The sequence below is a fragment of the Cherax quadricarinatus genome, chromosome 72, assembly GCF_038502225.1.
Source record: "Cherax quadricarinatus isolate ZL_2023a chromosome 72, ASM3850222v1, whole genome shotgun sequence".
NCBI classification, from domain to species: domain Eukaryota; kingdom Metazoa; phylum Arthropoda; class Malacostraca; order Decapoda; family Parastacidae; genus Cherax; species Cherax quadricarinatus.
The window spans coordinates 2264782-2317427 of NC_091363.1; the positions used below are offsets into that span (position 1 = coordinate 2264782).

General features: G+C 40.7%; 3 protein-coding genes across 4 annotated transcripts; 1 reads left to right on the forward strand and 2 right to left on the reverse strand.

Annotated features, from left to right (window-relative positions):
* Positions 1-18502: 18502 nt before the first annotated feature.
* Positions 18503-20442, reverse strand: LOC128701408 (uncharacterized). Its single transcript, XM_053795117.2, has 2 exons — positions 20283-20442; positions 18503-19531 (listed from the first exon to the last, which is right to left on the reverse strand). Exons 1-2 carry the CDS (start codon positions 20422-20424, stop codon positions 19365-19367), a joined length of 309 nt encoding a protein of 102 aa, XP_053651092.2. The 5' UTR covers positions 20425-20442; the 3' UTR covers positions 18503-19364.
* Positions 20443-24012: 3570 nt separating this feature from the next.
* On the reverse strand, positions 24013-27002 carry LOC128701409 (uncharacterized). The gene is made up of 3 exons (XM_053795118.2): positions 26461-27002; positions 25735-25910; positions 24013-24110 (listed from the first exon to the last, which is right to left on the reverse strand). The coding sequence occupies exons 1-3, from the start codon at positions 26598-26600 to the stop codon at positions 24013-24015; spliced, it is 414 nt and encodes a 137-aa protein (XP_053651093.2). The 5' UTR covers positions 26601-27002.
* Positions 27003-30232: 3230 nt separating this feature from the next.
* Positions 30233-44386, forward strand: LOC128701264 (uncharacterized). Of its 2 annotated transcripts, none has more exons than XM_053794893.2 (7): positions 30233-30307; positions 33311-33371; positions 33959-34519; positions 34957-35075; positions 36171-36301; positions 38675-39182; positions 39672-44386. In XM_053794893.2, the coding sequence occupies exons 2-7, from the start codon at positions 33350-33352 to the stop codon at positions 39765-39767; spliced, it is 1437 nt and encodes a 478-aa protein (XP_053650868.1). In that variant the 5' UTR covers positions 30233-30307; positions 33311-33349; the 3' UTR covers positions 39768-44386. The 2 variants fall into 2 exon arrangements, with proteins under 2 accessions (XP_053650868.1, XP_053650867.1); XM_053794892.2 differs by having other exon boundaries at positions 30296-30382.
* The last annotated feature ends 8260 nt before the right edge of the window (positions 44387-52646 follow it).

Here is a 52646-nt window from a genome sequence, read left to right on the forward strand (position 1 = left end):
TTCTGCAGGATGGGTGTGGGGTGACTACCGTCTACAGGATGGGTATGGGGTGACTACCGTCTACAGGATGGGTATGGGGTGACTACCGTCTACAGGATGGGTATGGGGTGACTACCGTCTACAGGATGGGTATGGGGTGACTACCGTCTACAGGATGGGTATGGGGTGACTACCACCCACGAGTTAAGTTAGAAAGGTGTAGGGGATTTATTGAGTGGAAGGTAGTGTAATATTAAGCAAGCATACATCAGCACGTTTTCTTTGACAGCATTCAGAGAAGCAGTTACCTAGACTTGAGTTTTGATGGTGACAACATACCTGAAGTATGGTAAGGACATACCTGAAGTATGGTGCGGACATACCTGAAGTATGGTGCGGACATACCTGAAGTATGGTAAGGACATACCTGAAGTATGGTAAGGACATACCTGAAGTATGGTAAGGACATACCTAAAGTATGGTGCGGACATACCTGAAGTATGGTAAGGACATACCTGAAGTATGGTAAGGACATACCTGAAGTATGGTAAGGACATACCTGAAGTATGGTAAGGACATACGTAAAGTATGGTGCGGACATACCTGAAGTATGGTGCGGACATACCTGAAGTATGGTAAGGACATACCTGAAGTATGGTAAGGACATACCTGAAGTATGGTAAGGACATACCTAAAGTATGGTGCGGACATACCTGAAGTATGGTGCGGACATACCTAAAGTATGGTGCGGACATACCTGAAGTATGGTGCGGACATACCTGAAGTATGGTAAGGACATACCTAAAGTATGGTGCGGACATACCTGAAGTATGGTGCGGACATACCTGAAGTATGGTAAGGACATACCTGAAGTATGGTAAGGACATACCTGAAGTATGGTAAGGACATACCTAAAGTATGGTGCGGACATACCTGAAGTATGGTAAGGACATACCTGAAGTATGGTAAGGACATACCTAAAGTATGGTGCGGACATACCTGAAGTATGGTAAGGACATACCTGAAGTATGATAAGGACATACCTGAAGTATGGTAAGGACATACCTAAAGTATGGTGCGGACATACCTGAAGTATGGTAAGGACATACCTGAAGTATGGTAAGGACATACCTAAAGTATGGTGCGGACATACCTGAAGTATGGTGCGGACATACCTGAAGTATGGTGAGGACATACCTGAAGTATGGTAAGGACATACCTAAAGTATGGTAAGGACATACCTGAAGTATGGTAAGGACATACCTGAAGTATGGTAAGGACATACCTGAAGTATGGTAAGGACATACCTAAAGTATGGTGCGGACATACCTGAAGTATGGTAAGGACATACCTGAAGTATGGTAAGGACATACCTAAAGTATGGTAAGGACATACCTGAAGTATGGTGCGGACATACCTGAAGTATGGTAAGGACATACCTGAAGTATGGTGAGGACATACCTGAAGTATGGTAAGGACATACCTGAAGTATGGTAAGGACATACCTGAAGTATGGTGAGGACATGCCTGAAGTATGGTAAGGACATACCTGAAGTATGGTGAGGACATACCTGAAGTATGGTAAGGACATACCTGAAGTATGGTAAGGACATACCTGAAGTATGGTGAGGACATACCTGAAGTATGGTAAGGACATACCTGAAGTATGGTGAGGACATACCTGAAGTATGGTAAGGACATACCTAAAGTTGGGTGAGGACATACCTGAAGTATGGTGAGGACATACCTGAAGTATGGTGAGGACATACCTAAAGTATGGTGAGGACATACCTGAAGTATGGTGAGGACATACCTGAAGTATGGTGAGGACATACCTAAAGTATGGTGAGGACATACCTGAAGTATGGTAAGGACATACCTAAAGTATGGTGTGGACAAACCTGAAGTATGGTAAGGACATACCTAAAGTATGGTGCGGACATACCTGAAGTATGGTAAGGACATACCTGAAGTATGGTAAGTACATACCTAAAGTATGGTGCGGATATACCTGAAGTATGGTAAGGACATACCTGAAGTATGGTAAGGACATACCTGAAGTATGGTAAGGACATACCTGAAGTATGGTGAGGACATACCTGAAGTATGGTAAGGACATACCTAAAGTATGGTGCGGACATACCTGAAGTATGGTAAGGACATACCTAAAGTATGGTGCGGACAAACCTGAAGTATGGTAAGGACATACCTAAAGTATGGTGCGGACATACCTGAAGTATGGTAAGGACATACCTGAAGTATGGTAAGGACATACCTAAAGTATGGTGCGGACATACCTGAAGTATGGTAAGGACATACCTGAAGTATGGTAAGGACATACCTGAAGTATGGTAAGGACATACCTGAAGTATGGTGAGGACATACCTGAAGTATGGTAAGGACATACCTAAAGTATGGTGCGGACATACCTGAAGTATGGTAAGGACATACCTAAAGTATGGTGAGGACAAACCTGAAGTATGGTGAGGACATACCTGAAGTATGGTGAGAACATACCTGAAGTATGGTGAGGACATACCTGAAGTATGGTGAGGACATACCTGAAGTATGGTGAGGACATACCTGAAGTATGGTAAGGACATACCTGAAGTATGGTGCGGACATACCTGAAGTATGGTGCGGACATACCTGAAGTATGGTGAGGACATACCTGAAGTACGGTAAGGACATACCTGAAGTACGGTAAGGACATACCTGAAGTACGGTAAGGACATACCTGAAGTACGGTAAGGACATACCTGAAGTACGGTAAGGACATACCTGAAGTACGGTAAGGACATACCTGAAGTATGGTAAGGACATACCTGAAGTATGGTGCGGACATACCTGAAGTATGGTGAGGACATACCTGAAGTACGGTAAGGACATACCTGAAGTATGGTAAGGACATACCTGAAGCATGGTGAGGACATACCTGAAGTATGGTAAGGACATACCTGAAGTATGGTGAGGACATACCTGAAGTATGGTAAGGACATACCTGAAGTATGGTGAGGACATACCTGAAGTATGGTAAGGACATACCTGAAGTATGGTGAGGACATACCTGAAGTATGGTAAGGACATACCTGAAGTATGGTAAGGACATACCTGAAGTATGGTAAGGACATACCTGAAGTATGGTGAGGACATACCTGAAGTATGGTGAGGACATACCTGAAGTATGGTGAGGACATACCTGAAGTATGGTAAGGACATACCTGAAGTATGGTAAGGACATACCTGAAGTATGGTGAGGACATACCTGAAGTATGGTGAGGACATACCTGAAGTATGGTGAGGACATACCTGAAGTATGGTGAGGACATACCTGAAGTATGGTGAGGACATACCTGAAGTATGGTAAGGACATACCTGAAGTATGGTGAGGACATACCTGAAGTATGGTGAGGACATACCTGAAGTATGGTGAGGACATACCTGAAGTATGGTGAGGACATACCTGAAGTATGGTGAGGACAAACCTGAAGTATGGTGAGGACAAACCTGAAGTATGGTGAGGACATACCTGAAGTATGGTGCGGACATACCTGAAGTATGGTGAGAACAAACCCGAAGTATGGTGAGGACATACCTGAAGTATGGTGAGGACAAACCTGAAGTATGGTGAGGACAAACCTGAAGTATGGTGAGGACATACCTGAAGTATGGTGAGGACAAACCTGAAGTATGGTGAGGACAAACCTGAAGTATGGTGAGGACATACCTGAAGTATGGTGAGGACATACCTGAAGTATGGTGAGGACATACCTGAAGTATGGTGAGGACAAACCTGAAGTATGGTGAGGACAAACCTGAAGTATGGTGAGGACATACCTGAAGTATGGTGAGGACAAACCTGAAGTATGGTGAGGACATACCTGAAGTATGGTGAGGACATACCTGAAGTATGGTGAGGACATACCTGAAGTATGATGAGGACATACCTGAAGTATGGTGACAACATACCTGAAGTATGGTGAGGACAAACCTGAAGTATGGTGAGGACATACCTGAAGTATGGTGAGGACAAACCTGAAGTATGGTGAGGACATACCTGAAGTATGGTGAGGACATACCTGAAGTATGGTGAGGACAAACCTGAAGTATGGTGAGGACATACCTGAAGTATGGTGAGGACAAACCTGAAGTATGGTGAGGACATACCTGAAGTATGGTGAGGACATACCTGAAGTATGGTGAGGACATACCTGAAGTATGGTGAGGACATACCTGAAGTATGGTGACAACATACCTGAAGTATGGTGAGGACAAACCTGAAGTATGGTGAGGACATACCTGAAGTATGGTGAGGACATACCTGAAGTATGGTGAGGACATACCTGAAGTATGGTGACAACATACCTGAAGTATGGTGAGGACAAACCTGAAGTATGGTGAGGACATACCTGAAGTATGGTGAGGACATACCTGAAGTATGGTGAGGACATACCTGAAGTATGGTGAGGACAAACCTGAAGTATGGTGAGGACAAACCTGAAGTATGGTGAGGACATACCTGAAGTATGGTGAGGACAAACCTGAAGTATGGTGAGGACATACCTGAAGTATGGTGAGGACATACCTGAAGTATGGTGAGGACATACCTGAAGTATGGTGAGGACATACCTGAAGTATGGTGAGGACAAACCTGAAGTATGGTGAGGACATACCTGAAGTATGGTGAGGACATACCTGAAGTATGGTGAGGACATACCTGAAGTATGGTGAGGACATACCTGAAGTATGGTGACAACATACCTGAAGTATGGTGAGGACAAACCTGAAGTATGGTGAGGACATACCTGAAGTATGGTGAGGACATACCTGAAGTATGGTGAGGACATACCTGAAGTATGGTGCGGACATACCTGAAGTATGGTAAGGACATACCTGAAGTATGGTGAGGACATACCTGAAGTATGGTGAGGACATACCTGAAGTATGGTGAGGACATACCTGAAGTATGGTGAGGACATACCTGAAGTATGGTAAGGACATACCTGAAGTATGGTGAGGACATACCTGAAGTATGGTGAGGACATACCTGAAGTATGGTGAGGACATACCTGAAGTATGGTAAGGACATACCTGAAGTATGGTGAGGACATACCTGAAGTATGGTGAGGACATACCTGAAGTATGGTGAGGACATACCTGAAGTATGGTAAGGACATTCCTGAAGTATGGTGAGGACATACCTGAAGTATGGTGAGGACATACCTGAAGTATGGTGAGGACATACCTGAAGCATGGTGAGGACATACCTGAAGTATGGTGAGGACATACCTGAAGTATGGTGAGGACATGCCTGAAGTATGGTAAGGACATACCTGAAGTATGGTGAGGACATACCTGAAGTATGGTAAGGACATACCTGAAGTATGGTAAGGACATACCTGAAGTATGGTGAGGACATACCTGAAGTATGGTAAGGACATACCTGAAGTATGGTGAGGACATACCTGAAGTATGGTAAGGACATACCTAAAGTATGGTGAGGACATACCTGAAGTATGGTGAGGACATACCTGAAGTATGGTGAGGACATACCTAAAGTATGGTGAGGACATACCTGAAGTATGGTGAGGACATACCTGAAGTATGGTGAGGACATACCTAAAGTATGGTGAGGACATACCTGAAGTATGGTAAGGACATACCTAAAGTATGGTGCGGACATACCTGAAGTATGGTAAGGACATACCTAAAGTATGGTGTGGACAAACCTGAAGTATGGTAAGGACATACCTAAAGTATGGTGCGGACATACTTGAAGTATGGTAAGGACATACCTGAAGTATGGTAAGTACATACCTAAAGTATGGTGCGGACATACCTGAAGTATGGTAAGGACATACCTGAAGTATGGTGAGGACATACCTGAAGTATGGTAAGGACATACCTAAAGTATGGTGCGGACATACCTGAAGTATGGTAAGGACATACCTAAAGTATGGTGCGGACAAACCTGAAGTATGGTAAGGACATACCTAAAGTATGGTGCGGACATACCTGAAGTATGGTAAGGACATACCTGAAGTATGGTAAGGACATACCTAAAGTATGGTGCGGACATACCTGAAGTATGGTAAGGACATACCTGAAGTATGGTAAGGACATACCTGAAGTATGGTAAGGACATACCTGAAGTATGGTGAGGACATACCTGAAGTATGGTAAGGACATACCTAAAGTATGGTGCGGACATACCTGAAGTATGGTAAGGACATACCTGAAGTATGGTGAGGACAAACCTGAAGTATGGTGAGGACATACCTGAAGTATGGTGAGAACATACATGAAGTATGGTGAGGACATACCTGAAGTATGGTGAGGACATACCTGAAGTATGGTGAGGACATACCTGAAGTATGGTGAGGACATACCTGAAGTATGGTGAGGACATACCTGAAGTATGGTAAGGACATACCTGAAGTATGGTGAGGACATACCTGAAGTATGGTGAGGACATACCTGAAGTATGGTGAGGACATACCTGAAGTATGGTGAGGACATACCTGAAGTATGGTGAGGACAAACCTGAAGTATGGTGAGGACAAACCTGAAGTATGGTGAGGACATACCTGAAGTATGGTGCGGACATACCTGAAGTATGGTGAGAACAAACCCGAAGTATGGTGAGGACATACCTGAAGTATGGTGAGGACAAACCTGAAGTATGGTGAGGACAAACCTGAAGTATGGTGAGGACATACCTGAAGTATGGTGAGGACAAACCTGAAGTATGGTGAGGACAAACCTGAAGTATGGTGAGGACATACCTGAAGTATGGTGAGGACATACCTGAAGTATGGTGAGGACATACCTGAAGTATGGTGAGGACAAACCTGAAGTATGGTGAGGACAAACCTGAAGTATGGTGAGGACATACCTGAAGTATGGTGAGGACAAACCTGAAGTATGGTGAGGACATACCTGAAGTATGGTGAGGACATACCTGAAGTATGGTGAGGACATACCTGAAGTATGATGAGGACATACCTGAAGTATGGTGACAACATACCTGAAGTATGGTGAGGACAAACCTGAAGTATGGTGAGGACATACCTGAAGTATGGTGAGGACAAACCTGAAGTATGGTGAGGACATACCTGAAGTATGGTGAGGACATACCTGAAGTATGGTGAGGACAAACCTGAAGTATGGTGAGGACATACCTGAAGTATGGTGAGGACAAACCTGAAGTATGGTGAGGACATACCTGAAGTATGGTGAGGACATACCTGAAGTATGGTGAGGACATACCTGAAGTATGGTGAGGACATACCTGAAGTATGGTGACAACATACCTGAAGTATGGTGAGGACAAACCTGAAGTATGGTGAGGACATACCTGAAGTATGGTGAGGACATACCTGAAGTATGGTGAGGACATACCTGAAGTATGGTGACAACATACCTGAAGTATGGTGAGGACAAACCTGAAGTATGGTGAGGACATACCTGAAGTATGGTGAGGACATACCTGAAGTATGGTGAGGACATACCTGAAGTATGGTGAGGACAAACCTGAAGTATGGTGAGGACAAACCTGAAGTATGGTGAGGACATACCTGAAGTATGGTGAGGACAAACCTGAAGTATGGTGAGGACATACCTGAAGTATGGTGAGGACATACCTGAAGTATGGTGAGGACATACCTGAAGTATGGTGAGGACATACCTGAAGTATGGTGAGGACAAACCTGAAGTATGGTGAGGACATACCTGAAGTATGGTGAGGACATACCTGAAGTATGGTGAGGACATACCTGAAGTATGGTGAGGACATACCTGAAGTATGGTGACAACATACCTGAAGTATGGTGAGGACAAACCTGAAGTATGGTGAGGACATACCTGAAGTATGGTGAGGACATACCTGAAGTATGGTGAGGACATACCTGAAGTATGGTGCGGACATACCTGAAGTATGGTAAGGACATACCTGAAGTATGGTGAGGACATACCTGAAGTATGGTGAGGACATACCTGAAGTATGGTGAGGACATACCTGAAGTATGGTGAGGACATACCTGAAGTATGGTAAGGACATACCTGAAGTATGGTGAGGACATACCTGAAGTATGGTGAGGACATACCTGAAGTATGGTGAGGACATACCTGAAGTATGGTAAGGACATACCTGAAGTATGGTGAGGACATACCTGAAGTATGGTGAGGACATACCTGAAGTATGGTGAGGACATACCTGAAGTATGGTAAGGACATTCCTGAAGTATGGTGAGGACATACCTGAAGTATGGTGAGGACATACCTGAAGTATGGTGAGGACATACCTGAAGCATGGTGAGGACATACCTGAAGTATGGTGAGGACATACCTGAAGTATGGTGAGGACATGCCTGAAGTATGGTAAGGACATACCTGAAGTATGGTGAGGACATACCTGAAGTATGGTAAGGACATACCTGAAGTATGGTAAGGACATACCTGAAGTATGGTGAGGACATACCTGAAGTATGGTAAGGACATACCTGAAGTATGGTGAGGACATACCTGAAGTATGGTAAGGACATACCTAAAGTATGGTGAGGACATACCTGAAGTATGGTGAGGACATACCTGAAGTATGGTGAGGACATACCTAAAGTATGGTGAGGACATACCTGAAGTATGGTGAGGACATACCTGAAGTATGGTGAGGACATACCTAAAGTATGGTGAGGACATACCTGAAGTATGGTAAGGACATACCTAAAGTATGGTGCGGACATACCTGAAGTATGGTAAGGACATACCTAAAGTATGGTGTGGACAAACCTGAAGTATGGTAAGGACATACCTAAAGTATGGTGCGGACATACCTGAAGTATGGTAAGGACATACCTGAAGTATGGTAAGTACATACCTAAAGTATGGTGCGGACATACCTGAAGTATGGTAAGGACATACCTGAAGTATGGTGAGGACATACCTGAAGTATGGTAAGGACATACCTAAAGTATGGTGCGGACATACCTGAAGTATGGTAAGGACATACCTAAAGTATGGTGCGGACAAACCTGAAGTATGGTAAGGACATACCTAAAGTATGGTGCGGACATACCTGAAGTATGGTAAGGACATACCTGAAGTATGGTAAGGACATACCTAAAGTATGGTGCGGACATACCTGAAGTATGGTAAGGACATACCTGAAGTATGGTAAGGACATACCTGAAGTATGGTAAGGACATACCTGAAGTATGGTGAGGACATACCTGAAGTATGGTAAGGACATACCTAAAGTATGGTGCGGACATACCTGAAGTATGGTAAGGACATACCTGAAGTATGGTGAGGACAAACCTGAAGTATGGTGAGGACATACCTGAAGTATGGTGAGAACATACATGAAGTATGGTGAGGACATACCTGAAGTATGGTGAGGACATACCTGAAGTATGGTGAGGACATACCTGAAGTATGGTGAGGACATACCTGAAGTATGGTGAGGACATACCTGAAGTATGGTAAGGACATACCTGAAGTATGGTGAGGACATACCTGAAGTATGGTGAGGACATACCTGAAGTATGGTGAGGACATACCTGAAGTATGGTAAGGACATACCTGAAGTATGGTGAGGACATACCTGAAGTATGGTGAGGACATACCTGAAGTATGGTGAGGACATACCTAAAGTATGGTGAGGACATACCTGAAGTATGGTAAGGACATACCTGAAGTATGGTGAGGACATACCTGAAGTATGGTAAGGACATACCTGAAGTATGGTAAGGACATACCTGAAGTATGGTGAGGACATACCTGAAGTATGGTAAGGACATACCTGAAGTATGGTGAGGACATACCTGAAGTATGGTAAGGACATACCTAAAGTATGGTGAGGACATACCTGAAGTATGGTGAGGACATACCTGAAGTATGGTGAGGACATACCTAAAGTATGGTGAGGACATACCTGAAGTATGGTGAGGACATACCTGAAGTATGGTGAGGACATACCTAAAGTATGGTGAGGACATACCTGAAGTATGGTAAGGACATACCTAAAGTATGGTGCGGACATACCTGAAGTATGGTAAGGACATACCTAAAGTATGGTGTGGACAAACCTGAAGTATGGTAAGGACATACCTAAAGTATGGTGCGGACATACCTGAAGTATGGTAAGGACATACCTGAAGTATGGTAAGTACATACCTAAAGTATGGTGCGGACATACCTGAAGTATGGTAAGGACATACCTGAAGTATGGTGAGGACATACCTGAAGTATGGTAAGGACATACCTAAAGTATGGTGCGGACATACCTGAAGTATGGTAAGGACATACCTAAAGTATGGTGCGGACAAACCTGAAGTATGGTAAGGACATACCTAAAGTATGGTGCGGACATACCTGAAGTATGGTAAGGACATACCTGAAGTATGGTAAGGACATACCTAAAGTATGGTGCGGACATACCTGAAGTATGGTAAGGACATACCTGAAGTATGGTAAGGACATACCTGAAGTATGGTAAGGACATACCTGAAGTATGGTGAGGACATACCTGAAGTATGGTAAGGACATACCTAAAGTATGGTGCGGACATACCTGAAGTATGGTAAGGACATACCTAAAGTATGGTGAGGACAAACCTGAAGTATGGTGAGGACATACCTGAAGTATGGTGAGAACATACCTGAAGTATGGTGAGGACATACCTGAAGTATGGTGAGGACATACCTGAAGTATGGTGAGGACATACCTGAAGTATGGTGAGGACATACCTGAAGTATGGTGAGGACATACCTGAAGTATGGTAAGGACATACCTGAAGTATGGTGAGGACATACCTGAAGTATGGTAAGGACATACCTGAAGTATGGTGAGGACATACCTGAAGTATGGTAAGGACATACCTGAAGTATGGTAAGGACATACCTGAAGTATGGTAAGGACATACCTGAAGTATGGTGAGGACATACCTGAAGTATGGTGAGGACATACCTGAAGTATGGTGAGGACATACCTGAAGTATGGTAAGGACATACCTGAAGTATGGTAAGGACATACCTGAAGTATGGTGAGGACATACCTGAAGTATGGTGAGGACATACCTGAAGTATGGTGAGGACATACCTGAAGTATGGTGAGGACATACCTGAAGTATGGTAAGGACATACCTGAAGTATGGTGAGGACAAACCCGAAGTATGGTGAGGACATACCTGAAGTATGGTGAGGACAAACCTGAAGTATGGTGAGGACAAACCTGAAGTATGGTGAGGACATACCTGAAGTATGGTGAGGACAAACCTGAAGTATGGTGAGGACAAACCTGAAGTATGGTGAGGACATACCTGAAGTATGGTGAGGACATACCTGAAGTATGGTGAGGACATACCTGAAGTATGGTGAGGACAAACCTGAAGTATGGTGAGGACAAACCTGAAGTATGGTGAGGACATACCTGAAGTATGGTGAGGACAAACCTGAAGTATGGTGAGGACATACCTGAAGTATGGTGAGGACATACCTGAAGTATGGTGAGGACATACCTGAAGTATGGTGAGGACATACCTGAAGTATGGTGACAACATACCTGAAGTATGGTGAGGACAAACCTGAAGTATGGTGAGGACATACCTGAAGTATGGTGAGGACAAACCTGAAGTATGGTGAGGACATACCTGAAGTATGGTGAGGACATACCTGAAGTATGGTGAGGACAAACCTGAAGTATGGTGAGGACATACCTGAAGTATGGTGAGGACAAACCTGAAGTATGGTGAGGACATACCTGAAGTATGGTGAGGACATACCTGAAGTATGGTGAGGACATACCTGAAGTATGGTGAGGACATACCTGAAGTATGGTGACAACATACGTGAAGTATGGTGAGGACAAACCTGAAGTATGGTGAGGACATACCTGAAGTATGGTGAGGACATACCTGAAGTATGGTGAGGACATACCTGAAGTATGGTGACAACATACCTGAAGTATGGTGAGGACAAACCTGAAGTATGGTGAGGACATACCTGAAGTATGGTGAGGACATACCTGAAGTATGGTGAGGACATACCTGAAGTATGGTGAGGACAAACCTGAAGTATGGTGAGGACAAACCTGAAGTATGGTGAGGACATACCTGAAGTATGGTGAGGACAAACCTGAAGTATGGTGAGGACATACCTGAAGTATGGTGAGGACATACCTGAAGTATGGTGAGGACATACCTGAAGTATGGTGAGGACATACCTGAAGTATGGTGAGGACAAACCTGAAGTATGGTGAGGACATACCTGAAGTATGGTGAGGACATACCTGAAGTATGGTGAGGACATACCTGAAGTATGGTGAGGACATACCTGAAGTATGGTGACAACATACCTGAAGTATGGTGAGGACAAACCTGAAGTATGGTGAGGACATACCTGAAGTATGGTGAGGACATACCTGAAGTATGGTGAGGACATACCTGAAGTATGGTGCGGACATACCTGAAGTATGGTAAGGACATACCTGAAGTATGGTGAGGACATACCTGAAGTATGGTGAGGACATACCTGAAGTATGGTGAGGACATACCTGAAGTATGGTGAGGACATACCTGAAGTATGGTAAGGACATACCTGAAGTATGGTGAGGACATACCTGAAGTATGGTGAGGACATACCTGAAGTATGGTGAGGACATACCTGAAGTATGGTAAGGACATACCTGAAGTATGGTGAGGACATACCTGAAGTATGGTGAGGACATACCTGAAGTATGGTGAGGACATACCTGAAGTATGGTAAGGACATTCCTGAAGTATGGTGAGGACATACCTGAAGTATGGTGAGGACATACCTGAAGTATGGTGAGGACATACCTGAAGCATGGTGAGGACATACCTGAAGTATGGTGAGGACATACCTGAAGTATGGTGAGGACATGCCTGAAGTATGGTAAGGACATACCTGAAGTATGGTGAGGACATACCTGAAGTATGGTAAGGACATACCTGAAGTATGGTAAGGACATACCTGAAGTATGGTGAGGACATACCTGAAGTATGGTAAGGACATACCTGAAGTATGGTGAGGACATACCTGAAGTATGGTAAGGACATACCTAAAGTATGGTGAGGACATACCTGAAGTATGGTGAGGACATACCTGAAGTATGGTGAGGACATACCTAAAGTATGGTGAGGACATACCTGAAGTATGGTGAGGACATACCTGAAGTATGGTGAGGACATACCTAAAGTATGGTGAGGACATACCTGAAGTATGGTAAGGACATACCTAAAGTATGGTGCGGACATACCTGAAGTATGGTAAGGACATACCTAAAGTAAGGTGTGGACAAACCTGAAGTATGGTAAGGACATACCTAAAGTATGGTGCGGACATACCTGAAGTATGGTAAGGACATACCTGAAGTATGGTAAGTACATACCTAAAGTATGGTGCGGACATACCTGAAGTATGGTAAGGACATACCTGAAGTATGGTAAGGACATACCTGAAGTATGGTAAGGACATACCTGAAGTATGGTGAGGACATACCTGAAGTATGGTAAGGACATACCTAAAGTATGGTGCGGACATACCTGAAGTATGGTAAGGACATACCTAAAGTATGGTGCGGACAAACCTGAAGTATGGTAAGGACATACCTAAAGTATGGTGCGGACATACCTGAAGTATGGTAAGGACATACCTGAAGTATGGTAAGGACATACCTAAAGTATGGTGCGGACATACCTGAAGTATGGTAAGGACATACCTGAAGTATGGTAAGGACATACCTGAAGTATGGTAAGGACATACCTGAAGTATGGTGAGGACATACCTGAAGTATGGTAAGGACATACCTAAAGTATGGTGCGGACATACCTGAAGTATGGTAAGGACATACCTAAAGTATGGTGAGGACAAACCTGAAGTATGGTGAGGACATACCTGAAGTATGGTGAGGACATACCTGAAGTATGGTGAGGACATACCTGAAGTATGGTGAGGACATACCTGAAGTATGGTGACAACATACCTGAAGTATGGTGAGGACAAACCTGAAGTATGGTGAGAACATACCTGAAGTATGGTGAGGACATACCTGAAGTATGGTGAGGACATACCTGAAGTATGGTGCGGACATACCTGAAGTATGGTAAGGACATACCTGAAGTATGGTGAGGACATACCTGAAGTATGGTGAGGACATACCTGAAGTATGGTGAGGACATACCTGAAGTATGGTGAGGACATACCTGAAGTATGGTAAGGACATACCTGAAGTATGGTGAGGACATACCTGAAGTATGGTGAGGACATACCTGAAGTATGGTGAGGACATACCTGAAGTATGGTAAGGACATACCTGAAGTATGGTGAGGACATACCTGAAGTATGGTGAGGACATACCTGAAGTATGGTGAGGACATACCTGAAGTATGGTAAGGACATACCTGAAGTATGGTGAGGACATACCTGAAGTATGGTGAGGACATACCTGAAGTATGGTGAGGACATACCTGAAGTATGGTGAGGACATACCTGAAGTATGGTGAGGACATACCTGAAGTATGGTGAGGACATACCTGAAGTATGGTAAGGACATACCTGAAGTATGGTGAGGACATACCTGAAGTATGGTGAGGACATACCTGAAGTATGGTGAGGACATACCTGAAGTATGGTGAATATACAAGTATGGTATTGAGATATATATAAACCTGAAGAAGTATAGTGAAGAGAGGACAAACACAGAAGTATAGATACTGTAGACTTGTACACAGAGAGAGTGATATAGTAGAGGGAGAGAGGACATAAACCTGAAGTATAGTGAGTTGGGAAGGGAGACACTTGCCTTGCACCACAAGCGTGAAGGGGAGGGAGGGGAGAGTTAAACACAGAAATGTGGTAGAAGAGGAGGGACAAACACCTTACAATGCATAGTGAGGGAGACCTTGCCTTACACAAATATAGTAAGAGACAAACACAAGTATAGTGAACAAACACAAGAAATATAGTGAAGGAAGGAACATACACAATATATCGTAGGGGGGAGGGAGAGACACCAAGTATAGTAGGAGCTGCCACCTAAATATAGTGAGAAGAGACAAAGCCTTTACATATAAAATATGGTGAAGACATAGAAAGCCTTAGCACAAAGTATAGTGAGACATACCTGTAAGTATATAGGCGAGACAAACCTAAGTATAGTGAGAGAGAGACATACACAGAGAATATAGGCTGAGGAGAAACATACTGAAGCATGTGCTATGTTGAGAGACACATAAGTAGTAGGAGGTGTATGGTAAGGACATACCTGAAGTATGGTGAGGACATACCTGAAGTATGGTGAGGACATTCCTGAAGTATGGTGAGGACAAACCTGAAGTATGGTGAGGACATACCTGAAGTATGGTAAGGACATACCTGAAGTATGGTGAGGACATACCTGAAGTATGGTGAGGACATACCTGAAGTATGGTGAGGACATACCTGAAGTATGGTAAGGACATACCTGAAGTATGGTGAGGACATACCTGAAGTATGGTAAGGACATACCTGAAGTATGGTGAGGACATACCTGAAGTATGGTAAGGACATACCTGAAGTATGGTGAGGACATACCTGAAGTATGGTGAGGACATACCTGAAGTATGGTGCGGACATACCTGAAGTATGGTAAGGACATACCTGAAGTATGGTGAGGACATACCTGAAGTATGGTGAGGACATACCTGAAGTATGGTGAGGACATACCTGAAGTATGGTGAGGACATACCTGAAGTATGGTAAGGACATACCTGAAGTATGGTGAGGACATACCTGAAGTATGGTGAGGACAAACCTGAAGTATGGTGAGGACATACCTGAAGTATGGTAAGGACATACCTGAAGTATGGTGAGGACATACCTGAAGTATGGTGAGGACATACCTGAAGTATGGTGCGGACATACCTGAAGTATGGTAAGGACATACCTGAAGTATGGTGAGGACATACCTGAAGTATGGTGAGGACATACCTGAAGTATGGTGAGGACATACCTGAAGTATGGTGAGGACATACCTGAAGTATGGTGAGGACATACCTGAAGTATGGTAAGGACATACCTGAAGTATGGTGAGGACATACCTGAAGTATGGTGAGGACATACCTGAAGTATGGTGAGGACATACCTGAAGTATGGTGAGGACATACCTGAAGTATGGTGAGGACAAACCTGAAGTATGGTGAGGACAAACCTGAAGTATGGTGCGGACATACCTGAAGTATGGTGAGGACAAACCTGAAGTATGGTGAGGACATACCTGAAGTATGGTGAGGACAAACCTGAAGTATGGTGAGGACAAACCTGAAGTATGGTGAGGACATACCTGAAGTATGGTGAGGACAAACCTGAAGTATGGTGAGGACAAACCTGAAGTATGGTGAGGACATACCTGAAGTATGGTGAGGACATACCTGAAGTATGGTGAGGACATACCTGAAGTATGGTGAGGACAAACCTGAAGTATGGTGAGGACAAACCTGAAGTATGGTGAGGACATACCTGAAGTATGGTGAGGACAAACCTGAAGTATGGTGAGGACATACCTGAAGTATGGTGAGGACATACCTGAAGTATGGTGAGGACATACCTGAAGTATGGTGAGGACATACCTGAAGTATGGTGACAACATACCTGAAGTATGGTGAGGACAAACCTGAAGTATGGTGAAGACATACCTGAAGTATGGTGAGGACAAACCTGAAGTATGGTGAGGACATACCTGAAGTATGGTGAGGACATACCTGAAGTATGGTGAGGACAAACCTGAAGTATGGTGAGGACATACCTGAAGTATGGTGAGGACAAACCTGAAGTATGGTGAGGACATACCTGAAGTATGGTGAGGACATACCTGAAGTATGGTGAGGACATACCTGAAGTATGGTGAGGACATACCTGAAGTATGGTGACAACATACCTGAAGTATGGTGAGGACAAACCTGAAGTATGGTGAGGACATACCTGAAGTATGGTGAGGACATACCTGAAGTATGGTGAGGACATACCTGAAGTATGGTGCGGACATACCTGAAGTATGGTAAGGACATACCTGAAGTATGGTGAGGACATACCTGAAGTATGGTGAGGACATACCTGAAGTATGGTGAGGACATACCTGAAGTATGGTGAGGACATACCTGAAGTATGGTAAGGACATACCTGAAGTATGGTGAGGACATACCTGAAGTATGGTGAGGACATACCTGAAGTATGGTGAGGACATACCTGAAGTATGGTAAGGACATACCTGAAGTATGGTGAGGACATACCTGAAGTATGGTAAGGACATACCTGAAGTATGGTGAGGACATACCTGAAGTATGGTAAGGACATACCTGAAGTATGGTGAGGACATACCTGAAGTATGGTGAGGACATACCTGAAGTATGGTGCGGACATACCTGAAGTATGGTAAGGACATACCTGAAGTATGGTGAGGACATACCTGAAGTATGGTGAGGACATACCTGAAGTATGGTGAGGACATACCTGAAGTATGGTGAGGACATACCTGAAGTATGGTAAGGACATACCTGAAGTATGGTGAGGACATACCTGAAGTATGGTGAGGACAAACCTGAAGTATGGTGAGGACAAACCTGAAGTATGGTGAGGACATACCTGAAGTATGGTGAGGACATACCTGAAGTATGGTGCGGACATACCTGAAGTATGGTGAGGACATACCTGAAGTATGGTGAGGACATACCTGAAGTATGGTGAGGACATACCTGAAGTATGGTGAGGACATACCTGAAGTATGGTAAGGACATACCTGAAGTATGGTGAGGACATACCTGAAGTATGGTGAGGACAAACCTGAAGTATGGTGAGGACATACCTGAAGTATGGTGAGGACAAACCTGAAGTATGGTGAGGACAAACCTGAAGTATGGTGAGGACATACCTGAAGTATGGTAAGGACATACCTGAAGTATGGTGAGGACATACCTGAAGTATGGTAAGGACATACCTGAAGTATGGTGAGGACATACCTGAAGTATGGTAAGGACATACCTGAAGTATGGTGAGGACATACCTGAAGTATGGTGAGGACATACCTGAAGTATGGTAAGGACATACCTGAAGTATGGTGAGGACATACCTGAAGTATGGTGCGGACATACCTGAAGTATGGTAAGGACATACCTGAAGTATGGTGAGGACATACCTGAAGTATGGTGAGGACATACCTGAAGTATGGTAAGGACATACCTGAAGTATGGTAAGGACATACCTGAAGTATGGTGCGGACATACCTGAAGTATAGTAAGGACAAACCTGAAGTATGGTGCAGACATACCTGAAGTATGGTGCGGACATACCTGAAGTATGGTGCGGACATACCTGAAGTATGGTAAGGACATACCTGAAGTATGGTTAAGGTTTATATATAATCTAGTAAGGATCTGAAATAATACAAATAACAGTAATACAAAAAGATCAGTGACAGTCAAAATTAAGTTTTAATTAAAATTTATGACATAAGTAAATAAAAGTTACTGCACGTGAGTTTCAGTAAATTCTATGAAAAGTGATGTTACTCTTCCTAGCCTACCTAGCAATGGATTCTTAAAAAAACAAATGTACACGAGTAGAAATGGCTAAAGTTATTATATTGCAACATGGGTAATTTACGTTAAACAGTATCTAAGAAGAAGCCATTTAAACGAAGCTTATTTAATAACAACTAATTACTGACACACCACTTCCTGCCTTGGGAAAGTTTACTCTTGATAACATTGACCTCAAAAGTGTGTCTGTGAGTAGTATAAAACTTTGGAGCCCGGTCTCTGGACCCATTGTGTACCCCTGTAATCTGTAAATACCTTTGTAACTTGTCATGATTGTGACTAGACCTACCTGGAGTTCATTACCTTTGTAAATTGTGAATTCATTACCTCTGTAACTTGCTCAGCTATCAAAACTTTGAGGTCCAGTCCCTGGACCCATTATGTACCTCTGTAATCTTTTGAATACCGCCCACAGGATGGGTATGAGATGCATAATAAACATATTAAACTAACTAAAGGTATGCTGCAGTAGGTTACAGTATACTAGTATATAACACTGGGTGAAAATGTCGCATGAAGTTCTGTAGGTCATTAGTGGTAGTGGTCTTTGTATCCTCTGAGAATGTAGCTGAAAAGAAAGTGATGGTGAATGTGATTTTTCACGAGGCACTGTTGTGGTTCACCACTGGTGGTCACAGTCCCAGACCATCTCGTAGTATCAGAAGGCACTGTTGTGGTTCACCACTGGTGGTCACAGTCCCAGACCATCTCGTAGTATCAGAAGGCACTGTTGTGGTTCACCACTGGTGGTCACGGTCCCAGACCATCCCGTAGTATCAGAAGGCACTGTTGTGGTCTACCACTGGCGGTCACGGGCCCAGACCATCTCGTAACAGCAGGAACGGATTTTGCCCTTCACCTTGAAGAACAATTTTCTAACAGGATTCATCTCACTGAACCACAACTGGAACCCATAACATTCCAGCTGCTGGAAAATCTTCCAGTACTCTCCGTACAGCTTTCCTGCAGATAAAGGGAATCTTAGCCATGTTAACTTCATGGTTAATAATATTTTCTCAAGCTGGGTGAAAATATAGGCCACCACCTACTCAGGAGGTCTTACTCTTTTTAAGAATAATAACGGAATAAAAGAATAAAAAGTTGATAATGTTAAATAAAAATATAATGAAAGTTTTTTTGTAGTTTGTAACCTACAAAACTTTTTCCTTCAAGTAAATTCTTACACAAGACATACACACAGAAGTATATGTTTATCAGTGTATATTATACATTCTGAGAGTACTTTAATTCTCATTTTTGAAATTAATATATTTTTCACTGGTGGTAAACAGGTGACATACAAAATTAATGGTTAATGGGGTTTTAAACTCCATTAACCAACCAAATTCCTACTGAATCAGGTCTATGTTTATTGATATCAAAATTTTGGGGCCCAGTCCCTGGACCCATTTGATGTGCCTCTGTTATGGGTTGACTTCAGCCCACAGGATGGTTATGGGGTGGCTACCGTCCACAGGATGGCTATGGGGTGGCTACCACCCACAGGATGGTTATGGGGTGGCTACCGCCCACAGGATGGTTATGGGGTGGCTACCACTCAGAGGATGGTTATGGGGTGGCTACCACTCAGAGGATGGTTATGGAGTGGCTACCACCCACAGGATGGTTATGGGGTTGCCACCGCTCACAGGATGGTAATTGGGTACACAATAAGATATTACAGTAACCCAGAGTGTGTGTATATTAGACTCACTTTCCAGATGCACCTCTACACCGATCTGCTTGACATTCTTAAGTAGATTTGGGGTGTTGTTAATGATGTCTGTCAACATGGGGATCTCTGAGCCTTCCACGTCCGCCTTCAGGTAGTCGATGACTGTCGCCTCATGACCCATTATCTTCAGAATGTTCACATAGCGATCCAACTGAAGAAAATACGAGTTCTCAGAGGTGCGTCACATCTTCACAAGTTACCCCTGACTCACTCTCCCAAAATTCACATACGGGATTTTATTATTTATTATATTATCAATATTCATCACTAGGTGTGTCGAATTATTCTCTATACGTTGCAAAATTTTGTTTTCATTGTTCTAAATGTTATCAGTGAAAATTAGGCTTGATACTACAATATATTTCAGCATAAAGATGTGAACTATATAGTTAATTAATATAGATAAATAGGAGAGTTATTAATGATTCCCGAAGAGGGACCCTAACAGGTTGCCTTTTTTTTTTTCTCGATCGACACCATGCCCAGCCCTTCTAGGGTAGGGTAGGTGCCTGAGCCCGAGCTTGCAGCTCACAAGACTGCTATTCCTATTAGCCCCCTTGGGGCGGGGATGGCAGACCAGAGAGGCCTAGCTTGTGGCTAGGCCTGGGGACAGTTGGTCCCAAAGATGAGGAGGTACTTGTGCCTCCTCCCATGGGAGACTTAGGTCTCAGACACTCCCTAAAGAGGGAGCCAAGGCCGGGCCACCACTTGGACAAGGCCGGGCCACCACTTGGACAAGGCCCGGGCCACCACTTGGACAAGGCCGGGCCACCACTTGGACAAGGCCCAGGCCACCACTTGGACAAGGCCCGGGCCACCACTTGGACAAGGCCGGGCCACCACTTGGACAAGGCCCGGGCCACCACTTGGACAAGGCCGGGCCACCACTTGGACAAGGCCCGGGCCACCACTTGGACAAGGCCCGGGCCGGGAGAATACCCGCGAATCTTTAATAATAATAATTTTTCTTCCTCCAACTTTTCCATTTTATTTCGCTCATAACTCAAGAATGCCTCAACCAATCGGCTTCAAATTTTCAACGTGAGAGGGGCAGTTAATTATTACTGACTTCGTCTTCATCGATATACCACTTGAAGTTACGTGAATTTAAAAAAATATATAATAATAACCATAGCAGTAAATGGAACGTGAGATACAGAGACGTATATTATATACCACTTTATTTATAGATTTGCTTACCAGGATTTTTATTTATCCAGTCAGATTAACAAAGCTTCCAGTGGGCGAAACGTCTCTTATAAAATACCCTAAGTTCTCCATTATTTCCTGTTTCACTATTTGTTGTTAATGATATAACTTCCAGTTGTATAATGAATGTATTATTGTGGAGGCACACACACAATAATAATAATAATAATAATAATAATAATAATAATAATAATAATAATAATAATAATAATAACAATAATAATAATAATTCAAGCGGGTAGAAATCACATCGTTGATCATTGAACAATTAAATAATTAAACTTACCCTGATGATGTTATTGTGTGTGTGAGTGATGTTAGAGATGCCCAGGTTGAAAAACTGGATGTTTTCTGAACGATTGTGAGTCTCGAGGTTGATGGTGTGGTCAAAGGCTGTCACCTGTGTGAGGGTAGGAGAGACAGGCACCAGTGTGAGGGTAGGAGAGACAGGCACCAGTGTGAGGGTAGGAGAGACAGGCACCAGTGTGAGGGTAGGAGAGACAGGCACCAGTGTGAGGGTAGGAGAGACAGGCACCAGTGTGAGGGTAGGAGAGACAGGCACCAGTGTGAGGGTAGGAGAGACAGGCACCAGTGTGAGGGTAGGAGAGACAGGCATCAGTGTGAGGGTAGGAGAGACAGGCATCAGTGTGAGGGTAGGAGAGACAGGCACCAGTGTGAGGGTAGGAGAGACAGGCATCAGTGTGAGGGTAGGAGAGACAGGCACCAGTGTGAGGGTAGGAGAGACAGGCACCAATGTGAGGGTAGGAGAGACAGGCACCAGTGTGAGGGTAGGAGAGACAGGCACCAGTGTGAGGGTAGGAGAGACAGGCACCAGTGTGAGGGTAGGAGAGACAGGCACCAGTGTGAGGGTAGGAGAGACAGGCACCAGTGTGAGGGTAGGAGAGACAGACACCAGTGTGAGGGTAGGAGAGACAGGCACCAGTGTGAGAGTAGGAGAGACAGGCACCAGTGTGAGGGTAGGAGAGATAGGCACCAGTGTGAGGGTAGGAGAGACAGGCACCAATGTGAGGGTAGGAGAGACAGGCACCAGTGTGAGGGTAGGAGAGACAGGCACCAGTGTGAGGGTAGGAGAGACAGGCAAAAGTGTGAGGGTAGGAGAGACAGGCACCAGTGTGAGGGTAGGAGAGACAGGCACCAGTGTGAGGGTAGGAGAGACAGGCACCAGTGTGAGGGTAGGAGAGATAGGCACCAGTGTGAGGGTAAAAGAGACAGGCACCAGTGTGAGGGTAGGAGAGACAGGCACCAGTGTGAGGGTAGGAGAGACAGGCACCAGTGTGAGGGTAGGAGAGACAGGCACCAGTGTGAGGGTAGGAGAGACAGGCACCAGTGTGAGGGTAGGAGAGACAGGCACCAGTGTGAGGGTAGGAGAGACAGGCACCAGTGTGAGGGTAGGAGAGACAGGCACCAGTGTGAGGGTAGGAGAGACAGGCACCAGTGTGAGGGTAGGAGAGACAGGCACCAGTGTGAGGGTAGGAGAGACAGGCACCAGTGGATGCTGCATCACTCTTACTGTAATATACTGAAGAAATTACATCAATAAGTCCACTGAATTTATATAATCATGGGGAAGCGTTAAACCCATAAGATTATACAGCGCCAGTGGGGGGGATGGAAGGTATTCAGGCTTAATTCAAGGAACTGGAGCACAGATCCAATTCCCTAGATCAAGAGCCCCTCACCAGCATCAAGGAACCTCCCTTGAGGGGTAGTCCACTGAGATGGGGCCTTCAGTCCAACGTTGCTTAACTATATGTTTGTGTTTCCAAATTTAACAAGGTCTCAGGTTCATTAGTCTAAATTTCAATATAATCCACAAGATAATCCGGGTTTACCATCCAACTTATAACTTTCCCCAATTATTTATCATCTTAAAAAACTATAAATCCCACTGACAAGTGTTTACGTAACTCCTGAAGCCTTTTTATCTATCATCTTATAACTGGTTATTGAAACTAAATATGAGTTAAATTTAGGCCTATATTCCCTTAAATCCTAATGGTTATAATCATAACTATAACTTTTAAAGAGGTAGAGGGATAAGCCAGGAAAAGGTCTCGGTCAGATGACCAAAATCTCAAGCTGTAGGTCATCATATGACTAAGACCCGAGTGAGGAAACATTTATCCTGTTTCCTGACAAACATTATACCTACCTTACAGTTGAACCTCTTGTCCATGTCGTCATCGAAGGTGAAGTCTCGGGAAATACCGAAGGAATAGGCGAGACACTTGCCATACTTGATGTTGAACTTATGGCTCATACACACCCACTTCTCCCCGAGGAAGTAGCCATTGTCAGGGTGCACACTGCCTCCCACCATCACCTGAACACTAGGACATGTCTAAATTCGACAATACTTTGCTATACTACTAGATATTGGGATCGAAATGTAGTGCATAACTAGGTTGACAGATATTGTAAAGCAATATCTGTCAACCTATGTATCTTCATGGCAAATATTTTATTTTATTTATTATTTTTAACTCACTGGCTTCTGGCAGGCGAGTGTGCAGGAGGTAATATACTTGAAGAGTTCGTCCACATTCTTGAGCGGCTTCAGAGGACATCTTTTCGTACCTAAACACAAAACATGTGCTCATTTTCAAGTTTATCTTGTAAAATAAAAAAGATATATATATATATACATTTTCTCGAAAATTTTGGCCTATAGATGGTTTAACCTTAAATATCGAGCCTGTGAAATGTATATATAGGCCAAAGATAATTAACATCAAGATTTTTTCGCAGATTATGTTGGCTTGATGGGATGTTTCAGATCAAGATTCTTTAACCTAAAGGAATATTTATGACCTAATCAGGGTGGTCCAACTACGGGCCCGTGGGACACAAGTGTCCCAGATACTTTAATGTTTTTTTTGTATGGAAGAAATTTTAATATATATGAGTGCTCGTGGGCCACACAAAAAAAAAATCAATCCATGAGCCACTTGTGGCCCAGGGGCCCGTAATTGGATCACCCTGACCTAAAAGTTTTAAGCTGGATGAATATTTCAGCTCGAATGAAAGCACATGGGACATCTTTACTGAAATCGTTTCGGTCCTGGGACTCTTTCATTAAAGGGTCTGAGTGTATGAATTCAAGTCTCTTCTCAAAAATCACTTACTCACCCACAACTAAATAAATACTGAATAATTGTATCTCATAAATGTTTCTCGTTATTGTATCTCAAAAATGTCTAACCTGTGACCCAATCAAACTTTGTTATTTTTTAATTACATTACCGAACAGAATACTCCATTCTACCAAATGCTCAGCAACACAATAAATGACCATACGACCTGTCTTTCTAATGCTCATTTGTGCTAAATTGTTATCTGTTTACAATAATCCTTTTACATAAATAACATGTGCGGGTTATTTGTGTAATGTTTTCACTACTGAATATATCATTGCTTAGTTAATCTTAAGTTAATTTTAAGCCTGCCCATAATGCTCTGCATACAAGGGGCTTTGGCATGTTACACTTTAATAACTGTATTCCTTTGTACTTCTCTGTATCATGTTCAAATTAATAAAATAAATAAAATAAAATAAGTGTATGAATTTGTGTCCATGTTCCTCTAAAACAGATTAATTCGGAGAAACGTTTAGGTCACAGAGAGTTTATCTTAGATGAATATTCTGGTTTTATCTGTTTTAGCTTGGAAAAATACTTCGGCCTTAAAAATTAAGGCTCAGAGGAACCCTTAGGTGTCAGCTGCTTGTGGTTACACACACCGAGGTATATATCTCTCAATGTATCCCTAAAACAGGGATAAAAGTATAATTAACTGGCGGTGAACTGGTAACATACGGTCTCAGAAACTCTTAGTATAGTCAATAAGCCTTAAATTCAATTAACCAACCAATTCAGATGTTTGAGGCTGGACTTCTTGCTCGGGTTATAGGGTCACTGGCAGCTTACGTCGTATGGAGCCCTTAAAGACTGATCATACGGCCCGGCCTCAAAGAGCTCGATAGGATGTAAGCTGTCAGTAGCCCTACAAACCAGTTTGCCTGTAGTCCGTAGACATTATATGGCGAGTGTTGCTTTGATGCTGGTGAAGGACTAATTATCCAAGGAATCGGAGCTCCCCTTCCATTTTTTGCGTTCAACTCTAGTTGACATGCCATTTCCAAAACGCTATTTGACCCCTTATAGATTTAGCGTTTTCCCATTAATATAATAATAATACTTACTCCAATCTTCTTCGTCCGTGGCTATTTCAGAGTTGTTGTAGAAGGCACCATGACGCTCAGCACCAGGAAGATTAGGTGCGCCAGGAGGATTATGAGCATCAGCTGGATGAGGATCACTAAAATGATCACCATTACTTGAACAGCGCTGCATCAGCCAGCCTCTGCTGTACCCATAACTGTAAGAGACTTTCCTCAGTAGCCAGTACTTAAGCTTTTCTTCATACAAACACATTTTAAGTAAAAGTGAAATCCTTAAATTTGCGACGGTTCACCCACAGTAGATTTAGTCACCCACAGTGGGTTGAATTACCCACAGTGGATTGAATTATCCACAGTGGGTTGAATTATCCACAGTGGGTTGAATTACCCAGTGTAACTTTACCACTCATACTGGGATTTCATTACCTTCACTGGGGATTTATCAATCACAGTGGTGTTGTATTTATTCAATTTCTTCCATTATGAATTAATCTTAAAACAATTTTGACACGCTATAATTATTGCCTTAACAAACAAACGCTAAGTCCCTGTGGGTCTCTCGACGCCACTGTATCGAATTGGATAGCAAGCTTGGTTCACAAGTTAGAGAATAAGGATCAAACTGAGAAGGGGTTACTAGCCCTTTGCTCTCAGGATTTTAGTCACCACTTATGACACGCATGGCTTATGAAGAATTCTTTTTCACTTCTCCGTGGAATACTCCCTAACTATAACAATATTAATCACCTGAAGAAGATGAAGACACTGGTGACCACAGCGGCTACCATCATGGCACACTGAGAACTCGACACCTTCATTTTGCTAAACTGAAATATATACTGTATATTAGTGAATATATGGGCTTCCCCATTGATATACATATACATAAAGATACACACAAAAGGGGGGGGGAGGAAGAATTGCACTATTCATCAAAAACTAATGGAGTTTTGAGATGGAAGGACCAGTCAGAGATGAAGTGAATGACTACATAGTAGGGACACTTCTAACCGGTGGTCCAGAAGTGAGGATAGCAGTGATATACAACCCACCACCGAACAGTAGGAGACCAAGACAAAAATATGATGAGAGTAACAGAGTGATAGTGGCCACGCTAGCCGAGGCGGCCAGAATGGCCCACATAAGCAAAGCAAAGCAAAGCTACTCATCATGGGGGATTTCAACCACACGGAGATAGACTAGGAACATCTGGAGCCACATGAGGGACTAGAGACGTTGAAAGCCAAGATGCTGGAGGTGGTTCAGGAAAGCTTCACATGACGCTCTAACTCACAGGACCACCAAATCCTACAAAAATCAAGCACCCAGCAGAGCTAGGTGTTTTACCTTGATTCGAGGACATACAGGGGTGTGGGTTCCTCTGAGCTAATTTCATTTTACTCCCGGTTCCGTGTACTAGCCTCCACAAGCAGTATTTTATATTATTGCAACCACGAAGATTAGATTTTGCCACCGAAGTGGCTAGTTTATTGTGCACCCCACATCTATCCTGTGGACGGTAGCGCAAGAGTATATGGATACACAAAATTCCTAGGAACTAGGCCCCAAATATACACCCTACTGGGGCCTAGTTCCTAGGCCCAGTAGGGTTAACAGGTGTACATTTGGATTTATATCTACATATCTACAGTTCACTTATCTGTTACAAGGAAATTTAGGAAATTTGCTTACTATATCTGGTATCTTATTTTCATTAATAAGATATCTTGACATGTCACATAGGTTATTATACTGTCTGTCTCTGTATTCCTCAATAAGTGGACAATTAAGCACATAGTGTTCAAGAGAGTGACCATATGCCTGACCACATAATCTGCATTTAGTTTTATCATCATCTGTGTGTCTCCCAAACTGCCAGAAGTACTTGTAACCAAGCCTGAGTCACAAGTAATTCTGGTAGTTTGGGAGACACATAGATGATGCTCAAACTAAATGCAAATTATGGACAAGTGGTATTTAATCAATAGCAGGTGTGTGCCAGGTTTACCTGTAATGAAAGACACCTGTAGTAGCCATAGTAAGAAATCCACATGTGTAAAATATAATATATTATTTTTAAATATAATATGTTTAATAATAATAAAAGTGACTTTTATACACTAAAAAAAAAACTCACAATAACGATGGCATAATGAGACAAAAACTATTTCAAGTTAATTATTTAATGATAAACTAAGATACTTTTTTAATTACTGTGTTAGGAATACCCAATAATGTTACAATTAATGTGTTAGGAATACCCAATAATGTTAGAATTACTGTGTTAGAAATACCCAATAATGTTAGAATTACTGTGTTAGGAATACCCAATAATGTTATAATTAATGTGTTAGGAATACCCAATAATGTTAGAATTACTGTGTTAGAAATACCCAATAATGTTAGAATTACTGTGTTAGGAATACCCAATAATGTTATAATTAATGTGTTAGGAATACCCAATAATGTTAGAATTACTGTGTTAGAAATACCCAATAATGTTAGAATTACTGTGTTAGGAATACCCAATAATGTTACAATTAATGTGTTAGGAATACCCAATAATGTTAGAATTACTGTGTTAGAAATACCCAATAATGTTAGAATTACTGTGTTAGGAATACCCAATAATGTTATAATTAATGTGTTAGGAATACCCAATAATGTTACAATTAATGTGTTAGGAATACCCAATAATGTTAGAATTACTGTGTTAGAAATACCCAATAATGTTAGAATTACTGTGTTAGGAATACCCAATAATGTTACAATTACTGTGCTAGGAATACCCAATAATGTTACAAATGCTATCAGAAATACTGTAAGTGTAAAAAATTACTGTTTGAATAAAACAGTAACTTCATATATCCCAGGGTAACGCGGCCTGGAATCTAACAACAAATATTCAAGGTTTATTGATTTACGGTTTATTAAAATGCTATGTTTGGTTTTCGTTCTTAACAGTATAATATAATATAGTACTCAACAGTTATAAACCTTAATTTTGCTATTTAATCTACACAGACCGTATTTGAGAATATTACAATTGTACATTAATTAATCATTGGCTCAGAGGGAGTAAAACAGTAATCTCATTTAAATAAATACAATTCATTAACATAAAATTATGAAACAGCTTTGAAATTGTTGTGAAGTGGTGAGTTCACATCATGAGGATAAGTAAAGAGGACTTACCTCTCTTATCCTGTTGATAGTGTCCTTATAATGGTCCTTACATCAAGCACCATCTGTGTTGGGTCTTCTGTCCCTGGAGAGTGGTCCTGGTGATGACAGAGTACTGGTAGTGGGAAGATGGAGGTGATTATTGGAGGTGGTTAAGGAAGTGTGATGAGAAGGTATTGATAGTGGGAAGGTTGAGGGCTGGTAGTGGTACTGGGACAGTGGAGGTAGTTATCGGAGGCTGATTGTGATTTAGGGAAGGTTGGGTGTAGAGGGATCGTGGAGGTGGTTTCAGGAGGGTGATGGAGCTGCCTCTTCTTCCCTTCATTCCACTTTTCCTCTATATCCTGTCATCTCTCCTCGCATCTTCTACCTTTTCTTCTTCCTTACTTTCCCCTGCATTGTCTCAGCACGATGGTCCAACTAACTGGCAAGAGACTAAAAGAAAACGTGAGAATTAATGAAGTGATCTGGGTGAGCAAGAACATCAAAGAAAACTTAAGAAGCAATAAAAGAAACTAACCGACTGATTAAAATTATCAAAGAAAATGTTAAGATCAACACAATAATGTAACCGATTGCCTAAGATCATCAAAGAAAACGTAAGGACAAAACAGTAGTTTAACCGACTTGTTAAGAGCATCAAAGAAAACTGACTTGTTAAAAAGCGTAAAAAAAAGCAAGAAAACGAAAACGTAACAATCAACACAAGGATTCAACAAATTCAAATTCGAATTTTTATATCTTTTTATGCGGTATAAAGATAATGTAGTCTAAAGGTAATAAAACATTGGTACATTGGTCAGCACAACAGAAAGTCAATAATATGAAATGCATTTCGGGCAAACTAATCCTAATACTTAATTAAAGACTACTTAAGAATTAGACACAGACTTAAGTAAGAGTTCTTATGCAGTTAACTACAGTTTTATGAATAATAAGAAAGGTAGCTAATGAACAAATGGTAAAATTATAAAAGTATGACTTGTTACATCAAACTGATCAATGATCTTCAGTTTTGTGGAGTGAGTGAACAGTTTAGTTAGTTTAATATATATTATACACCCTCCTACCCATCCTGTGAGCGGCAGAGATGATAAAGATACACGAAATTACTTACTTAAAGTAGAACAAGATATATAATAAATTTTCAGTGGGAGTTGGAGGAAAACTGGAAATACAGAACTCCAAAGGAAATAAGTCACTTTGACTTTTTTGAAGCTTATCCAAGGTAATTTACACATAGGTATGACAAGTGTAGTGATGTATACCTGTACCTAAATAAACTTACAAAAATAAGGTGGTTGTGAAACAGCATAATACTAGTTAAAAAACATGAGAGAAAACGTACTGACCATCACAGTGATATAACCGACTTATTAACAGCGTCAACACAACACCCATCTGATTTGTGGTGTGTACTCCGCAGAAATTACCTTATTAAAGTTTATTTACAGAGTGATTGTTAGGAGTGTCATCAGAGTACATGGTATTAACATATATCATTGGAAGGAGAGGCGAGTTTTGTGTCAAGTGAAGCACAACCAGGAGGGAGAAAACTGCTGAACAGTGTAACTAAAGTGTAGTGATACGTCACTCATACCACAAGTACCTTAACTGGTATTTTATCCACACCAGGAGCAACTTTACTGATTATCTCAGCCACACCAGCAGTACCTTTACTGGTATCTCAGCCACACCAGCAGTACCTTTACTGGTATCTCAGCCACACCAGCAGTAACTTTACTGGTATCTCAGCCACACCAGCAGTAACTTTACTGGTATCTCAGCCACACCAGCAGTAACTTTACTGGTATCTCAGCCACACCAGCAGTAACTTTACTGGTATCTCAGCCACACCAGCAGTACCTTTACTGGTATCTCAGCCACACCAGCAGTACCTTTACTGGTATCTCAGCCACACCAGCAGTAACTTTACTGGTATCTCAGCCACACCAGCAGTAACTTTACTGGTATCTCAGCCACACCAGCAGTAACTTGACTGGTATCTCAGCCACACCAGCAGTAACTTGACTGGTATCTCAGCCACACCAGCAGTAACTTTACTGGTATCTCAGCCACACCAGCAGTAACTTTACTGGTATCTCAGCCACACCAGCAGTAACTTTACTGGTATCTCAGCCACACCAGCAGTAACTTTACTGGTATCTCAGCCACACCAGCAGTAACTTTACTGGTATCTCAGCCACACCAGCAGTAACTTTACTGGTATCTCAGCCACACCAGCAGTAACTTTACTGGTATCTCAGCCACACCAGCAGTAACTTTACTGGTATCTCAGCCACACCAGCAGTAACTTTACTGGTATCTCAGCCACACCAGCAGTAACTTTACTGGTATCTCAGCCACACCAGCAGTACCTTTACTGGTATCTCAGCCACACTCATACCATCAGTACCTCCGTGTGAATACAGTTCAGATGTCAAACTTTTTTTTTAATGAACTACGTAACTTGATCGCATCAGTTCATTCCTGGTCAAGTTCCTGGTGGATGAAATATATCTGTAATTTCCATAAATCCGTATTGTGTCTTGTTCACATACTTGTTGGTATATTTTATCTTTGATATTCAGTATCTCTACCGTATGTCATCCTTCATGGTGAGGAGGATGCCTTGTTAATAGTGAGATTTTCTTTGGATTTTTAACCCGGAGGGCTAGCTACCTAGGATAACCCACTTTGGAAATAAGTCGCTCTGACTTTTTTTGGGTTATCCTAGAATTTACACTGTGTATGACAGTTGTATTTATGTGTACCTCTACCTAAGTAAACTTGCTAAACTTTGTGAATCATTGGAGACTGTCATTCTTATTTTCATTGGAGTCCATTAATCTCTTCCCCAGGGTGCTACCTACAGCAGTCGATTAATGCCCAGGTACCTACTTACTGCTAGGGAGTAAGTGCAGCAGGTGTAAGGAAACATGCCCAACATTTCTCCCATGTCATGGGTGGGTTGGATTATCCTTGATCCCTCAGTGTGTAACCTAAGGACATTACCAACCAATCCACGAGGACCCATGAAAATAACAAAAAAGGCACAATACCGTGACTGGAACGATACACAAATAACCCGCACTTAAAAGAGAGAAGCTTACGACGACGTTTCGGTCCGACTTGGACCATTGACAAAGTCACACTAACCAGAGGAGGAGCAGGACGGCTATATATAGGCAGGAAGAGGTGGTGGTAGTAGTAGTAGTACAAGAGTTGTATATAATACCGACAAGATGAAATTAATTTCATCTTGTCGGTATTATATACAACTCTTGTACTACTACTACTACTACTACCACCACCTCTTCCTGCCTATATATAGCCGTCCTGCTCCTCCTCTGGTTAGTGTGACTTTGTCAATGGTCCAAGTCGGACCGAAACGTCGTCGTAAGCTTCTCTCTTTTAAGTGCGGGTTATTTGTGTACCCATGAAAAGCTGGTGATAGGCTTTTGATAAAAGTAATTACATAGATCCTGATTGCCTCCCATTCCCAAGGCACTGTATGGCACATATGAGTTTAGTGCTTTCCCTTAAAAAATAATTATTCCTTTTCTTGGATCAAACTCGATTACCTTTCGTTCTCCAGATGCTGCATGACGACCCCTACAGACTGAGTGCTTTCCCATAATTATAATAATACTATAATGCCACCTTTTGCTTTTGTAAAATATACTGATAACTTCTTAGTTTAACCTTTAAATTGCTGAAGGGTCTAAAATAAACATGCCCTCAGCGCTGGCTATTTTGAAAAAAATAAACGATTATATCGTACTGTAAAATTCTTCCAAGTCAAACCAAGCACCAGATCAGGTGTTATGTCCATTTATATTGATGTAGAACACTACTAAGAAGGAGAGGATGGTTTGATACCTGTGGAAGGCTCTTGATATAGAAAATTGGAGTTATCCTCAACGTTCTTTGATCAAAGCTTGATTTCCTTCCATTCATTAGGCATTATCTTATGGTTTTAGTGCTTCACCACAAATATTCCATAACATTAGTGATATAGAAATGGGTTAATAGGAAACTGTAATTACACTCAAATGATTTACAGTTTTAAATAAAGGTTATTTGCTTACAAAAGATAATGAGTCACAAATCTTGAATCACCCCTTGCTTGATAATATGATCTTATTTTAAGGAAATTTTGAAGACAAAATAGGATGATTGTACTGTATATCTTACATTATAGTTTTTAAATGATTACCATGTCTGTATATTTTCTGTACATATGTAAAATAATAATTTTGGATATTATATATATATTGTATGTGTATCCCACAAAGGTGTCCTGATACCAGCTAAAGGCTCTAGTGATCTCCCATGAATGTAAAAATAATTATAATTAATAATGATAATAAGAATAATAATAATGATAAATAGTGTTACACTCATATTACAGGAAGAGAGCTACACAAAACACGATAAAAGACCTCATAAGATGTCATCATTTTCAGCGGCTGGTAAGTGTAATTGTGAAGTGGTCTCTTAAGGTACAGTATACAGTTCTGTAATACAGTACCATGTTATTTTTTCCTAAATTACTGAGATTCTGTTTAATAAAAAGTTCTCATCTGACCATATTGTATACAATTTTTCCAGTGAAAAAATATTTAGTTTTTCTTGCTGTTTCTTGCCTGTTTAACCCGTAAACGGTCCAAATTTATATATACGTTTTTTCAACATTTGAAAGTATGTAAAAAAAGTAGATCTTCTTTTTGTTTTTCTACATTTGAAAATGTGTAAAAAAAACTTTGATCTACTTTTTTTTGTTATATTTGAAAATATGTAAAAAAAAATTAGATCTACTTTTGTAGCACTACACATGTGAACGTAGATCTGCTTGGACCATTTACGGGTTAATGTTGACCTTTACTTTCTGAGGCATACACTCTACCTCTTAGTCTTCAAAACTCTAGTCTGGCTAGCTCTTTTTTGTTAAATTATGTAAATACAGATTTTGTACTATAGTAGTAATAAATTTCTTGTGTAAATCCTGTTCATTATTTGTGAAATATAGTTCGTAATAATGCTATGTATTCCTGAACAGGACCTAGTACACCACTGCCTGCTAAGAAAAGGAAGTACACTGTCCTTAGCATTGAAGATAAAATTGCCGTACTTAGACGTATTGGTGCTGGCGAAAATGTTGCTCTTGTGGCTGCTGAGTATGGAATCAGTTCTAGCACAATTTATGACTTAAAAAAACAAAAGGATGCACTTTTGGAGTTCTATACACAGACTGTTGACAACAAAAGATATTTAGACCAAAAAACATCTAAGAACTCTAAGCTTCCTCTGCTTGAGAAGTGTCTTTATGAATGGTATATAAAGAAACAGAATGAAGGCATGTTTATCAGTGAACGTAACCTCATAACGATGGCAATGGAATTTTACAAGGAACTCAGCCTTGAAGAACCTTGTGAGTTCAGCACAGGATGGCTTGCAGATTTTAAAATAAGGCACGGAATATTTCAGTCAGGAGCTGGTGATGTGAATATAGAAGATACTGGCGCTGAGAGAGTCGATACTAGTCTGGGCTTGGAGCAGTCTAGGATAACCCCACAACCCATGGCAACCCCAGCATTTATTCAAGATGATTACAAACCAAGTAAGCTAATTTATCAATAAAACTTAAGTTGAAGAGTCCCTTATCAAATGTAACCTGAGGTTTTTTTGCTAGAAGACATTTTATTGACTTTTGAAGTCATCAATTTTTATTAGATCACTGAAAACTATACAATACCTAATACAAAACTAATTACAATAGCTATAATTTCTGTCATTTTACAAATGAATAGTTTGAGCTGGAGCCAAGTAAAATTTTATGTTCAGATAAAATGAAAATGCTAGGTTAAAGATTGTGTGTGTATGTGCCTACGTGCCAGTGTGTTCTCATGTACACACACACACATTTTGTTCTGTGTCACCTTTTATTACAAGCATTAGCTTAACATTTAATTAATGCAAGTTGTTGAAATAGTATCATCACATTTTTGAGGGAGGGGGTTAAAAAAGGTAATGTATTTTTTTATTTTCCATATCCAGAGCTGCTACAATTACAGCACAACCATCACTTCAAAAAGATCATGGAAGCACTTGCTTGTGATGAAGCTTTTGTAGATGTCACCCTAACAGCGGAGGGACGTACCATCAGGGCTCACAAGGTCAGATGATAGAATAATACACTATTATACATGAACTAAGTACACCGGTTAAACATGTAAGTTATTCATGAAAATAAAAAAATAGAATTAAAAAATAATAGCATGAAATTTTATTGTACGTAATTTACAAAAGAATATTTATTTAAAGATGAACTCCTAACATTTATTTTGAAGAGGAGGATTCCTCTCCTCCCTCCTAATATGTTAACTTGATCATGTTAAGGGACTTTTGCTGCTGCTGAAACCCAGCCTATAATTCTGGAGGGCATCTATGGCTGCTTACCAATTAATTACATACAGGCACTTGAATGTGAGAGGTTGAATTCATGTTCTTAGTCCCTTTAGACCAAGTGATACGAGATGATTTTGTCATATATGCTTTGAACACAATGTTTTGGATAATTGATTATTCAGGCTGGGGTACATAGAGGAATGGGATCTTTACACTAGTAGAGGCAGATTTTTTAGACCATAGCGCTCTCCTGTTCAGGAAGACCTTTAAGGACTGAGGAAACCATCCCATGTTGACTTGCTAGGTGGTGGTCCTCAACTATAGATGTCCAATTATTTTTTATTTTCTTAATTTGTTTATTTCTCAGTGGACTCATAGAACTGGCAAACAGAACTGCAAGTCTCCAATTTCTGAAGCACCTCCACTGAGTAATGAGGCTTGCATATTCATTGATTTCCTTGAAGAATTCTAGAAAGTATTATTGGACAACAGCTTTGTTAATGACAGTCTATCTTTTACACAGTCCATATATTTCCTGGCATCTTTCCTTTCTTTCGATTTACTGTATATAAAATATGATAGATCATCAGTTATCCAACCAACTTGGGGAAGAGTGTGCTGGATTTTCAGCAATACAGGATGGTCACATCTTTTAATGGCCCTTTTTTTGCTGTACATTCCCTTTTAACATCATCTGTTTAGGTACCAGATCAGATAAAACTGCCAGATAATGTTTAAGACTTAATATGACTTACTGTAAATTTGATAGTCATGGATATTTCATGCAAGTAAAGCAAAATGTTTTCATGACTTAAGGTGTGCATTAGGGAACTTCTCAAAATATAGTATTTTAAACATTTCAGTTAGTAGTGTCAGCTATGAGTCCATACTTCCAACAACTGTTGTGTAACAACCCATGTCCTCATCCAGTCATCATCATGCCCCACCACGTCCAGTTCGATCACCTCTCACATATAATTAACTACATGTATAGGTAAGTCCTTATTGCAGCTTGCTGCTACTTGATGCTGCATTTATTGAAGGTGTATGTTATTTCTTTTATTAATTTTTTTTTTTTACCTCATTAGCCATTTCCTACTAAGGTAGAGTTACCTAAAGAAAAAACACAGATCATCAATCATTCAGTAGCTGCCTTACTAGAAATCCACAAACATTTACTTGTTCATATTAAAAAATTTAAACGACTACAGTATGTGTGGGTGCGGTGAACATGCAAGTCTTTGGTGTGGTAAACATGTGAAAAATGTGCCAAAATGTGATTTTATTTCATATCTTAATGTTTCAGAGCAGTTTCAGATACTTTCTGACAAGGTTTACTGCTTTAAATATATACAATGGAACCACGGTTTTCATATGCCCTAGTTTGTGTGTATGTATTTTTTGTTAATGTTTTTGGGTGTTTGGAGTGGGATTAATTGGATTTACATTATTTCTTATGGGAAATATTAGCAAAAATACATTTTATAGAGAATAACTACAAAATAGGGCATACAAACACCAAGGTTCCACTGTAATAGATTTTGCTTAGGAAGCACATAACCAAAGAAATATGACTGTTGATGGGATAGACTGCTGGTCTCAGTGAGGCAGTGGTTGGAGAGTGTGTATGTGGGAGGTATGTTAAAAGTAGAGAAGTATGAGTAGGTGAACATATTTACAAAGAAGAGCATGTAAATAATGAGTGGAAGCACTGAGGTGAGAAGGAATTATATGTGTGTATGCTACAATGAAAGTATCACACTGATCAAAAAGATGAAACAAAGATAAAAAGAGATATTTATATTGACAGTTTGGAGGGATATGTTGTGTATCTTTATAGGTATATGCTTCTAAGCTGTTGTGTTCTGAGCACCTCTGCTAAAACAGTGATTATGTATGAGTGAGGTGAAAGAATTGAATGATGATGAAAGTATTTTCTTTTGGGGATTTTCTTTCTTTTTGGGTCACCCTGCCTCGGTGGGAGATGGTCGACTTGTTAAAAAAAAAAAAAAATTATATTTCAGTTTCAATAAGGGAACCCTCATTATTAAGGTCAAAATTTACAGATCTCAGCTTCCTTTGTTTCATTTTTCATTCTAAGTGTTTTTTACATTCCTTTTGTACAGTACAGTTTCACATTCTTTTATCCGTAACCCTTGGGGCCAGTAGTGTTTCGAATTTCAGAATTTTTTGAATTTCAGAATGAAGGTGGGGTCTAAGGCAGCACCCCATAATTAAACATAAACACTGCAGCAAAAACTTATGAATACTCATACTAAATGGGATAAATAAAGACTACAAATACTACTACTGTTTATTTATAGAGTAATATATTGATATATGAAATAATGGGATAATTATAGACCAGGAACATGGTTCTCAAGACTATTGACAGACTGCATTTTTAAAGACTTCTTCAAGTGTCATCTCTCTTATTAACATGGGCTTCTCTCTAAGCAATCTCTCTTTAACTGAGTAAATTGCCATAATCTCTTACTCACTGATAAATGCACGTTGTTCAAGGCCAGCAATTAACTGATCACACATTTTTACCATATTGTCTATGGGGACTTATTCACTTGTCTTCACAATGTCATCATCATCACTACTATTCTCATGCTTATTTGTATTTAACACCATTTCATCAGTTTCACCATCACTCAAGGAATGCACAACAGGTGCATCAGTGTCAATGTTCAGTATTTCTCTGATGTCAGCTTCCTGTAACTTATTTACACTTTCGTCTGATAAACTTTTAGCGTAAGTTATGAGGTTTGATATCTTCTTCTCATCAGTGACACAAAATCCTTCAAAGTCTTCATCTGTAGGTTCATTTACATCAAACATTGTTTTAGGCCAAAGTCTGTGCCAAGCATTTGTTAATGTTGATTTGCCAGCATCCTTCCAAGCATTAACAACTGCACTGTTACCCATAAGGGTATCTGCAGTTCTTTCTGACATTTTCATAGTGAAATTAAACACAGTCACATAAAAAGCAAAAACAAAATATCAGCAAACAGCAGATGCACTTGTGAACACTACAAGCACTGACACACAACTGATGCCTGCTGCTCTGGCTGTCGGTGCTGGGTCACGCTGCCACGTGGTGGCGTTGGAGTTATGTAGAGATGACTGACGCTCCACACTCCACGAAAAAACTTTGGTTTTTGGAACTTTTCGAATTTCAGAATTTCAGATAAAGGGATGTGGGCCTGTATATATGATAACATTTGAATAAGAAGGAGCATGTGGAAGAATTTTAGAAAGATGTATAATCACCTGCCTAATGCAGGTCCCTAATGACCAGTTCTCTTTGCATCAAATACATAAATCAAGTATTAGTGACTGAATGCATGTTATATTTCAGGGGTGAAATAACAGTAGCTGAGGACCAAGTGAAGTCACTTCTTGAAACTGCCGAGCTTCTTCAGGTTCATGGCTTAGCAATTTCAGATCCAGTGGCACTCATCACTGACAAGTGCACTGATTCGAGTACCTTATTTTCTGAAATGGCCAGTTATTTATCCCACTCCACAGGAAGGACAGACACTGCAGACAATTCTTCTGAAGTAACTGTTCAAAATAAAGGTTGTCAGGAAGTTATCAAGCTTCCTACATGTTCTTCTGTGGCTTTCACCTCACTTACTAGTCATTCTGAAAATACCAACCTTCATTACAATGCCAATAAAATGGCCAACACTAACCAAAGCTCTTCTGCAGTTCAATGCCAATCAGTGTGTGGTTCTAGCACGGCAGCACTCACAAGAATAAATTATATATCTACTCCAATAAACAAACCATCTCTAAAGGAGTCTTCTACATATGATAGTGATGTGCAAAAAAGCTTCTTTGAGGACATTGATATTGTAAAAGAGGTGAGTTTCTTTATGTTTTCTACACGATTAATCTTGAAAATTGGTGCTATATGACCCATTCAGGTTTAGCACTTGTTTCTGCATATAATAACTGAATATTGATAAAATGTGCAAATGATAAAGAGTAACATTAGAAACTTTTAAAATATATACCATAGTGTGCCATAGGCAAAAATTATATTCAGTACCAGCAGATTAACTTGAATTAATTTTGCAAATTTCTGTAAAATTAATAACAAAATGAGAGTAAGTTGATGCTGAGTTAATTAATTTGGAAGCACACCAAAATATGATGTTTCTTTACCAATAATCTCTTTGGAAGTTAGGACACCTGAATGCAAGAGAGCTGCTAGGTAGAAAATGAGTTTTAAGTTACAGAGAGACTACAGAAAGACTAGGAATGGAGCAATATTTTAATTTATATGAATTATAAATTACAGTTCATGCCATTGTTTAATTTTTGTAACTGCCAATTTCTTTGGAGTACAGGAGGTCAGCCTGTTGCACGACAGGCAGTGCTATCTACAGGATTCCCATCAGATTTCCCCTTCATTCGAAGTTACAAGCCAGGAGCGTTTCACCTGACTCAGGAATCAGTCTGTAGTTAATTTATGGTCCTCTACATCCTCAAGACATATGCCATTGGACATGTGCATACTAGTACCTTTTCTCTCTATACTCAGTACAAAATCAGTTCAATGTGTTCCAAGTATAACGATGATATATTCTAGCAGTGTACAGGAATGTGTTTACCTTCACTGTATTTAAAGTTCTGGTACCAACTGAAACAAGTCATATTGTGCTTGATCCAACCCACCTTACATGAGAAAGTACTAACAAGAAATTCAAAAGTTTTATAGAAATACATATGACAGTGAATAACTGTATTTAGAAGGGATTAAATGCATAATATATAATTTTGAGACACGCTTCATTGTAAGTTGACAAAGGATGTTATAGTAGTGTACTGCCTTTGCTTGTGACTTCTGAAATTTTTGTACCACAAGACAATGTCCATTCTTATAACTACAAATAGGTAATTATACTCATAATACATGAAATAAGAAATTGATTCTTTCACCATAAGGATAAATAAAGAACTGAAGATATAATTATAAAAACTGGAATTGGTTCTGTGAACCACCACTGGAATCATATCCTATCAGTTTTACCCCTAAAATACCAGATATGGACCTCCCTAACATTTCTTGGCTCAGTTACATTTCCTTTCCCTTCATACAAATTCCTATTTTCTTCTACTGTATATAAACATGGTTCCTTGATTGGAATAATCATTTGTACCAATACCAGAGACAAGACAGCTGATATGGGGTGGTGATAACTTCTATGATATATAGAACAAATCACAGAAAAAAATTATTCTTCAAAAGTTGGTACATACAGTATTCTAAGAATTAGTACAGTTTCTTGGAATTGGTACAGTAGTACAGTATTCTTAGAATTGGTACAGTTAGTACAGTATTCTTGGAATTGGTATAGTACAGTATTCTAAGAATTGGTACTGATGAACCACTACTGGAATCCTACCAGCCACAGGGCTGGCACAGAGAAAGGGTTAGTAGCCTGTAATCTGAGGTTTTTTGTGTGACCATGGGGGACTCAGTTTCAATGACTAGGGCACAACCAGTAGTACTCTAATGAGCCTTGAGATTAGCCTTGTATCCTGATCAAGAGAGGGTGTGTGTAAGGAGTGTTATGGTTTTTTTTACTGGCTGACAAGTCGTAGATCATTCATGTAAGGAACATTCAAACCAAGAATGTTTACCTCCAGCCATAAGGATGGAAGCACGTACAGAATTTGATATCTAAACGTATGCCAGGACTTGCAGAATATTCTGAACCTAAACTGGTAAAAACTCATCTTGCAGCTACAGTATTTCTTCTGGTATGTGCCATATCGCACCACTACTAAAAACTGCTTGCAAACAAGTTTCTGGTTTGACCCAGTGCTTCATGTTATAGGTTAGATGTCCTCAGGTCATCAAATATGAAACCTGTCTGTTGTTTGGCAGTTGTCCAGCTCTCTTTGCTAAATGGTAAAGGAGTTGGAGGCATTGTGGTTTACTTATAATGAAACTTACATAACATGCAAGGAAACAGTCTCATTGTGTTGTCCATTCTAGTAGGTGTGCTCGCTCTCTGTGGATGATGTACCCTGCCCAGATGTACTTTCATTACTAGATTTGAGCCCTGTTTGAATGATTCTGCAGGGGGTCATCAAACCCCATGAGACATAAAATACTTACTTACCTTTGATTTTTCTATACTACAATGGGTTCAGTGATCCCCACTATCCTCTGGTGTCCCCTTGTACACAAGTTATCCTTGAGTCAGGTGATTGACAGATCAGTTAATGGGATCTTGAGGATGGCTAGTGGGAATGGTGATAGTAATAATTTTCCACTGGTGATGAGTGTAACAGGTTGCATAAACACTTGATTACCAGGTGGAAAACAGAATTTGTAGGACTTTAAGGTTCTATTTGTATATGGAGGAGACTGACATACATTAAGTATGTGCCACTGTATCATACATTTATTGTTTAACAGTGTAGTGGCTATTGGATAAAGTAGCAGCTTAAAACATCAGTTTTAGAACTAATTATTTTTCTTCCTAAGCCAGTATTGATATATTGGAGTTAATGGAATAAGGGGGCTCAGTGTACTTTAATCCACCTAATAAACAGATCAACAGCAACATACTCCCAATGTTCAGCAAAGTTCCCCTGTAGAGTACTTTGTTTTTTCATCACTGCCAAAAAGATAATCGTGGAATTTATATTTGATATGAAGTATTGCCACTGGTGCTAAGATAATATGTAAAGGGTGTATTCTCCATATACAGTACAAGTCAAGCTTGAATATACATTATATTTTCAAGATTCAGCTGTCTTCAATGGGGTGTCTTGATACTGGGGAGAAGGGTTCTTGATTAAGGGAGAGGAGTTAGCTTTTCCTTCCTTGGCTCAAGCCTTTTACCTCCCATTTCCCCAGGTGCTCCATGACTTATGGGTTTAGTGCTTCCCATGAGTATAATAAAGATTCATCTTACAATACGCTTTGTTGTACAGTATTGTACCTCTCCTACACACCTTCCAGTTGCTTTGTTTTACATATTGTAATGAGTGGTCGGAATTTAGACATAAGGCTATAAATAGCACTTTTTTATTGCTGTGTTGCATGTCATATTTCTTGCAGGATGCTTCATGTGATGAAGAGCAGCAGCTTCATACAAAGCTATTCTCACATTCTTCATGAAATGTTTCATTTTCTGAAAAATAAATCATTATTTTGCTTAATATATTCTTTGTACTTTTCATTCATTTATAAAATTCTTGGTCTATAATAGCGTGCTGCCTCCTCATTAAAAATAAAGTGGATCAGGTACAACACTCAGTTCATTCATATGTATTCTCGACAGTGAAAGCAAGTGAATAGTTTCAGTTCATTCATATGTATCCTCGACAGTTAAAGCAAGTGAATAGTTACCTTCATGCTACTAAAGTGCTGTGATAAAATTTCAGGTTAACAGTTGGGGCCATAATGAGCATTAAAAGTGTGGTGTTTTGATAAGGATTTGTGTTTTTAGGCTTTTATCCTTTTAAAAACTGAATAAAAGTATGATTTATAGGCACATCTCAACACCTAATAGAGGGGAGAATTTTGTTTATAAGTATATATTAGGTTTTATTGTATTTATAGTACCGTAAAAAGGAGTGTGAAGTATTATGTAAAGTAAGGTATCATGTGCTGGAAATGGGGTCCACTAAGTGACAACTCCATGACTCGTCAACTGTGTCACAAGTATTAAAATTATTTTTATTTAATTTATTAGTTATGGCAAGCCCTAATGTTGCTCCTGATCCTATCTTTCATAATATTAACTGGCCACTTTTGGGGCTTAGATAGAGATTAGTTACTACTGTAAGTCTTTCATACCTGTCGCTGAAAATGGAATTTCATGCTGTTGATAGCATGAAATTCTATTTTTGGCAAAATCTCAATTTGCATTGACAAGCATAAAGGATATATGAACTAAACAATCTTTACTCTAAATCCTAGTGTGATGGGGCACTGTGTAAAATAGCATTTGGGCCAACATTGGGGACTATCGTAGCAGAGATGTAAAGGTATGGCATTACCATTTAGTGAGTCCTGGTTTGAGTCCACTTGCCATCTTGTTTCCACAAATTGCTTCATTCACAATACAATAGTAGAGAGTTCATTGGTTAGCATGGATGCAGTTTGTTTTCCTTTACTGTAGCTCAGTTACTTTATTTGATGGAATGCATCTGGCATGGTGAGAGACTGGAAGAAAAACTACCAGTAAGGAGAAGGAATCAAATAATTAACACTATGTTTGCAGTGCTGGTCTACCTTGCCTTGCACTAGGTTTGCATTCTTTACAAATTTCTCAAGCAAGATGTTTAGGCATTCCATCTCTGACCCACTAACACAGTGCAATACAGCTAAATTACAGGTCATGGAAATTTAAAGAAATAGTTACATAATTAACTAATTCACTTGTTGTCAAAGATAAGAAAAAGAGAATATTAAAACTTGAAAATCATTAGGATCAGGCTTCCTTAACTGAGTGAATGATGGAAAATGTGATAGTATTGCAATAAGTAAAGAGGTGGTAGAGGAGTAATGAAAGCTCTTGTGATTGCAGTTTGTTGGTCTTCAAAAAACTGAGTAGGTATAAGTGCTGCTTTTCCTTAACAACTCTGTAAGACTCCTTCCAAGAAATCTGTGTTCTGGTCTATGGCTAGTCCTTCCTGGGCCAGCTGATCAGCAGAAATGAAGTCATACAGTACAAGGTTCAAGCTCGGGCTGTAGCAAACCATGGTCTTTGTTGTGCAGTGTGTGCAAGTGCAGGTCATCCCTGTACATGACAGTAGTCAAAAAAATATGTAAAGGAAGAGCAGCACACACTTTATCATCATCTCTTGTTTGAGTGCAACCAACTGAATTGCAAGACTCACATTAAGGTATTGTACCGTATTTTAATATGCCCTTTCTATTCGCTTCCCTAACTTCATTTATTAGTAAAACTGTCTCCTTAAATTTACTTTTTTTTTATATGTTGTGTATTCATTGTACATCGTTTCTAGTCATTAAATGTGTTATCCCATAAAACTTGTGTGCAAAATATATATACAGTAAATAAATTTGTGAATCTTTTCTTTTATCATTTTGTTAGCCTTTTTGTGAATCTTTGTTCTCATTGATGTTCCATGTTCAAACTAGGGTAAGACATTCAGAAGCTGATTCAATACTAATCATTATAAATATTTGTTTTAATATGTACCAGAAGTACAACGTTTGAAAAACATCAAACCTCTGCACAATGTTCTAGCTGTTGAGCATGTAAGCGAGGCATTAGTTTCTTCCATTTTTGAGAAATAATACTGTAGAGCTTTAAAGGGGAGCATTATATACTGTATTAGTGTAAGTGTTGTATAACTACAGGATATGGCAAAATATCCTGAAAAATCTTCTGAAAGTTGTATTCACATTTTGTATTTACTACATAAATGAACTGTTTTTATAGAGGAGATTGCAACCTAATTATAACCAATGTTTTTTTTGAGATTGTACTCCATACTGTATTGTATACATTAACTACAGGAAGTACTGAAGGGGCCCTGTTTGTATGGCTCTTAGGCTCCTAAGCCCATGCGATAAGTGAAAATCATCAGCGGGTGGAAAAGAGAGATATTTTCATTGTTGGATGCATCTAAAATGCCTGAAAATCTATTTACACTATCATATAATAAGTACTCATATAGCTAGGCATAAAAAAGTAAAATACATAAACAGTACATATAATGTATACCGGTTATTTTTATATAGCCGGACTTGAGTACTGGAAATGGGAAGTACAATGCCTGCACTTTAAAGGCGGGGTTTGGGATATTGGCAGTTTGGAGGGATATGTTGTGTATCTTTATACGTATATGCTTCTAAACTGTTGTGTTCTGGGCACCTCTGCAAAAACAGTGATTATGTATGAGTGTGGTGAAAGTGTTGAATGATGATGAAAATACAGTGGTCCCTCGTTTTTCATAGTTAATCCGTTCCTGGAGTTGCTACTATTAATGAAATCTATGATTTTCGAATAAATTTTCCCATAAATAATGTAAATACAATTAATCCGTTCCTGACACCCAGAAGTATTAAAACCAAAAAATTTTTTACATGAAATATACATCTTTCTTTCTTTCAACACACCGGCCGTATCCCACCGAGGCGGGGTGGCCCAAAAGGAAAAACGAAAGTTTCTCCTTTTACATTTAGTAATATATACAGGAGAAGAGGTTACCAGCCCCTTGCTCCCGGCATTTTAGTCGCCTCTTACAACACGCATGGCTTACGGAGGAAGAATTCTGTTCCACTTCCCCATGGAGATAAGAGGAAATAAACAAGAATAAGAACTAGAAAGAAAATAGAAGAAAACCCAGAGGGGTGTGTATATATGTGCTTGTACATGTATGTGTAGTGTGACCTAAGTGTAAGTAGAAGTAGCAAGACGTACCTGAAATCTTGCATGTTCATGAGACAGAAAAAAGGACACCAGCAATCCTACCATCATGTAAAACAATTACAGGCTTTCGTTTTACACTCACTTGGCAGGACGGTAGTACCTCCCTGGGCGGTTGCTGTCTACCAACCTACTACCTAGGATGAAATATACATGTAGTACATAAACAATACAATGGGAAATGATGAATGAAACATCAACAGCATAACACTTACCTTTATTGGAGATTCTTCTTAGTGTATGGGAGACTGGAGGAGGAGAGAGAGTGGATTGTTTATAGTTTGGAAGGGGAATCCCCTTCCATCAACACCTCAGGTACCATTTGCTTTTCTGGGGTTGCTTCTCTTCTCTGTTTCTTAATGCCACTAGGACCACCTTGAGAGTCACTGGAGTCCTGTCTCACAAAATAACTGTGGAGAGAGCTCTGTTTCTGGCGTCTCTTTAACACTTCCCTAAAATGGCCCAAGACTTTGTCACTGTACATGTTGCCAACATGGCTTGCAACAACCTTGTCAGGGTGATGTTTCTCCATAAAGCTTTCCATCTTACCCCACATAGTAAAAATCTCTCTAATTTCTGAAGAAGGCACCTTCTTCCATCTCTCTTCCTCCTCTGCAGCAAGATTCTGAGCTGCGATCTGTTGCTGTTCCTGCTGAAGCTCTTGGAGCTCCTCAGTGGTGAGCTTTTCGTTGTGGTCTTCCACCAATTCTTCCACATCCTCCAAACTCACATCCAACCCCATGGAACTCCCCAGTGCCACAATTGATTTAACAACAGACATAGGCTCATCAGGGTCAGTCCCAAACCCTTCAAAATCCCTCTTGTTGACACAATCTGGCCACAATTTTCTCCAAGCAGAGTTCAAAGTCCTGGTAGTCACTCCCTCCCAAGCCATACCTATAAGGGTTATGCAATGGAGGATGCTGAAGTGTTCTCGCCAAAATTCCCTTAGGGTCAAGTGAGTGTCTGTGGTCACACTCAAGCACCTGTGAAACATTGCTTTGGTGTAGAGTTTTTTAAAGTTTGCAATGACCTGCTGGTCCATGGACTGGAGGAGAGGAGTGGTATTCGGGGGCAAGAACTTTACTGTGATGAGCCCAAACTCCTCGAGAATTAGGTCATCCAAGTTTGGAGGATGAGCAGGTGCATTGTCCATTACTAGCAGGCACTTGAGATCCAATTTCTTTTCCAGGAGGTAATTCTTCACACTAGGGCCAAACACTTCATTGAACCACTCGACGAAAATTTCCCTTGTGACCCATGCCTTACTATTAGATTTCCAAAACACACACAATTTACTCTTCATAACATTGTTTTTCCTGAACACTCTGGGATTTTCAGAATGGTACACTAGTAATGGCTTCACTTTGAAATCCCCACTAGCATTAGCACAGAACATGAGCGTCAGCCTGTCTTTCATAGGCTTGTGTCCTGGCATTGCCTTTTCGTCCTGTGTAATGAAGGTCCTCTTTGGCATTTTCTTCCAAAAGAGGCCTGTTTTGTTACAATTGAACACTTTTTCAGGTTTCAGTCCTTCAGCCTCTATGTACTTCTTGAATTCATGCACATATTTTTCAGCCGCCTTGTGGTCCAAACTGGCAGCCTCACCATGCCTTACCACACTGTGTATGCCAGTACAGTTCTTATATCTCTCAAACCAACCTTTGGTGGCCTTAAATTCACTCACATCACCACTATTTTCAGGCAATTTCTTTACCAGATCGTTGTGCAACTGCCTAGCCTTTTCACAAGTAATCGAAGTCATAAGAGTATCTCCTGCTAATTGTTTCTCATTTATCCACACCAATAATAACTTCTCAACCTCTTTGAGTACTGGGGATCTCATTTTTGTCAGCATAGTTACCCCCTTTGCAACAACAGCATCCTTATTTCCTTTTTCTTGGCCACTATGGAACATATGGTTGTGTAGGGTTTCTTATACATCCTGGCCAGTTCGGCCGCACTTGTGCCACTTTCATATTGTTCAATGATGTTTTTCTTAAATTCAATCGTATTTCTCACCTTCTTTACCACAGGCTTGGCACTAGGAGCTTTCTTTGGAGCCATGGTAGCTTATTTAATACAGTGGACCCCCGCATAACGATCACCTCCGAATGCGACCAATTATGTAAGTGTATTTATGTAAGTGCGTTTGTACGTGTATGTTTGGGGGTCTGAAATGGACTAATCTACTTCACAATATTCCTTATGGGAACAAATTCAGTCAGTACTGGCACCTGAACATACTTCTGGAGTGAAAAAATATCGTTAACCGGGGGTCCACTGTACTTGCAAGCACTAAAATAAATGGAATAATATTTCGCTGGAGCACGTGAGGGGACCTTCGCTCACTGGTAAACAATGCCATACTGGCTGCCGCCCCAGCTCACACAATGGGTACGCGTCCCGGACGAACTACTACTCGCGAGTCAACTTATAAAAAGCGAGCCCATGTTTATACGAAAATATCCCTATGATTTGCGAAATCTATGATTCCCAAGAACTATGAAAAGCGAGGGACCACTGTATTTTCTTTTTGGGGATTTTCTTTCTTTTTGGGTCACCCTGCCTCAGTGGGAGAAGGCCAACTTGCTAAAAAAAAAAAAATAATGTATAAATGCTGGTAGAATTACCGACAATTAGTAAAGTAAAAAGACACAAGTGCAACTAATGTGACATTTTATTGTGGCAACATCTCGCTCTCCAGGAGCTTTGTCAAGCTGTAACGGCTTGACAAAGCTCCTGGAGAGCGAAACGTTGCCACAATAAAATGTCACGTTATTTGCACTTGTGTCCTTTTACTTTACAGTACATATAATATTTACAATACTTATCTTGAAATATGGCACCAGTCCCCCTTTCACTTATGCAACTTGTTCAAAAACAGTGGAAAAACAGTAAAAGCACTGATTACAATAAATGTGAAGGCTTACTCAGCCCTGTAACAACTTCAGACAGTATTACCAAGGCTGGCTCCTCCTCAGGAAAATTAATGAATAGAAAAAGAAATAATAACAGACAAACATAAACACTTTATTATATAGAAAATATAAAATATAAAACACTTAAATATGAAATATTAATCCTACATTAAAGAAAATAAAAAATGAAAAATATAAATGATAACTGAATTCAAAGCTAATATATAAGCGCTGTATAGTCCTTGTGGCTTAGCGCTTCTTTTTGATTATAATAATAATAATATATATATATAAAACTTGGGTGTCTGGTGTTGGTGACACTGCGTGTTGTTGAAATCGTAGCCGTTGCTGATGATGGGGGGGGGGGGGGGTTGCAGGTGTGGGTGACAACCCACCGGCTCGTTCTTCACAGATTTTATAGCCGTCAATAATTCGTCCAGCTGACAGGAAAGCAGGTTCTTTACCACTGCAATGATGAGGGGTTATATCCTGCTACTTGCATACACAAACAGGTAAGTGGATCAAAAATTTGGGACGTCTCAGAACGTTAGTCCGTCTCCTTCAATTCTACTCATTGATTAGCAGGTGACCCTCTCTGTCCTTTCAAGAGTAGTGTTGGGAGCTGCGAGTCGAGTGATTTACTGTTTGACCAGAGCCCCACATGTCACCTTTCGGGGGGGGGAAGAGGGAGGGGAAGGGATAGCGGGAGCTAGACTGACCCTACCTTAACAAGTAGCCGGCAATGAAACTATTGTTACTATACACTCCCTTGCTACTCCTATCTATTGAACTTTTCCCTCACACTCCCCCATACCAAGACTTATAGTCAAGGAGTATAAAAAGAATAGGCGAGGAAAAATTTAAAACATGTGGAAGTCGCGTAAGGCAACAAATCTTCTGACCGTCATGACTTAACCAGTCAGAGAAATAATTGGATGAACCATTGATATACACAATATGGAACTTAAAAGCCTGGAGTGCCAATGTCCACCTCAAGAGGCGACTGTTGGCTCCCTTAAAAGTTTCTAGGTATATCAAAGGTTTGTGGTCCGTTTCTAAAATGAATTCTTTTCCCAGCAAATAAAATTTAAGTTTGGAGATACCCCACACAAGGGCCAAACATTCCTTTTCTATGGTGGAGTATCTCGTTTCTGCGGGAAGGAGTTTCCGGCTCAGGAAGCATACAGGGGAGTACCATCATGGTATTGTAGTAGCACTGCACCTAAGCCAGTATTGGAGGCATCAGTTCTCAAACAAAATGTTTTATTAATATCTGGAATCTTAAGTATAGGGTCTTTCGAGAAGATATTTTTAATCTCGTTAAACTTTTCCCGAGCTACGTCGGAAAGTTCAAGAGGTTCCTTCACAGACTTTTTAAGGAAGTCGGATAAGATGCCTGTAAGATCAGTAAGATTCGGGATATACCGTGCATAAAAATTTAGAGAACCAAGAAAGCTACGCATGAGCTTCTTGGTTTTGGGGAATTTAAATTCTAATAAAGCTTTGATCTTACTGGGGAGAGGCTGCAGAGAGTTATTAGAAAGTATCAGTACAAGATATCTAATCTTGTTATACCCAAGGAAGCATTTCTTTGGCTTGGCAGTGAGGCCATTTGAGCGTAACCTATGCAAAACTGATGTTAATGTTTGGATATGTTCGCCCCACGTGGATGTCATTATGTAAATGTTATCAAAATAAACTGAAACATTTGGCATATTACCCAAGACCTTTCTCATCAGTCTAACGTAGGTAGCATAGGCAGTTACCAAACCGAAGGGCATAGTTCAATATTGCATCAGTCCTTGGTGTGTAGGAAAAGCGGTGTACTGCTTAGAAGAAGGCTCTAACATTACTTGATGATATGCCTGCGCAATATCAATCTCTGAAAAGAAGGAAGCGTCATAAAATTTGTGTAGATCGCTATCTATTAAGGGCTCAGCATCCCACCGAGTTATAGCATTAAGGCCTCTGAAGTCAATAGCAAGTCTATATGAATTATCCTCCTTCTTAACCATGACTACTGGTGAGCAATATGCAGATACTGAAGGTTCAATGATCTTTAGTTTTAATAATTTGTCTACCTCTCGGTCAAATGCATCCCTAAGGTGAACTGGAACTGGGTATAATTTTCGTTTGATAGGATTGTCCGTCACTAAGTCAATCTTATGGACTACCGTGGAGGTAACACCTGGAATATCAGTAAAGATGTCTGAAAAGTTACTCACACATTGAAGTAGTTCATGTCTCTTATGGTCATCCAAAGATTCATTAATATTAATGTTGGTTGCGCCTGAGTGGTCAAGAGTCACCAAGTCATGTAGTTCATCATAGTCTAAGTTAGAGGTGTCATTTACGCACACCTTACATTCTTCAGTTGTTTTATCAAGTTCGTGTGGAAAAACTAAGTCAAAGTTATTAAGGCAGTTAACCGAATTTCTTCGGTAATATTTCTTAAGGATGTTGATACCTGGAGTTTACCTGGAGAGAGTTCCGGGGGTCAACGCCCCCGCGGCCCGGTCTGTGACCAGGCCTCCTGGTGGATCAGAGCCTGATCAACCAGGCTGTTGCTGCTGGCTGCACGCAAACCAATGTACGAGCCACAGCTCAGCTGATCAGGAACTGACTTTAGGTGCTTGTCCAGTGCCAGCTTGAAGACTGCCAGGGGTCTGTTTGGTAATCCCCCTTATGTGTGCTGGTAGGCAGTTGAACAGTCTCGGGCCCCTGACACTTATTGTATGGTCTCTTAACGTGCTAATGACACCCGTGCTTTTCATTGGGGGGATGGTGCATCGTCTGCCAAGTCTTTTGCTTTCGTAGTGAGTGATTTTCGTGTGCAAGTTCGGTACTAGTCCCTCTAGGATTTTCCAGGTGCATATAATCATGTATCTCTCCCTCCTGCGTTCCAGGGAATACAGATTTAGGAACCTCAAGCGCTCCCAGTAATTGAGGTGTTTTATCTCCGTTATGCACGCCATGAAAGTTCTCTGTACATTTTCTAGGTCGGCAATTTCACCTGCTTTGAAAGGTGCTGTTAGTGTGCAGCAATATTCCAGCCTAGATAGGACAAGTGACCTGAAGAGTGTCATCATGGGCTTGGCATCCCTAGTTTTGAAGGTTCTCATTATCCATCCTGTCATTTTTCTAGCAGATGCGATTGATACAATGTTATGGTCCTTGAAGGTGAGATCCTCCGACATGATCACTCCCAGGTCTTTGACGTTGGTGTTTCGCTCTATTTTGTGGCCAGAATTTGTTTTGTACTCTGATGAAGATTTAATTTCCTCATGTTTACCATATCTGAGTAATTGAAACTTCTCATCGTTGAACTTCATATTGTTTTCTGCAGCCCACTGAAAGATTTGGTTGATGTCCGCCTGGAGCCTTGCAGTGTCTGCAATGGAAGACACTGTCATGCAGATTCGGGTGTCATCTGCAAAGGAAGACACGGTTCTGTGGCTGGCATCCTTGTCTATGTCGGATATGAGGATGAGGAACAAGATGGGAGCGAGTACTGTGCCTTGTGGAACAGAGCTTTTCACCATAGCTGCCTCGGACTTTACTCTGTTGACGACTACTCTCTGTGTTCTGTTAGTGAGGAAATTATAGATCCATCGACCGACTTTTCCTGTTATTCCTTTAGCACGCATTTTGTGTGCTATTACGCCATGGTCACACTTGTCGAAGGCTTTTGCAAAGTCTGTATGATAAAGCTTAGGTTTCCCCTTGACTTCTATGAGGTAGTCAACTTTCCCACAAATTTTTAATGCTTTATATGGACCTTTCCATGCTACTACCCCTCAAGGAAGGTTCCTTGATGTTGGTGAGGGGCTCTTGATTTAGGGAATTGGATCTGTGCTCCAGTTCCTCGAATTAAGCCTGAATGCCTTCCACATCCCCCCCCAGGCGCTGTATAATCCTCCGGGTTTAGCGCTTCCCCCTTGATTATAATAATCCATGCTACTAATAATTTATTTGACTT

Bases quoted from the DNA above. Each gene is read 5' to 3' on its own strand.
- LOC128701264 (XM_053794892.2), top strand. The intron at 33,372-33,958 runs GTAAGTGTAATT...ATTCCTGAACAG, and splicing joins GTCATCATTTTCAGCGGCTG to GACCTAGTACACCACTGCCT. The intron at 39,183-39,671 runs GTGAGTTTCTTT...TTTGGAGTACAG, and splicing joins ACATTGATATTGTAAAAGAG to GAGGTCAGCCTGTTGCACGA.
- LOC128701409 (XM_053795118.2), bottom strand. From the start codon at position 26,600: ATGTATATGTATATCAATGGGGAAGCCCATATATTCACTAATATACAG. The intron at 25,911-26,460 runs GTGATTAATATT...AGTCTCTTACAG, and splicing joins AGTGTCTTCATCTTCTTCAG to TTATGGGTACAGCAGAGGCT. The intron at 24,111-25,734 runs GTAAGTATTATT...TTTTGTGTTTAG, and splicing joins CACGGACGAAGAAGATTGGA to GTACGAAAAGATGTCCTCTG.
- LOC128701408 (XM_053795117.2), bottom strand. From the start codon at position 20,424: ATGGGTCATGAGGCGACAGTCATCGACTACCTGAAGGCGGACGTGGAA. The intron at 19,532-20,282 runs GTGAGTCTAATA...CTTTATCTGCAG, and splicing joins TGTAGAGGTGCATCTGGAAA to GAAAGCTGTACGGAGAGTAC.